This window comes from Pinus tabuliformis, chromosome 3_1 (assembly GCF_031772625.1).
Source record: "Pinus tabuliformis cultivar Carrire ecotype Pingquan chromosome 3_1, CPIR1, whole genome shotgun sequence".
NCBI classification, from domain to species: Eukaryota; Viridiplantae; Streptophyta; class Pinopsida; order Pinales; family Pinaceae; genus Pinus; species Pinus tabuliformis.
The window spans coordinates 477,289,005-477,361,093 of NC_142301.1; the positions used below are offsets into that span (position 1 = coordinate 477,289,005).

General features: G+C 36.9%; 1 protein-coding gene across 1 annotated transcript; it reads left to right on the top strand.

The window, feature by feature from the left end:
• Positions 1-32,496: 32,496 nt before the first annotated feature.
• Positions 32,497-33,357, top strand: LOC149187857 (uncharacterized). The gene has a single exon (XM_089409797.1). It carries the CDS (start codon positions 32,497-32,499, stop codon positions 33,355-33,357), a length of 861 nt encoding a protein of 286 aa, XP_089265923.1.
• Positions 33,358-72,089: the final 38,732 nt, after the last annotated feature.

The window sequence follows — 72,089 nt, forward strand, 5'->3', positions numbered from 1 at the left end:
TGAACATATTTGTGTCTTGGGTTTAATGAAATCAGATGTGCAAACGTTATATCATTCGCACATAAGAGATGTTGGGAGGAAAACTAAAGAGATTAAGTATTGTGACCATTTTGATTTTAATTTGGGTTGGTGTTGTTTTTGTCACCGTAGAGGGTGTGTTTTGGAAGAGGCTTGCATGAAATAGTTAGTGTTTTGGAAGAGGCTTGCATGAAATAGTTATGTTTGTGAATTTCCAAACATTCACAGATGTGAAATAAATCTCTCTATATACAGTTTTTAATAAAATGTGATTTTTATTTTTATTTTTCGAGTTCAAATGTGAGGATATTTGATTCCTTTGTGATTTTCATTGCCATATGTTATATTTTTTATCAATTTTATTTCGTTCTCGATTTTGATTTATAGGATAATAAACCCAACTTTTCCCATTGTGAAAATTATTGTTTCTTTCGAAAACTTATTATTATTAATATTATTTGTTTGTTTGTTTCTTTTCAAATATTATTAATGGTGGTTCATTGTTGCTTTATGTCGACTATTTTGTGAGGAGAAAAATAAAGCATGGAAAACAGTTGTCTAATTGTATTGTGGCAAATATTGTAGAAAAGTTGCTCAACCATACCCGAGATTTGCATTGTGAAACCTATTCTTTAGTGCGAAATGTTTCATTGTCGACTGTTGTCGAAGATGTTTATTTAGTGGTTTAAATATTTATGTCTTCACTTAATGATATTTGGAAACATTCCTAATGCTATTCCCTTCGGTTTATAATCCCTTCAGTTTTCAACTTTCATCACATGGTTTCATTCATGTAATGGTCCATATTCCTAGGGTTTATTAATATTGATAGAGGTTTTAATACTTTTCATTCATTTTAATATAAATCTCTTTGGTCTCAATCATGGTCAACCATCATCAACAATGGTCTAATGTTGCAATCATTGTCAACATGGTCAATGAGTGTCAATGTTGCATTATGACAAAGATTGTCTTTCGATTATCTGCATGTGGAAATCAACCAAGCACTACCATGGCCAACAATGTACATTTAAGGGTTTAAAATATTTATCTTAGGCTTTGTATGCCTTAGGTTTAAAATTTTTGTTGGTTGGGTTAATTGTTCCCTTTGGTTCCAATATTGCATTGTGATAAGGATTGTCTTAATATGGAAATCAACCATGTTCAAGCATGTTTATAATATTTATCTTTGGGTTTATAATATCTTTCCCTTGGTTCATAATCCCTTGGGGTTTTGTATTTATCCCTTGGGTTTATTATTCCATGGCATTTATAATATCAATCCCTTTCATCAATCATGGTCAATCACACCCAATCATGGTCAACCATGGTTGAATATTGCATTATGACAAAAATTGTCTTCTTATGAAAATTATGAACAGTCATGGTTAACCATGGTTGCTCATGGTCAATCATGCTTTATAGAATGAAACATGGTCGACCATGGTCAATCTTGGTCAACCATGATCCAATGTCCCATTGTGACAAAGAATGTCTCAATTTGAAAATCAATCATGGTCAACCATGGTGAACCATGGTCCAATGTCACATTTTTACAAAGATTGTCTTGATATGTAAATCAACCATGGCATTTAATGTCATATTGTGACAAAATTTGTCTCGATATGGAAACCAACCATTATCAACTACGGTCTTACGTCGCATTGTGACAAAGATTCTCTCATTGTGTAAATTTACCATGGTCAATGATGGTAAACTATGGTCTAAAGTCGCATTGTGAAAAACATTTCTTCAATATGTAAATCAACCATGGTAAAACATGATTTGACGTCACATTGTGACAAATATTGCCTCGATATGAAAAACAACCATGGTCTAATGTCGCATTGTGACAAGTATTATCTCGATATGTAAATCAACCATGGTTAACCATGGTCTAAGGTCACATTGTGATTAGAATTGTCTCAATATGAAAATAAACCATCGTCAGCCATGTGTTTATAATAATTATCATAGGCTTTATATGCCCTTCATATTTCCACCTTGTGTTTAATATTATTCCCTTTAGTTCATAATCCCTTTGAGTTTTAGTATTAATCCCTTGCTTTTATAATTCCCTTGAGTTTTTAATATTGACCTCTTCTGTTTATTATTTCCTTGGGTTTATAAATTGGTTTTATAATATCAGTCATGGTCAATCACAGCCAACCATGGACAAATGTCACATTGTGGCAAAAATTATCTCCATATGGAAATCATGGACAATCACAGTCAACCATGGTAGTACATCGCATTGTAACAAAGAGTGTCTCAATATGAAAATCAATCATGGTCAAATATTGTCTCCATATATAAATCAATCATGGTCAACGATGGTGCAACATCGGATTTTGATAAGCATTGTCCTACCTTGGAAATCAAGCATGTTCAAGCATGCTTATTTTAGTGTTTATAATATTTATCTTAGGGTTTATATACCTTGAATTTATAATATTTTTCCCTTGGGTTTAATATTTTTCCCTTGGGTTCATAATACCTTGGGGTTTTAGTATTAATCCCTTGGGTTTATAATATGAATCCCTTCGGTTTATTATTCCCTTTGGTTTATAATATTATTCATGGTAAACCATGGTCAACCATATCCAACCATGATCAAGCATGATCGAATGTCACATTGTGACAAAGATTGTCTCAATATGAAAACCAACCATGGTCAACCATAGTTGAAGGTCATGTTCTGACAAAGATTGTCTCGATATGAAAATAAACCATGGTCCAACATCACGTTGTCAATCATGGTGAATCATGTTCAAGGATTGTCGCAATATGGAAATTAACCATGCTCAACCACACTCGAACATGTTTATTTTAGTCTTTATAATATCTATGTTAGGGTTTATATATCTTGGGTTTATAATATTAGTCCACTAGATTTATTGATCTAAGGGTTCATATTCCTAGGGTTTATTTTTATTCCGTTAGGTTTATAGTCCTTTGGACTTTTAGTATTGATCCATAGGGTTTATGATTCCCTTCAATTTATCAACCATGGTCAACTATGGAAAACAATTCTCTATCATGTTTTAATATTAATCCCTAGGTTTTATTAATCTAAGGGTTAATATTGCTAACATTTAATTTTATTCCCTTAGGTGTATAGTCCTTTGGGTTTTAAGTATTGATCCCTATGGTTTATTATTCCCTTTTGTTTATAATATCAACCATGATCAACTATGGCCAACTATTGTCTACCATGTTTCAATAGTAATTCCATTGTCTCAAAATTGAAAATCAACCATTGTCAACCATGGTCAACCATGTTTATTGTTGACACCTAATCCTCATGATTGGGTGAATTTATGTAAATAGTTAAATTAGGAATGTGAACAGTCATCAGGAGATGAACTGAGCAGTCACACCCTTTTGTATATAACAATAGCATACCTAATGCAATGAATTGAATCAGTTTTACTGCCTATTGGAGTTACTACCTGGCCTGACATGGTATCAGAGCCAAGTTCTAAAAATAGTTGTAACTCCCTTCATTTTTGCTACCGTGGGCTATACGTTGGTCTGTCATATGCATTCCTATTCCTAAACACTGTCTTGACACAGTCTGAACAATGTCCTATTCCTAAATGTTCACCTGAGCACTGCCCTGTCTGAGCACTGTCATAAAACATTCACTTGAATCCTGTCCTGACTTGAGCGCTGTCTTGACTTGAGAATTTTCCTGTCTGACTATTAGGTTCACTGACTATTCAATGTTTCAAAAAAAAAAGTGCATTATTGCACCTATGCCTCCATTGCATGAATTGCATTCACCTCATTATTCTATCATGTGTGTGCAGATCCCCTGCATCTCTCGCTCGTTGTAGGTTCTATCGAACAGAACCAGGGACTCCCACCTCACTGCATCCTGTAAAGTCTGCATTTTTAACGCTGGTGGATTTGTTTGTCTCAAATTCATTGCATGTCCTGGGCGACTAAAAGCTGTCATGCAATCTGAGGGATTCGATCACTTGAACGAAAGTTGCTCTTCTGTTCTATCTGAGCTTTTGGAAAGCGTTGCGAGAGTCGAGAAAAATTTTGACATGGTATAGTAACGCTGCTGAAGAACGCGTTAAACGGTGTATTTGTGTTGCGTTTGATTCGCTGGATTCAAAGTCCAGTGTGCGTAGTGGAATGGTGTGTGTGCCCAGGTCTCAGCGGAATGGTTATGAACGTTCCTACTCTAGTTATAAATGCTGGTTATGGACGTTGCTTACGCTAAGTCTTGAGCTAGTGCAGTGAGTGTGGACACTTCTCTGGTGAACCGAGACCTCGTTCTATTCCAAAGATCTTGTGAGGTTCTGCACACATTTCGAATTTATTCTTTTCCTTTTGCCGTTGCTCGAGGTTTGAATAATAGAGTAATATTAAAAATTGTTTTAATGGTATGCGTTACTCCACGATTAAATTGAAGTTCGTGGTTGTGTGTTGAACGTTTTGCAGGATTGATCGTTGTTAAACACTGCATGTTGATGTGAACTGTGGGTCTTGGCTCATTTTGAGACACGGTGAATGCTACCTGAAGCGGAATTCTATTCACATTATATGAATAACATTTGGATGGTCTTAATGCCCTTTGTATATAATGTTTGGTGAAGATCTTTAGCACAGCGAAATTCTGCTCATGCCTTCCAATGATCAATAGTATATGAATAGCATTTGGATAGTTTTAATACACTTTGTATATAGTGTTTGTTGTGGTTGTTGGGATATATATACATACCACGTTGTTGGGCTACCATAGTGTTGTTTTTTTTATAAAACTGCTTTCAAAGTGACTAACATAGTTAACACTCTTGTGTTTGACTGTGTTTAATATATTATTTGAGGCCATAATACATTTTGATATCAGAATCAATTTTCTTTTAGCAGCAGAAGTATTTTTTACAGCTCTTGGATTTTACAATGTGTTCAATCATATCTATGGTGGGAATAGTTCTCAATGGCAAGGAGAACTATCCTGAATGGTCCCAGATGATAAAAAACACCCTCATTTTCAATCAGTTGTGGAAAGGAGTGTGTGTTGGAGAAGGAGACAATGACCCAGTACATCCTACCTTAGACAAAGAGTTCGTTATTTGGGAAAACAAGAACAACAAGGCTTATGCATTAACCGTAGCATCTATAAATCAAGAGGTGAGTCGCCATATTTCGTCATATTCAACTGCCTTTGAAGCTTTACAAAAGTTGAAAAAACTCTATGACTCACATTCTTCACTTGAAGTCGTTCAACTCATGATTAAACTCTTCACTCTTGAACTGAAAAATAATGATTGTCTTGCTCTTGCATCTGAAGTAAAGTCTATAATGCATGATATCAAATCTACTAAGGTTGAATTGGATATTCCTCTTATTGATTTTCTCAAGGAACTTTATCCTACTTACTCCAATTATCTTGAGTCATTGCAAGCAAATGGAAATCTCAAAGATATAACCTTTGATTCTCTTGTGAAAAAGTTTGTTGAAAGAGAGAAAGCTTTTGGAAAGAAGACAGCCCCTGAATCTTCTGAAGAGATTGTGTGCCTTGCTCATAAATAAAAGCATCCTGCTCAAGATTCTACAAGAGGAAGAGGTGGACGAAGAGGAACAGGAAGATATTTCAGAGGCAGGGGGGGCAGACATTCTCAAGGAGAAAAGGCAGATCTACATTGCATTCACTGCAAAAGAAATGGATCACATGATGCCTCTACATGCAAGCTACCATGGGACAAAATTGGGCAGAAAAGAAACCAATAGAAAGGTAAAACTGATGATACAGACAAAGGTAAAGCACCTGAATCTGCTCACTATATTGAGGCACATTGTAACATTGGAGTAAATGAAGATTTCTTTAATGCTTCACTTACTTCCTAGAAAAATGATTGGTTGCTTGATTCAGGAGAACTTGTCACATGACTGATAGAAAAGATTTTTTTGAAGATATCACTGACAATGTTGATGGAGCAGTATACTTTGCAGATCAATCAAAAATCAAGCCATCAGGGCTTGGCACAATCAGGCTTAAACTGCCTGGTCTTCCATACTTTCATCTGGATCATGTTTTATCTCTCCCACACCTAAAGAGAAACTTGTTGTCCTTGGTCCACATCCACCAGCAAGGTCACTCCATTCATATGTTTGATGGCAAGCTTGAGGTAAGAAAAGCATCTGACCACTCACTTGTCATGAGGGGAATAGAAGAAGAAAGGCTTCTTAAGCTGGAAGGAACATCTACTCATGCACAACATTTCTCATACAATTCTCATCATGAAGAAGGTACACTTCCATCAAGTTTATTATGGCATGCTAGATTTGGGCATTTAAACTATGACAGTCTCCGCTTATTGAAGAAAAATGGTGTTGCTGGTTTGCTTACAATTCCTAGGAAACTTAAGCAGTGTGATGCTTGCATTCTAGGAAAGCATATAAAATAGTCTTTTCATGATTCACATTCAAAAGCACATAGGAAGCTTGAACTCATTCATTCAGATTTATGTGGTCCAATGCATGTTCCTTATGCAAACGGAAATAAATATATCATGACACTTATTGATGACTACACCAGAATGTGTTGGGTTTATTTATTGAAGAACAAATCTGATGCTTCTCAAACATTCAAGAATTTTCATAAATGGATTGAAAATGATGCACAATCTCATATTGGGTCTATTCGCACTGATAATGGAAAAGAATACACATCAAATGAATTTGAAAGCTATCTTCTCCAACATGGGATCAAACATCAAACAATTGTGCCTTATAATCCCCAACAGAATGGTGTAGCTGAAAGAATGAATAGAACAATGTTGAATATGATATGATCCATGCTTTCCTTCAAGAATGTAAAGATAATGTTTTGGGCTGATGTTGTTCTATGCAATGCATATATAAAGAATAGATGTCCATCTAATGCTATAAGAAACAAGAATCCTTATGAAATGTGGTACGAACATGTTCCTTCGGTAAAACATCTCAAGGTCTTTGGTTCCACCTGTTATGCTTTGATACCAAAGGTACATAGAAACAAACTTGGTGCTAGAAGTCGTAAGTGTATTTTCCTGGGGTATTCAAACACCTCCAAAGCATACCACCTCTATGATGAAGTAAATAAAAAGTTTGTTGTATCTAGAGATGTATTTTTTCTTGAATCATCCAAATATGACAATGTTGTTGAGTGGCAACTTGATTGCTTGGATAGATTCGTAGAAACAAAATCATTTCAAGAATATTATAATCAGATTCCACATCTTGAAGGGGGGATTCCTATTCTAGATCAACATGTCGAATCTTCTTCTGAAGAACACTCTCCCCCAAATGAAACTCCAACAACGGATGATGCTTTAAGTGAGGTAATTGATAGAATTGGGAGACTCAATCTTGATTCAGTCCCAAGTCAAACAACAAAGCAGCCTGGACCATCTCAGAAAGGTCCCCCAAAGTGGCTCACGAAGACACTTGTAAGTGTCCATCCTGATGAAATTGGAAAAACAGGAACCAGAAATTCAAACCGAAAAAATGGAAGTGATGTAGATGACTCTAATTCACCTGTTCATATGGATCTTTCTTATGATTGTGAATTGAACTTGTCTACAGATTTTGAACCAACTTCCTTCAAAGAAGCCACTTCTCATGATGAATGGAAAGAAGCGATGAAAAAGGAGTATGATGCCCTCATAAAGAACGACACTTGGAAGCTGGTTGACCTTGCATTTGGAACCAAACCAATTGGCTGCAAGTGGGTCTACAAGAACAAGTACAAAGTTGATGGCTCACTTGACAAGCACAAAGCTAGGCTTGTGGCAAAAGGTTTTGCACAGAAATAATGGGTCGATTATGAGGAAACTTTTTCCCCCACAATAAAATGGGCCACCATCTGGACACTCTTTGCACTAGCAGCTCAAAACGGTTGGAAAGTCTATCAAATGGATGTAAAAACTGCCTTCTTGAATGGAGATCTAAAAGAGAATCTTTTTATGTACCAGCCTGAAGGATCTGCTGTGAAAGGACATGAACATAAAGTATGAAAACTTGTGAAGTCCTTGTATGGCCTCAAACGAGCACTGCGAGCCTGGTATGAAAAACTAAGCATCTTCTAAAACTCAACTTCAATCATTTTGATCTTGATGATGCAACTTTATTTGTCAAGAAAGTTGGCAAAACAATTCTATATCTTGTGGTATATGTAGATGATCTTTTAATGACAGGGAACAACAAAAGCTACATTGCATCCATAAAGAAGGAATTGGGGAAAACTTTTGAAATGACTGATTTGGGCTATGTTCATTACTATCTTGGCATTGAAGTAACCCAACATCCAAAGTCCATATTTCTTTCTCAAAAGAAATACATTAGAGATTTGTTAAACAGATTTGGCATGATAAAGTGCAATCTTCTTACTACTCCAATGGAACAAAACTTAAAGCTCACATCTATTGAAGGAAAGGAATTTGAGGATGCAACAAAGTATAGACAGCTTGTACGATGTCTCAACTACCTTACTACTACTAGACTAGACATTTCATTTGTTGTTGGAATCCTCTCCAGGTTTATGCAAAAGCCTTGTGAGGGACATTTGTCTGCTGTAAAAAGAGTTCTAAGGTACTTGAAGGGAACTCAAGACTTTGGAATCAAGTACACATAGGTGGATGACTTCAGTTTGATCGGATACTCTGATTTAGACTTCGATGGAGACAAAGAAACTGGGGTACCTACTTCAGGATATGCTATGAGTCTTGGATCAGTAGCTGTCTCCTAGAGATCACACAAACAATCAGTTGCAACAGATTCCACAACAGAAGCAGAATACGTGGCAGCAGCTGAAGCAACAAAAGAAATTGTGTGGCTCAGCAAAATTCTTGAAGATTTGCAGGTAAAACAAGTACAATCAACTCCACTCATGGTTGACAACACCTCTGGAATAAATTTGACCAAGAACCCAAAGTTCCATGATCGAACAAAGCACATCAATACTAAATATCATCTGATCCGACATCATGTTGAGGCCAAAACAATCCATCTCCGTCATTGTTCCACAAATCAGCAAATTGCAGACATCTTCACCAAAGCGATTGGAAGAGAAAAGCTTGAAAGATTCATAATGATGCTTGGACCCACCAACATCCCTTCAGATTAAGGGGGGGAATGTTGACACCTAATCCTCACGATTGGATGAATTTATGTAAATAGTTGAATTAGGAATGTGAACAGTCATCAGGAGATGAACTGAGCAGTCACACCCTTTTGTATATAACAATAGCATACCTAATGAAATGAATTGAATCAATTTTACTGCTTATTGGAGTTACTGCCTGGACTGACATTTATTTTAGGGTTTATAATATTTTTCTTAGGGCTTATATACCTTGTGTTTATAACATTAATCCTTAGGGTTTAATATTATTCCCTTTGGTTGTTACTATTAATACCTTGGGTTTATTATCCTTTAGGTTAATATTGTTCCCTTTTGGTTCATAATCCTCGGGGTTTTAGTATTAAACCCTAGGAATATGAGCCCTTACATTAGTAATCTGAAGGGGTTGATATTATAAATCCAAGAGAATACAAAAACCCAATGGGTAATACTAAAACCCCAAGGTATTATAAACCCAATGGACTAATATTATTAAACCTCGGGACAAATTTTATAAATACAAAGTATATAAATGCTTGGTTGACCATGATTTATATTGAAGCTAAGGGATTAATATTATAAATCTATGAATAATATTATACCCTAGGAATATCAATAGTTACATTAATATATCCAAGAGATTGATATTATAAACCCAACGGATGAACACTATAAACCCAAATGAAAATAAACCCTAGAGTTTCTTAGTAATAATTCCTTGGGTTTAATATCCCTTGGTTAATATTATTCCCTTGGGTTTATAATTACTTGGGGTTTTAGTATTAAACCTTGGGGTTTATTATTCTCTTGGGTTTATAATATCAATACGATGTTTATAGTTATTGCATCAAGAGGCGCTTTACAACCCAGTATATGAGGGAGATGTTGTTAAGTTATGTAACATTACACTAAAAAATATTAAAAAATATGAGGGAGATGTTGTCACTAGCGTAACGTTACATTACAAAAAAAATATTGAAAAAATATGAGGGAGATGTTGTCACATAACGTAACCTTACATTACAAAAAAATTATTAAAAAAAATATGATGGAGATGTTGTCACCTAACGTTACATTAAAAAAAAACATATGAGGGAAATGTTGTCATGTAAGGTAACGTTACATTAAAAAAACTATATTTGTCAGCTAATATATATTATATATGCGGAAAATATGTGTAACTTTACTATATATATGTCGGCTAATATATATTATATATGATGAAAATATGTGTAACTTTACTTTAAAGTAAAAAATTTAATTAAAATAAAATTAATATCCTGTAATAATAACGAAGTAAATTTAGTGAAGTTGTGATTAATACTAATCATGTAATTTTATTTATGTTTAATTTTATTTTTTTACTATGTGAGTTATGAAATTATAATACAATGTTAATTAACCATATCCATTTATGAGAGACTACATCAAAAAGCTTCAGAAAAGGCCTTTTTTCTTTCTTCTAAGATAATCATGCACGCATGTATATCTACGGTGTCCAGGAATAATAACCAGGTCAATTTCGTTTATGTTTTTCATTGTGTGATTTATGTAATAATAATAATCGAGTATATTTATATTTCGTGGCGTTGACTTATGTAATATTGTAATAATAAATATTAAGTAAAAGTTAATAATATTACATTTTAATTAGTATTTCTCTACACTGGTGGCCACTAGTTATTAGGTGGCGGTGGTTATAAATATTGAGTAACATATAATATTGTAATATTATATTTTATGTAATCAATATATTTCTAACAATTAATGTAGATGTGTTCCATCTATAAATTTAATTAATAAGAGGATAAAAACTTAATATTTACAATATGACAAGATTTTTAATCATGAATATTTACCATGGATATTATTAACTTCTAAGTAGACTTTTTTACAATACCATGGGCCAATACCCACAAGACAAAGATAAAGAGGGAGAGGAGGGAAGAAAATTATAATACCATGGGCTACTACCATGGTTTATCAATACCATGGGCCATCTAGAATTTTGATTACTATGTTATGGATATAGGCTTTTAATTGTTACAATACTATGTGTCAATACAATGACTTATCAATACCACATGCCCAAAAACAATAACTTATTTAAAAATAAAAATATTTTACAAATATTTTATTTTAATTTAATTTTATAACATTTTTTAATTAAATCTAAGAGAAAAAATGTTATAATTACTTTTGAGGTATATCTAAACCCTCCATCCTCATGACTACTAACAATATTTCCATAGAGATTAAATGGAGTTTTTAATAAATTAAAAAATGAGAATACTTTTATATATACATATGTGAAATTTATATAATATAAATAATATTATAATGAATTAGGATAGATGCATATTAACCAAGGATCCAAGCGAACTAAGAAAGCAAAGTGATTCTTTTAATTTTTTTATTATTGTATTTTCTTTAACATGATTGATCTGAAATATAGGTTCAATATTTTATAACCAATTATGCTTTTTATTAATTTAGATACTTTATTAAATACAATAAAATGGGATCATATTTAAGAAAGAGAGTGAGATGGAAGGGGAATAGAGTGTGGGAGAGAGTCATAGAAGTGACAGACACAATGAGGGAGAGAAAGGAAGAGAGAGAGGAGGGGGACAGAGGGAGGGGGGGAGAGATGGATTTGGAGGGGGAAAGAGAGGGAGTGACAAGGGAGAGATGAAGATGGAATGAGGGAGAGAAGAGATGAGGAAAGAGAGAGAAAAGGAGAGGATAAAGATAGGGATAGAAGGGGAAGAGAGAGATGGGGAGACATTGATATGGAGGGGAGAGAGGGGGAGAGAGAGAGGGAGAGAGGGATGGAAATTGTGAGGTAGTTAGAGGGTGGAGATAGAGTGTGTGTATGATGGAGGAGAGAAGGAGGGAGGTGTGAGATAAGGGGAGAGAGAGGAAGGAAAAAGAGAGAGGCCTTCAGAGAGAGGAGAGAAAGAGGGGGAGAAAGAGATGGAGCTGGAAGGGGAAGAAAGACATAGAGGGAGAATGTTGGAGTGGGCAAGGGGGGCGGAGAGAGAGAGAGAGAGAGAGAGGGAGAGAGAGAATATGTTTTGGCGGTGAGAAGGAGAGACAATGGGAGATAGAGATATAGATGGGGCGGGAGAGCGTGTAGAATAGTGTAAGCACATCTCTACCTCCTCCATCTATATCTCTATCTCCCATTGTCTCTCCTTCTCTATCTCTCCCTCTCAACCCCTAAAAATATAGACTATATCTCTATGTCTATTTATCTCTCTCTCCCTCCCTTCCTTTCCCCTCCCTCTCGCTCTCTTCCCCTTCTCTCTCTAAAATTTCCCTCTCCATATATATATCTCTTCCTCCCTCCCCATCTTTTCGTCTCTCTTCTTCCCTTTCCCCCCATCTAGCTCACACTCTCTCTCAATGTAAGCACATAAAAATTATTCAACCATAAATACAATACTTGAATTTTTATCCTAAATAAGATATTTCCTTACCTCAAATGTTTTCCTATTCAAACTATAAACTATTTATAGTTGAGTACATTCTTATTATTCCCATTTTCCATCATCCAACATTGTTAATTACTTTGCATTCAAATGCGGTAATAGAAAATAACTACCACTGAAAATTATTTGTGGTTTGACACTACATAAGTCACAATTATTGACTTTGGAGAAGAGACAAGGTATGTTGTTTACTACAGTAGCTCGAGTTAAATATTTGATATGTAGCTCGAGCTAAATATTTGAATGGTCTATGATTCCAACTACTCTTTTCATATGATCGATATGAGAAAATGGAAAATCTAATGGTTGTGACAATAGGAACAATAAAAGAAATAGTTTTACATTGATCGCAATGAAGATTGTGTGTAATTGACTATATTATTATTATTGACATTTTCTATCAATCAAAATTGTTACATTTACACTTTGCACTCAAAATTTTTATTTCATCATTTTTTAAATTGACCAAATTAATCTTAGACATATTTAGCATATTTAAAATGATCAAAATAATTACATGTTAAACAAATTTTGTATGACCGCGCAAATTAGCTTAGATCCATCTTAACACTGGATCTATCAAGGGTGGAGAGGGATCAAATCTCTCCACGTGCAAACCTTTTCTCAAGTTTTGCACTCAAAAAATAAATTTGCACCTCGAGAGATTTGATCCCATTGATAGATCCAGTGTTAAGATGGATCTAGGTTGGTAATATTATAATATTAATATTTGTAAATTTTTATTTTATAATATTAATTTTTTATATAATAATTTTTTAATGTTATTATGATTATTGTTATATATTTTTAATATGAATTTTAATAATAATATTAATATAGATATATACTAATATTAATTACTAATGTGATTATCAACCACATTTATTAATATAATTATGTTAATACATATCTTTTTTTCCCCTGAAAAAATCGTAATCTTTCATTAACTTTGAAAAATTACATATTGTAGATGCATTGTGCATATGCTGTAAGTTCTTCTGCCACATGTGGGCACAATTATATATCTATTATGTCTGTTCAAAAGCAAAAATCATCACGCAGGATGTTCCTTGTTGTTCTGTTATATATACATATTTTTCGCGCAGGGCTTCTAGTATGTAATACTATCATCTATGTACAAAATGTTCAAAAATTATCATTTTTCAGATCTGTATCTCATGGGCTGGTTGCCCTGTGATAGTGTGTATCTATGTACGGATGATGGTAGGAGTGGTATGTATTTGTTCCTCGCTGCTCCTGAATCATCCACTCTCCTCTGGGAAGTGTCGTGGCCTCCTTGGATAGTTGGTCGGCATTGCTGTTGTGTTCCCTGTAGATATGATTACAAGTGATGTCAATAAATTGTGCCTTCAGTCTATTAATATCATCCAAGATGTTGTTGAGAGTGTGTGCGTGGCAAACAGTAATATTGTTGAACCAATCAATGACAATCTTTGAATCTCCATATATATGAATATGCATGTAGTTGTGCCCCAATGCAAAATGCAAAAGATGACGGAGGGTGATAATCTCAGTGAAATTATTTGTGCCAGTTCCCAGCCCCAGTTTTACTTTGAAGAAGTGATGTTCGTTAATGAACAATAGAAAACCTCCCCCACAACCCTGTTGTTGGGCAGTGCCATCGAAGAATGCCCATGGAGTGTTATTTTCTATATGCGAAGGGTCACGCGGTCTTCTAGTTCTAGGCTGCGGCGGCTCAGGCAGCTCATTATAGGCTGATATGATGAGGGCAGATAGATGCGGCCAGTTCACAGGTTTATCTTCGAAGATCGCCCGATTTCGAGCCAGCCAGAGGTACCAGCAAATAATGATAGGCAGGCTTTGTAGCTTGGAGTTTTTGTGATTATAAAACCAACCTTCCCAGGTTCGAATTATATCATCTCCCTCCCATTTGCCTGTGTGTAGAATAGAGGATGATACAGATTGCCATAAGGATGTTAATGAAGAGCAGTTTATAAACAAATGAATGCTCGATTCAGAGGTACGTTTGCACAGGGTGCACCAGGTTGGTCCATAGACTGCACAATGCATGAGATATTCCCTTGTGGGTACTACTCGTTTTAGGATACACCAGAAGAATAGTTTTTTCCTGGGGGGAGCAGTGAGCTTCCATAGTGATTTCCGCCAAAAAGAAATTGTGTCTGGAACCTTGTGCGATATCAGAGTGAGATAGCCTGTATTAGGTGTGTAAACTCCATTCTCAGAGTGATACTAGATGAGATCGTCTGGTCCTTGTTTGATCCTGGTATGCAATTCTGATAATGCATTGATATATGCAGACCATTCTTAGTGCCAGAGAGGTGGGATATTCATCTGCAATGTGGACTTCCAATGCTGATCTAATATGGAAGATTTTTGTGGATCAGCAATGTCTGCCAGAACTTTAATCTCTTGTGAGTGAAGATGCCGGATGAGAGCTTCAGGTAGAATATGCCTACCGCCACTTCCATTCCATGGGTCCAGACCAATATGAGCCAATGTTCCGTCATTGATTTTCCATACCAGATTATCCCTGATAAGGGGCATAGAGTTTAGAAGTGCTTTCCATACATGTGATATACTAGTTTTAGGCCAGGTAGGTAGACGGATCCATTCCAAGATGTGGAGAGGCCAGATATATTTGTGATATGTTATGCTGGTCCAAAGATTGTTGCCAATGAGTGAGGTCCACCCCATTTTTGCCGCAAGGGCTTGAGCGAATGTAGGAAGTTCTTTTAGTCCCCATCCTACCCATTTTTTTGGAGTTGCGATCTTCTTCCATCCAACCCAAGCATATATGTGCGTATCTTGATTCCCATTCCATAGGTACCTATTGCAAGTTTGTTGTAGTCAGGCCAGGATGCTCCGCGGAATCCAGGCTAGCACCATCCAAAAGACCGGGGTAGCTTCCAAGACAGCTTTTACCAGTACGAGTCTACCTGCTCTAGAGAGATATCGATGGCTCCAAATATTGAGGCGATTCTCCAATTTTGCGACTAGCCAGACCCAGTCAGTGATCTTTGAGCTGATAGGCTTGATCTAGAAACCCAAATATTTGAGGCCATGGTCTAAGGGATGGACGCTATAAGGAAACAGATGGCGGGCCAGATGGGACTCTTGGATAGAGGTTCTGGAAAGAATAATGGAGGATTTAGTACGGTTGGCAAGAATCCCTATAGTAGAAGAGAAAAGATTGATAATGTTTGAGAAAGAGTGGGAACCTCTGATGCTGCCATCAAGGAAGATCATGACGTTGTCCACAAAAATAAGGTGGGTGAGAAAGAAATCATCGGATATCTTGAGGCCACTAAAATCCCCATTTCTCTTAGCAGAATCGATAAGTCCGCTCAGGCCATCCATGACAATCAGGAAAGAAGGGGAGATAGAGGGCAACCCTGTCTAAGACCACGTTCAGAGTGAAAAAACTGGGATGCTGACCCATTTATCAGTACACTGAAAGTGGGAGTGGTGATACAAGCCATAATCCAAGTGATGAATTTATTAGGGAAACCCAGATGGATGAGAAGCGTCTTGAGGTAGAGCCAACTGACTCGGTCAAAAGCCTTGGCTAAATCAATCTTTAAGATAATGGCTTTGTGGTGCTTGGTCCAGATAGTGTGAAGGGCTTCTTGAGCCTCTCCAATGGCTTCATGAATCTGACGGTGTTCTAGGAATGCAAATTGATGTGGAGCAATATGACGAGACAGTATAGGACGGATGCGATTTGCTATGATTTTGGAGATGATCTTGTAGAGCACATTGCAAAGGGTTATGGGGCGATAATTGTCAAAGGAGGAAGGGGTATCGGATTTGGGGATGAGAGCTATGAAGGTTGTGGTGATGGCATTGTACAGTGACCGATATACCCTGCATTCCTTCACTACCCTCAGTAAATCATTGCTGATCAGCTCATAGAAGGTGATGTAAAACTCAATGGTCCACCCGTCCGGTCCCAGGCTTCGATCCTTCTTGAACCACTTTATGGTGTTTTCAAGTTCCTCAGGTGTCACTAGATCAAAAATATTCTCCGCTTCATCCTCATTTACAATCCTGGGGAAGTGACCAGCGATGTTGATGATATCTACAATAGTTGAACCCGGGGGTTGCTTGTAGAGATTCCTGAAGTGGGTTGATCCCATATGAGAGAGCTTAGAGAAGGTATATGCTACACCACCGTCTGGAAGAGGGAGGCTCCAAATAGTATTTTTTACCTTCCTTCCTTTTGCATAATTGTGAAAGAAGCGAGTATTGTCATCTCCAACTTTTAGCTATGTGGATATACTGCGGAGCTGAATGGATTCTTCTCGCTCCCTTAAGATTTTTTGCTTCTGATTTTCAAGTTCCACCAGATGGGCTTTGTCTTCAGCTGTAATATACCCTAGGCCTCTTTCATTTGAAAGTGAGGATAGTTTAGATTCTATGTGCAATAGTGCTGTGTTTTCCTTCTGGTATTTTTCTCTGGCCCATTCGATAGTAAGATGTTTGAGCTATGATAGGTTCATGCGGAAACCTTTTGCCAGAGAATCTGATCTATCAATCGGGTTGTGGATCCAAAACTCCTTAACCAACTTGATGTATGAGGGATCCTGTAACCAGCCATGGTTGAACTTGAAGGGGGCTTTTGGTTTTTTGTTTGGCCTCGATATCTCCAGGTAGATAGGATAGTGATCAGATATTCCTCCTGTACCGACCCATTGTTTATAATGATGGAGCTGTTGAATCAGAGTACCTTTCATTATGAATCTATCTAATCTGAATGCCAGAGTAGCTTCTCCAATTCTTCTGTTCCTCCAGGTGGGGATTGGTTTATGCATGGGAACATCGATCAGGTTATGACACTCTAGGAGGTCGGTCATAAATCCGGTGATCGAGTCAATCTGTGCCATAGATCCCCAAGATTTTCTATATCCCAGAGAAAAATTTAGGTCGCCCCCAAGGATGGTATTCTCAGTTGAGAGGATAGATAAACTTAGTAAGTGATTCCAGAATGATTCTCTTTGTTGATAGGGTCCATATATGTTGATTACCCTGAGATTGATACCCAGGTCAGCCGAGAAGAGGTCTAATCCCAAGAATCCAGGTCCCCCCCATGTACCATGAGCCCTGATAGATGCTGCGTTAAAACCAATCGCAAGGCCCCCCTATCTACCCGTCGTTTCCATCGCCATGAATTGCCATCCTGGGGTGATGGAGGATAAAGAGGCAGATATGGAGTTAGTCGGGCCTAGGGTTTCCTGGAGGAGGATAATGTCAACTGGAGTTGATTCAATCAGCCTGTGGAGGGCTAGTTTCTTGGAAGCACTAGCCAAGCCTCGACAATTGAAGGAAGGGCACTTCATGGGGGAGGATTGCCAGGGGTGTCCACTGCTCTAAGAACCCCAACGATGGTGGATTGTCGCCCAGTGGCAACCTCAGCATCCGCCCTCCTGATAGCTTTTGATATATGAGATTTTCTCCCTCGGGTAGACAAATGGGTCAACCCAGATGATGCAATACCCAATCCGGCGATTTTTAGACGAGGACCAAGGGAGTGGGTACCAGGACGCAGGTTGTAGTTGTGTTTAGACACCCGGGATGATGAGGGTGAGGAAGATGGCGAGGGGAGCTTATGTAATGAGGGTGCGGAAGGAGAAAAAACCGGGGAGGAGGGCAAAGTGCAGAATGTAGCAGACATAGTGGGAGAATGTAAAGAGGAAACATGAGAGTAAATAGAGAAAGGAGGGAAGAGTGATGTACCCGGATTGAAGACAGATGCTGTGGCCGCCCGAGATCTGGTAACCGGCGGTGATATAGTGCTGTGAGCTGCTCCAGGTGCCTGATGAGGAATGTTGATGGGGGTGCCCGATGCCGGAGAACGCTGAACGACCGAAGATATAGTCCTTGAGGGTATGATTGATGGCACAGGGGATTCTTCTTGTTTCTTGTTGAGAGGGAAATCCTTGAAAATATGCCCCACCCTATGACAGCGACGACATCTGAATGGCACCCCTTCGTAGTCCAGAACCTGAACCCTCGAGTATCTGCCCCAGTGAAGTGTAATTTTTTCCTCGAAGCCTTCGCGTGTGTCCAGATGTACTAGGATGCGAGCAAGCGTTCTGTTCCTAGATTCCACGAAGGTGCGATCATGGTTGAGATATGAACCCAGGGCGTTCCCGATGCAAATGAAGAATTCTTCACTCCAGTACTGGAGGGGCAGCCCAGGTAGGCGAACCCATAGTGGCCTAGACCCTATCTGTTCTCGCTCTCTATCGAAGAGGGGGCTCCATCTTTTTAGCAGCACTGGCGCCATCTCAATGTGCCAGTACCTAGCTAATACCATGTCCATATAATTCTCCTTAGCGAAGTGAAGGGTGAACCAACCTCGAGGGAGGACTTGCACCTCAGGAAGCTCTTTAAGGACCCCTCACCAAATTTCCTTCACCCAAAGGGTGAGCCGGGTCACTGAATATGCACGCCCTCGAACATGCCCTACGAAAATGGTGTTCGCCATTCTGGCTGCCTCCCCAATAGTCGATGTATCTCTGAACCGAATAGATATGTCCCTAGAGGTTGCTTTGACGCACTTGGTTCTTTTCTTTCCCAAACGCAGTGCTGAAGGGTGATCCACTAATGGATCCGGGGAGCATTATAGGGGAGTCGCTTTTGATGAGCTGACCCTGACTGCAGGGGTCTCAAAACAACCCGAGGGCGAGAGGAGGGAAGCAGGTGGCTCAACCGCTGACGAAGAGGGGAGTCCAGAAGATGATGCAGCCAGGAACAAAGTGGACAAAGGGTGCGGGTCAAAATATGGCGACGGGGGGATGACAGTAGACAGGAAACAGAGAGTCCCCGATGATAGAGGAGGGAGATCCAAGCTAGGGGCTCGTGAGGGGAGGATCCGCCAGGCTGTCGCAAGGGGTGGGGATCCGGGAGAGTAACCACTGGAGAGGGATGTGGTGATGGAAGCGGTGAATGGCTAGGGCCAGCCTTAGACGAAAAGAAATTAGGGCGACCAAAAATTACCTGTGAAAGAAGAAGGTCATCAAAATAGTCTACCTCCTCCTCCGTTTCCATAACATCACCGACAGTATCCGAGGTCATCTTGAAAACGATAGTTGGGCCTGAATAACCGAGCTAGGTAACAGGCAGATAAGGTGCGCGGTTATGATTATGTTAATACATATCAATATTGGAAAAAAAAAAAAAAAATATTAATATTAATGGTAAAGGTTGTGAAATAATTTTACTTTCACTTGATTCTTTCTGTTAGTGGGAGGGAACTCTACACCCTATACTCGGGAAAGATTTAAAGATTTCTTAGGTTGGTCTTATTGGTCGTAAGTCGTGTTAAACGGTCAAAGTGCGTGGCCTTAAGAGCCTTACTAGCTACTGGAAGGTTCGCTTATTAGTCCCTGCCTGGGACTAATAACAATCGATAGAGCATTGATGGCGTATTAATCTTTTGTTTGACCAAAAATATTTATGTTCATCACAACTTTAACCAAAGTTTAAATATTAGAAAATAATATAAAATATATTATGTAATTTCTGATTGTACAACAAAGTTGAGGGTCTTATTGCGGCCTTCGTAGCTTTCAGGACATTCATGTTCGGGTAAAAGTAAGATATCTAAAGTTTTCAGATATGGAAAGTTTTTGTTATCCAAAGTTTGGTCATATTGCCAACCTGAACATTTTATCGAGTTTTTAGATATGGAAAGTTTTTTTATCCAAAGTTTGGTCATATTGCTGACCTGAACATTTTATCGAAAGGTTTATGCAAATTTTTGGTCTACTTTTTATCCAAAGTATTTTAGTTGACAGCACATCGCTTCGTGGTGGCAAGCTAATAGCCCATCGCTTCGTGGCAAGATGCATGCATCTGCATTCGCTGAGCCCGTGCCTCGTTTAAAATACAGATCCTCCTCCTTGTCTCCATTACCTTCGGGAAAAGCTCTCCTAATTTTTTGCTGGAGTCCAGAAGCTAGCAGTAGTGTTTTCAATACCTCTAGCCACATGCTTAAATTGGATTAGAAATACTTCCCTGACATTAGCCATGTCTTCCGGTGCCAGATCTGTGTATTAATGGTCATATCCTTCATGGCACCTTTGATCATCCTACAGGGTGGTTCATTCTGTGCCACCAACAGTTGATCATCCTATAGGGTGGTTCATTCTGTGCCACCAACAGTCCAACATTTGATTCTTTCAACCTTTCATTCTTCCCCCCTATGAATGATCCAGGATGCCTACACTGTGGTGGAAACAAAGCATAGAATGGTTTTAAATTGGTCTTCAAGGCCCACTCAAATACTCAATGTATGAAACTCACCTTTTCCTATGGTAACAGTTAGCTTGTTTTTAAGTAGAACGCTTTAAATTCAGGGGTGTTTAAAGGAATTACGAGAGAGGCGAGGATGTTGAAGAGAAGGAGGCATTGCAGAAGGACTATTCGATGGAATTCAGGGTCGAAGACTCTAAGTATGTTTTCTGTTTGAAGCATAATTTTATTTGATAAGTCCAATCAAATTGCACCTGCCTTCATATTATACTCATGTGCTCGAAAGTCTACAAGGAATTATTGTAACTGTTTGAAGCATGATTTTATTTGATAAGTATTGAAATTTGATCTGTCTTTTGCTGACTAGAGATTTATTTATGTTCCTTACCTCTTTCATATTCATGGACCCATTCATTCCACACCTGGCCTACAGATTCGGTTTTCTCTATAGATTCTTTACAAGAGTCTTAACTACTTATGATATTCAGTTGAGGTTCACACCTATTGTCAGTACCTAAATAGGTGAACGATGAAATAGTTTTGATCAGGTCAATCTCTCTTGGCTCATCAAAGGGCTAACATAGCCGCCATGTTCCAATGCACAAGCCTCTCACAGAATCCATTTACAGAGCATGCACATATCCCCCTTCGTTTCATTCACTACATGAAGCCGCCATTCACAAATGAATAGATCATGGCTTACCACTGATGAAAGGTTACAAACCTATCATTATATTACTTATACATAGACTCTCCATATACAAAACAATGATAGATTTATACAATAAAATATATGCAAATACTATTTCTCATATATAATACCCAACAGAGACAAAATGAGAGTAACAAAGTGTGTGCTTTGTGATAGATTACAATTAAATTTCCATCTCTATGTTCTGAATGCTCTCTTTCCATCTTTTGCAAGTCTATCACTTCGATATATCAGCGTATTTGTTTCTTGGAGTTTACTCCTCAGCTCCACTTTTCTTTCTTTTTTTATGCATGTACCAACGTTACAATCTCTCAGTTTTGCACCTCCACCTATAATGTTCATACTTCCCACCTCACCGCCAATAATTCTCTACAGGTGCAAGGCTTCAAGTTCTTCATGCGCTCTTTGTTTCGTTGATACCGAAGTTGCATGCATAAATATCAAAAGTCAGTATAATACATATCGCACGTCATCATTCCAGCGCAACTCGTGGCAAACTGCATGTCATCACCTCCATGGTGTTGGACACAATATTGCCTTTGAAGCCCGAGTTCTGAGTCACTGTCTGAGGGATTATGGATTAATAACCATTCCGAAAGCTACTTGTACATAGAGCTAATTTTAATAATCATTTGAGGCGAGCAATAGAACTCCCATTGAAGATTGATGTGGCCATATGAGGGAAACAAAGATCCTCAGATCCATAGCCACAAGCCTGAAGGTTAATGCGGTTGTTTGAAGGTTAATTTGGTTGTTTGAGGGAAACAAAAATCCATAGCCAGAAGGTCGTCTGAGGGAAACAAAAATCCATAGCCAGAATCCTGAGGAAGGTCAGTGAGCCTCTGGAAGACGGAATCAAAGATCCATATCCACAAGGCTGAGGAAGTTCACCGAGCCTCTCGTAGGGTTTGAGGTTATGCGAAATAAATGCGTATGAAGCCATGGATGAAGCAAAGAGAACCTCTGTTTTCTCATTGGATTTAAAGGACCTTAAAGGAAAACTGCGCAACACCCATGTGAGAGCAGAGAAAAGCTCTGTTTTCTCTCTGGATTTAAAGGACCTTAAAGGTGTACTGGGGGTATTTGTTCTAACTGCACTTTGGTACTCTTGGATTGCTTTTCCTTTCTCCAAACCTACATTTTCTGCATATTTTTATCATAAACTAGATCTGGTATCTGTGGACAGCAGCAAGGTTGTCCTTATTTCAACATATTCTTAAATGGTAACTCAAGAATATTTCTTACTCTTGGTTTAAACAATCAATTATCAAATGTCAATCCTGTGCGTCAAAAGGTAAGTCGCTTTTTCATCAATTGGGTGATATCTAAGTGTTTCTTGGCATATCCTGATGTAAATTAACTTTATTTATGCCCCGGTTTCTTGTCAAATGCTCTTAAGGCATCTTATCACTTACTAGGCATTGGTCTATCTAAACATATATTGAACTCTGCATTTGTTGAAGTGGATCATACTTTGCATTATAACAAACACATAATGGTTCAACGAGTAAGTGTTTAGGTGAAAGGCCTTCATAAAATCAACACAGAAGCAATATAGCTTCAAGTGATTCTGTCTAGCCTCCTAAATGCTAGCTCAAACAGTGAATATGTGATGCATTGTCTGGTAGTCCCGCTTGAGCCCAGCTTGGTCTCTAGCTATCTAACGGTTCCTCTCAAGCCAATCAGACTCATAAAGATTGATTGTTGTAGGATATAATTTAGTGAAAAGTATGGCCAATCATGGCAGTCCTGTAATTCTTAGTATCCATTTGCGAATAGGGTCAATGATATGGTGGAAACATTTGGAACAAACAACCTCATCAAAAAGGATAGCAAGTGGATATAATGCTCTCTCTACTGGTCGTGCCAATTGAAGGACCTGTCTGGGAAGATGGCAATGGCTTGCCAATATCATCAGGGCTTTTCGTTTCAGTTGTGCATCAATGCATGGTACAACAATTCAAAAACCAGAAATTCAATTATAATTACAATCTTAGGATCAAAGCCCTTGTGGGTTTCCTCTTTTTGACCGAGATCAATGCCACCTCTAGTAATTCAGCCAATGCTCAAGTCTTCCTCTTGTTCTGGTTACTTTATCGCTTATGTACTAGCCCAAGCCAGTGGTTTGGTCTCTTACAGTTAATCATAATCAAATGCATCTCTTTTGAGAAACATGACAAGGGATTTTCAAGCCCTAATCTGAATTTTTGTAACAGATTACACATTGAATTTGGCATGTTGCAGAGAGCGTTTGTATTGTTTTTGTGGCAGACCCCTGCAGGGACTACCGCCACGGCAGTGGCTATCTTGTTTTCTTAAACCATCGATAACTCATATAACAATCATTTATTGTCGTTATATTCCAAACCGATTTGCGTTGCTCCCTAAATTGTTTTTGAACTTTTCTTCTTTATCTTTGTCTTATGCATGTTTCACAAGTCAACATACGAGACAGAGACAGGGAAGGGCAAGAGATAAGTCTGATATCCTATCCATGTGGCTAATGGTGAACCAACCAGAAATAACCAAGATGAGATGAAAAAAGAGGATAAAGCAGCGGTGGCGATTCTAGAAGAAAAAGCTCTCGTGCCGATTCGACCAGCGACTTCTACGCTAGGTATACCTTCTTCATCACATGATCTTCAAAACCTTGTCAACATATTCTCTGATTCAAATTTGGAGTCTATTAATAGCATTCACAATAGAGCTCTTGAGAAATTGTCTAGAATGGCCACTGGAGAATAGTTCTTGTTTCACAAACCCATCCTCTTGTTATTGGGAGGGAACCCTAAATACTACAGTCGGATAACATTAAAGATTGCTTAGGTTGGTCTTCTTGGTCATAAGTCATGTTAGCTACCAGCTACTGGGTCATTCATTTATGGTCTAAAACCATTTATTGGTGTTGTCATCCAAACCAATGTTCTCTGCTGCTTAAATTGTTTTGAACTTTTCATCTTTATCTTATGTGCGTTTCGCAATTCGACAGAGGAGACAGGTACAAGGAAAACCAAGAGTAATTCTACTATCCTATCGGCCTGGCTAATGCAGAACCATTCAAAAATAATCAAAGATGAGATGGAAAAAAATGATAAAGCAACAGCGGCGATTCCAGAACAAAAAGTTCTCGTCCCGACTCTCGCAGCAACTTCTACGCGAGGTATACCATGTACATCACATGACCTTCGGAGCCTTGTGGAAATTTTTGGCCTTGGTCCACTCTCTGATTTTAATTTAGAGTCTATTAGCAGCATTCACAATAGAGCTCTTGAGAAATTGTCTACAATGGCCATTGGAGAATATCTCTCCATATCTGACAGATCATATGCATTCAATGGGGTTTGAACCTAGTATAAGGATTTAGGACGTTGGTATGATCTCGTTGTGGTTAGCCTCAGCGAGTTGCTCATTGGGGAGAGGATTGAGTTTATAGTTATTTGTGGGGAGTTCTGCGTTGATCCCTTTAGGTTCGATAGAATTTATACGGTGATAAAAGAGAAAAATACCGAGGCTGAGATTGCTTTGTCAATCGTTGGTTCAGATTTCCTGTCCTCCAATCAATCTTATGCAAAAAGGGCTTATCCAAAGGGCACAAAAATTGCTCTAAAGTAGCCTCCCTTGGTGAAATCTACTAATGGGTTTCAGTGGCTTGATGTCGACAATCCGAGGTCAATGGTGAGAGTACAGAAGTTTTCGGAAAACAACCCAAAGAAATTGAATGATTCGTTTGAAAGGGGAGGACATGTGTTTGATACCGAAGACTGGGACGCATGTGTTCCCAATTACACTAAATGCGAACTATACATTTTCGAAATGGAAACTGAAGAAATGCTTAAGAAGCTGATGCCATGTCATTTCCATCTATACGCCAAGAGATCGAGGGTGTACATTGAACTTGGCCGCTACTAAGACGCGCTAGATGATGCCGAGACCTGCTGCACCATCACTGGTGGTTTAGATGATTCTCAAGAGACGATAATTCGAGGAACAGAGGTATAAATTGAATCACATATATCACTGGGGAGATATAAAGTTGGCTACTGGTGCCTGGTTGACATTATATCGAGCCTCAGTGGCACATCAACAAAATCTCTTCTCGATTTCTATGGGAAAAAGTGTATCGAATATTACCGTCTTGGTGAAGCCATTGCGGGGATTGCAAAAGAACCAAACAATTGAAAAACAGATGCTCATTACATTGGGCCTGTGGAGATCAAAAACTCAGTAATTGGAAACGGCAAAGGACTGTACACTACTAAGTTTGTGAAAGTCGGAACGGTGTTGCTTATTTCCAGGGTCTTGGCTAGGTGCGACACTTACAGTTGTCAACTGAATGACGCTCTGACGGCTCACGATCTTGTTTGGCATGTAGAAAAGGCTATCACTCGCTTAAGAGATGAGGTGCTCAAGTTATTTCTTTCCTTCGACCCTTTGATCTCTTGGGAATTTTCTGATAAATTCCAAAACAAATAAACTGAACATAGAGTAATGCTTTGTTTTATGTACAGGATCTTTAACACAGGGAAGCAAAAAAAAAATCTCCAGAGAACAAAGTTTCTGCAACACACATAAAACTTTCTATTCATTAATAAATTGCCTGTTACATATTTCTTCCTCTTTCTCAGAGGGATTCACCAAGAACATAAAAAAAAATTACTCTGTCTCCTTTTGAAAAGATTTACACTGTTGTGTGTAAATTTTTCATTTACGTTTACTGCTGTAAAATAAAAAAAAATTCTTACATATGCTGCTGCAGTTTTACATTCATATTCAATAAAAAAAAATATTACATTCAGGTTCTGCTGAGCATTCCCTTTCTCCCTACTCACGCGCTGCTACGTGCTTACAATGCTTTCTTCTCAATAATATTTTCACGCTGCTCTGTTCTTGTTTTTGTTTCGCACTGTTGTGTGTTTCTTCCCTTGCATTACAATAGTCAACTCAAAAAAAAAAACATATTACATTACATATGTTTTTAAAAACAACAAGAAAAACATGACCATACTCCCGTACAAAATAACATAAATATTTTACCTACATTTACGATCCTATAATAAATTTCATTAAATATTTTACTCATAAAATCTGCGGTCAAAATGAAACTTCATGCAATCTCCATTTGCTGCAGGCATGTACATTAACTTTGGTTTAATCAACATTCATCATCCATCCTTGCAATCGGATGAATATCACTTGCCCAAGAAAAACGAATGTTACGTTCCGATAAAAAGTTGTTTTGCAAAATGTACTGGGGACACGCGTCAAATGGTGTACAGTAGCGGAGCCCCTCAGAGGAAAACCATTGCCTCAGCAAAAGCGGTTCGATGGGAGACTGGTGGTTTTGTTGAATTAAATACGCGCAGCAGTTTGAAATTAATATTTCAACACTCCCCTTTAATTTCAACTGCTGGGCATTCAGTCATACCCAAACATTTCCTCAAAAATTCAAAGCTTTTTTGGTCCAATGGCTTTGTCAGAATGTCTGCAACATGTTCCTGAGTCCTGCAATGTTTTAAAACAATTTCTCCATTGCTTACGTTTCCCTGATGTAATGAAACCTTGTGTCAATGTGTTTCATTTTCTTATGAAACACCGAATTCTTGGATAATGCAATAGCTGAGCTATTGTCACAAAAATTCAACGTTCCTTTTGCTTGCTCTTGGCCTAAGCTCCTTAACTTTCTTCTCATGCAAACTGCTTGACATGCTGCTGTTGTAGCTGCCACATATTCTGTCTCTGCTATAGACAACCCTACAATAGGCTGTTTTTTAGAAGCCCATGAAATGGCTCCTGAACCCATCTGAAAAACATAACCGGATGTGCTTTTTCGATCATCTACATTATCAGGCCAATCACTATCAGTGTATCCAACTAAATCTAAACATTCTGAGACAGTATATAAAATGCCAAACCTTTTAGTACCTTTAACATACCTTAGAATTCTTTTTGCTACCTGCCAATGTGCTTCTTTTGGCCTCTCCACGAATCTGGAAATTAAACTAATAGCATACATTATGTCCGGCCTAGTTGCAATCAAACACATGAGGCTGCCAACTATGCTCTTGTACAAACTAGGATCAAAATCCTTGTTGTTGTCCTCTTTGTTGAGTTTTAATCCCATTAGTGTGGGAGTGATTGCTACCTTGTTGTCCTGCATATTGAATCTTTTCAAAGCTTCATTAACATATTTTGCTTGTGAAATAAAAATTCCATTTTCATTGTGATCTACTTCTATTCCTAAGAAGTATCTCAGCAAAACCATGTCAGTAATTTCAAATTCTTCTTTCATGACTGTTTTGAAACTTGCAATGAGATGATCATCGTTACCTGTGAAAATAACATCATCAACATATAACACAACAATTAGCATTTTACCATCCTTTTCTTTGATGTAGAGGGTGGGTTCTCCCTCAAACTTCTCAAATCCTTTTTCCAGTAGATAGGAATCTATCCAACTGTACCACACTCTTGGTGCTTGCTTTAGCCCATAAAGAGCTTTCTTCAATCTGCATTCTTTGTGCTCTTGGCCTTTCTTTTCATAGCCTGGAGATTGTTCAAGGTAAACCTCTTCCATTAACACTCCAATTAAGAATGCTGACTTCATGTCCATTTGGTAAAATTTCCACTTGTTTTGTGCTGCTATGGACAACACTGCTCTCACTGTTTCCATTCTTACAACTGGGACGAAAGTCTCCTTATAATCTCTCTCATACTGCTGTTTATATCCTTTGAATACAAGTCTTGCCTTGTGTCTTTCTATTTTGCCTTCAACATTACTCTTGGTCTTATAAACCCATTTAACTCCAATGACTTATTTTCCTTTTGGTAGTTCAACCAAATCCCATGTCTTGTTTCTTTCTATGGTATTAATCTCCTCATCCATAGCTTCTATGCATTTCCTATCCTTAATTGCATCTTCGAAATGAATAGGGTCATCAACATGACAATATAAAGCAAATAAAGAGTTCATACCTTCATCGTAAATGTCACTTAAATTTCTGAACTTCTTACCTCTTTCATTTGGTGTGCAAGTGCTTGAAGGAGCACTTGAATTTCCTCCTTATGGTGTGCTTGGAGAAGCACTTTCATTTCTCTTCAAGGGTGTCACTTGTTGCCTTTGTGTTGGCGCTGCTGTTTGGGGATGTATTTCAGCCATCTCCTCATCATCTTCATCATGAGACGAACATTTTTTAGCATTCACTGTTTTTTCTATGCTTCCATCCCAAGCTTCCTCCTCAATGAATTGAACATCTATGCTCACAAAAAACTTCTTGGTAGATGGGATATACAACCTGTAAGCTTTGGATTCCTCATTTTATCCAATGAAAATAAATTTCTCCCCTTTGGTGTCCAACTTTCTCCTTAGTTGATCTGGAATGTGTGCATAAGCCACACGTGTGCATAAGCCACACGTGTGCATAAGCCACACAACCAAAAACTTTCATGTGGGTGACTCCTTGCTTTCTCCCACTCCATGCTTCTTCCGGCACTTTGTTCATCACTACTTTTGTAGGACACCTATTCAAAATATATACTTCACAGTATACAGCTTCAGCCAAATAATCATTTGGTAAATGCTTTTCCTTCAACATGCTCCTCGCCATATCCATGATTGTCCTATTCTTCCTTTTAGCTACTCCATTTTGCTGCGGAGTGTACCTTGTGGTTAATTGCTTGTGTATTCCATTTTCTCTACAAAATCGTAGGAATTCCTTGAAGATATACTCACCTCTTCTGTCAGTTCTTAGAACTTTGATATGCAACCCACTTTGATTTTCTACAAGTGCTTTTAACTTTCGAATTTTTTCAAACACTTCACTTTTGTTCTTTAGGAAATAAACCCAAGTTTTTCTAGTAAAATCATCAATGAATGTTATAAAATATTAGCTGCCTACTAGTGATGGATTTTGCATCGGTCCACATAACTCTGAGTGGACAATCTCTAACGGTGTCTTTGCCCTTATGCTTTTCCCTGATGGAAAACCTTCTCTGTGTTGTTTCCGCAAGATACAACCTTCACAAACGCTGTTTGGTTTCTCTCTCAATGGTAATCCTCTTACCATACCTTTTCTACTCAACAAGTTAAGACCTGCAATGTTAAGATGTCCAAATCTCAAGTTCCACAACCAATTTTCATTCTTTGTTACGCTTTGGAAAGACTCTTGTGTCACTGCTGCTATTACTTCTTTATTTTTCAAATATGCCTTTATTCTGAGAGGGAACATCCTATTCCTTGTCATCTTCACTTCAACAATGCATCGTTTGTTGGGTGCTCTATCCATGATGGTGCATACATCATTTTCAAAGAAAACATTGTAACTCTTTTGAACAAGTTGTCTAATACTTAAGAGGTTACACTTCATTCCAGGAATATAATAGACATCTGGTATGGTTTTCTTCTCACCTTTCTTTGTAAATATTTTTACTTATTCTTTTCCCATAACAGAAATTTTACTATCAATCCCAAGTGTGACTTGTCACTTTACACTCTGATCTAAAGCAGAAAACAGGGCTATGTTTCCTGTCATATGGTTACTACAAACGGAATCTAGAAACCATATATCTTCACTGTTTGTTTCAGCCATATTACAAGCTAAAAGCACATTATCTTGGCTGATATTTTCTCTAGTAATATTTGCACTAGATCTATTATTTATATCATGCTGCTTCTTCCTACATTCATTGGTATAATGCCCATATTTTTTACAATAATAACATTGGACATTGGATTTTTCATACCTTTGTCCTTGAGCATGATGTTGTCCACATTGTTGACTACTGCCTTGGCCTTGGTTCTGATTTGGATTGCTGCCTCTTCCTTGAGCATTTGTTGGACTATTCTTTCCACCTCTGTTTTGGCTTCTGCCTCTTCCTCTCTTGTTTTCTCTGCTTTGACCTCTTCCTCTTCCAAAGGACATCTGGGTCTTGAAGGCTTGCTCCAGAGATGAGTTTTCATTTCTATTCAACCTCTGCTCATGTGTTATCAGTGATGCATGTAGGTCATCAACTGAAAAGTTTGTGAGATCCTTTGTCTCTTCTATGGTGGTGACAGTGACATCGAACTTTAAGGGTAGGACCCTCAATAGTTTCTCCACTATCCTCCTTTCTTCAAGAGTTTCTCCATAAGACCTTATCTGTGTGACCAGACCAATCACATGTATGAAGAATGAGACAATATTATCTGACTCCTTCATGCACAGGTTCTCAAAATCTCTCCTCCGCAACTGTAGTTTTGTTGTCTTCACTTTCTCCATGCCTTGATAGGTTGTCTTGAAAGTTTTCCATGCTTCTTTGGATGTCTTGGCTACTGCTATCTTTAGAAATACACTTTCATGCACTGCTTGATACAAAAATACGAGGGCTTTTGAATCCTTCTTCTTATTGCTCTTCAACAGATCTTTCTCTATCCGAGTTAATCTATTAAACTCATCTTCATCTCCTAGTTCTTCAAACCCATATTCAACAAGTTCCCATAAATCTTGTGAGGCAAACATGGCTCTCATTGTTACTGCCCAATATTCATAGTTTTTCCCATTAAACTGTGGGAGCTGAGTATTAAAATACTCATGCTAGTGCTGGTGCTGGAGCCAGCCATTCCTTGCACTCTTAGTTATGCTTCAAATATTTGACTGTGTATTTATAAAAACACTGACTCTCTTCAACACCTACACAAAACTTTGAGAAATACCTCGATCCTTTCTTGACTAAGTCTTCACTCTGCTGGAGAAGTTGCTTTAGTAAAAGAACCTTCCTTGAGTTTCTTTGACACCTTCAAAGAGCATGGAGAAGCTCCGATACCACTATTGGGAATTTTCTCATAAATTCCAAAACAAATAAATTGAACACATAGCAATGCTCTGTTTTCTGTACAGGATCTTTAACACAGGGAAGCAAAAACAATTTCTCCAGAGAACAAAGTTTCAACAACACTCATAAAACTTTCTATTCATTAATAAACTGTCTCTTACATATTTCTTCTTCTCTCTCAGAGGAATTTACGAAGAACTTCAAAAAAAATTACTCTGTCTCATTTTGAAAAGATTTACATTACTGTGTGTAAATTTTTCATTTACATTTAATGCTGTAAAATAAAAAAATTCTTACATATGATGCTGCAGTTTTACATTCATATTCAATAAAAAAACATTACATTCAAGCTCTCTGGAGCATTCCCTTTCTCCCTACTCACGCGCTGCTACATGGTTACAATGCTTCCTTCTCAATAGTATTTTCACGCTGCTCTCTTTTAATTTTTGTTTCGCACTGCTATGCGTTTCTTTCCTTACATTACAATAGTCAACTCACAAAAAAAACATATTACATTACATATGTTTTTAACAACAAAAAAAACATGACCATACTAGAGTACAAAATAACATAAATATTTTACCTACATTTACGATCCTGTAATAAATTTTATTAAATATTTTAATCATAAAATCGGCGGTCAAAATAAAACTTCACGCAATCTCCATTTGGTGCATGCATGTACATTAAATTTGGTTTAATCAACGGTCATGATCCATCTTTGCAATCCGACAAATATTGCTTGCCCAAACAAAACTAATGTTATATCCGGTTGGTGCAAGCATGTACATTAAATTTGGTTTAATCAACGGTCATGATCCATCTTTGCAATCGGACAAATATTGCTTGCCCAAACAAAACGAATGTTATATCCGGATAAAAAATTGTTTTGCAAAACGTACTGGGGACACGGGTCAAATGGTATACAGTAGCGGAGCCCCCTCGAGGAAAACCACTACGTCAGCAAAAGCGGTCCGATGGGAGACTCGTGGTTTTGTTGAATTAAATACTCGCGGCAGTCCCTGAATTTCCGGAATTCGAATTAAACTTTACGGTCCAATTCGCCTTCTACTTCGGCGTCGAATATGAGAATCCGTCCACAATATGACAATCTCGGCCCCGAAGGTATTCTGCGTATCCTAAGGACGATCGCGTTCAATGATATGTGTCGAAAAAACATGAATAACTGGACGAATCCTGCTGAAAATAGGAGTTACTACGGTATTTGGCTGATTCCGTCTCTCATCAACCATTCCCGCCTTCCCAACGCCTCCAGAATCAACGTCGGCGATGTTATGAGCATTCATGCGACCAAGGACGTCAAGGAAGGCGAGGAAATCACCATCCCCTACTTCAACGTTCTTTTTCCATACCGTGTTCGCCAAGCTGCTTGCAGGACGTGGGGTTTCTCCTGTACCTGTGAACGATGCCGGTTGGAAGGAATTGTAGAAGCTGTCGATGGTAAGAAAGGAAAGTATGAAAATTTTGTTTCGGCCTATTTGGCTTCCGGTCTGCCTAAGAGCGACGCAAAGCTGTCTGAAGAACTAGATGACTGGTTGGAATGTCCTGGAGGGATATTGCGAGAACGGGGTAGAATGATGATTCGGTCTTCGTTTATTCTCTTCTATCTTGCCCGGCTTTGCCTAAATTCGGAGGAATGTGATCATGGTAAATATGAGGAAGAGTCTTACAGAAAATATCTGTATAATCTAAAAATTGCCAAAGAAACACTGGTTGCAACTTGCCCTGGTCACATTGGACGTCTGCTTTTAGATTGCAGAAACATGGCCACCTACAGACAGATTGCGCCCGTCCATCGTGAGTATGAAGGCTTTCATCAACGCATCTTCCAACTCAAGGAATCTTGTGATTCTGTATACGGGTGCCAGAAGCAAAAGATAGTGAAGGCTATTCTTCGTAAACTTTCGAATAGTTCTCTCTTGTGAGACTGATTGTGATTTCACTTGTGGCTTCTTTATTTTTACTTTATCAATCTGCCTAATAGCTGAACAGCAAATAGCAACCCATTGATTTACTCTCTGCCATGTATTGCCATAGTTTATTGTTATTTTGTACAAAGAATACCGTTCCCAATTTACCAGGAATTAAAAATAATTCATTAATCTTCTGTGTGAGTGACTGGTGTAAAATAGTATTTCCCTTAAACATTCAAGGCGAGTTGGTATGTCTGGTTAATTGTCGATGTTTATTCCAGGGTCGTTGTTTATTTTTGGTTTTTTAGTTTTTCAATCTAAATTCTGTATTAGATTAAACTTCTCGTTTAAATGAAAATATCTTGAATAATATCGAACATCTACCTTGAATCATGTTAAACATCTCATTTTATATGGAGCTCGTGATTTTGATTACTTCTTGCAAAGAGCCACGGGGACGTTGGCTTGCATACTCAAATCGATAGGAATTAAGATTTTGGTCCATGTCGTTGAGTTTTATAGTTAATCTATGTTCTTCGTCTAAATAAATTTCAATCTTATTTTTTCTTTAAACGGTATAGTCTTTTACATGTTTGTTTGAAAATAATATAATCACAGACACTTACGCGCGTCAATTATATTATTTTTTATACATATATTTAAGATGAAAAGTACACAAAAGATATATATATATGAGATAATTAACACCATAACCCATTTTTTCCTAAAATAAGAAGATTAAAAAAAGAAGAGGATTTTGTTGACAATAGACTAAAACATGTTTGACCTTCATAGACAAATACTTGACGTTACTTTATGTACACTTGTCTACACACTTCGACATTACTTTGTCCATTCAATCCTATTGAAACTCAAAGGTCTTTATATAATTCCATGCAGTAATGCAAAAATCTCAAATAGATAAAATTCGTTAAGAAAAAGATAGTTCAAGAGAGGTATATGGTATCGAAAATTTTAACATACAAATATAAAATCCGGAATAATATAATTTTTGTTAATATTATTATATAAATAAATATAAATATTTTTAAATGTTAAATCTATGAAGTGCATATATATGAAAATAGAAAAAAACTAATGAATAAAAAATAAGTCCAATTATAAGCCCAATTCTCATTTGAATCTCATATATTCATGGGAGCAATGAATACATTATTATATAGCCAATATATTTCTAATTGGATTATCAATTATTTGACTAATCTTTGATTCTAATCTACTGCTACTAATAATTTGGTGAATAATAACTTTCAATATTGACTACATCTATTAATTTGTTGTCCTAATTATGATAATTGACTAACACAAAATTTGCTCACTAATTTGTCAACAATTACATAACATAACATCATTAAGCATTATCCTCAACACTCTTGCTTAATGCTTAATGAGGTGATTCCAAACATGTTTCTTATGTGTTGGGACTTCCCTTTTGGTATTTCTTTGGCAAATATATCCGAAAGTTGATTGTTGTACAAAACTTTATTTCGATTTCTCCTTTTACCACATAGTCTTTTATGAAATGATATTTGGTATTACTATGTTTGGTGCGACTATGAAACACAAGATTTTTAGGTATGGCAATGGTAAATAGGTTATCACAATAAATAGTTGTGGTATGCTTTTGTTCTTTTTTTATATCTAATAATGTTAGACCACAACATACATAACACACAACGGATTTATACTCAGAGACTTAGACGGCAATAGTAGAGAATAATTCATAGAGACAAACAAATGGAGAAACAACAAGATTACTCAGTCAGAAACAATGAAATAGATAAAACAATCACTGGAGAACAGAAATCACTTAGCATTACATAACAGGCTTGAGCTTTGGCTTGCATTCCCTAGCCAGAGAAATTACAAATCTATGGAGGTAGAAGAAGGATCTAGGATCTTGTATGTGATGCAAATGGAGATCTGGAATGATCTAGAAACTAACGACAGTGTAGAAAGATCTAGAATCCTGGAGATCTAGAAATGTATGATCTAGAAGGATCTATAATCCTGCATCAATTTGGCTTCACACTTAACATTCTCCCACTTGAAGCCAAATAAAAGTCATCAAGTCACACCGAGTCCTACCATGCCTCTACATAACTCATGTTTATTTCATGGTAGAATCATAGTGAGCATATTAGTAGGGTTCCTATCTGTATGGATCTTTTCCAAGGATAATTTCTCTTCCTCCAACACATGCCGGATCTAATGGTACCTTAAGTCAATGTGCTTGGTTTTTGAATGAAATGTTGGGGTTTTCACCAAGTTAATGTCACTTTGACTATCACAATATAACACATACTTGTCCTGCTTTATTCCTATCTCTCCTAGAAATCGTTGCATCCACAACATCTCTTTACAAGCTTCTGTTGCAGCTATGTACTCTATTTCTGTTGTAGAGAGGGCTACTATTCTTTGTAGCCTTGACAACCAAGATACTGCTACATCTGGAAATGTATACAAATAACCCGTAATGGACTTTATGGTATCCATATCTCCAACCATATCTACATCTGTAAATCCTTCAAGCATAGTCTCATCATGACGAAAACATAAACAATAATGACGAGTACCCTTGAGATACCTCAAAATCCATTTTACTACTTGCCAATTTTGTTTGCCTGGATTAACAAGGAACCTACTCACTACTCCCACTGAATATGCAATGTCTGGTTATGTGCATACCATGGCATACATCAAACTACCAGCTGCTAAAGCATAAGGAATCTTGCTCATCGCTTCTTTCTCCTTGTCATCACTAGGACATAATTCAATACTCAGCTTGAAGTGGGCTACAAGGGGTGTACCAACTTACTTGGCATCCTTCATATTAAACCTGCCAAGCACCTTCGTGATATATTTTTCTTGTGACAACCACAACCTTTTGTTTTTCCTGTCATGCATAATCCACATGCCCAATATCTGTTGTGCTGGTCCCAAATCCTTCATTGCAAATTTGCTACCCAAATATTTCTTCAACCTATTGATATTATTCTTGTCATGCCCAAAAATCAACATGTTATCCACATATAACAATAATATGATAAAATTTCCTTGATCATACCTCTTGATATAGACACAATGGTCAGCTTCCAACCTCTGAAAACCATATTCCAACATGAATGAATCAAACTTCTTGTACCATTGTCGAGGTGCCAGTTTCAAGCCATAGAGACTCTTCTTCAACCTACAAACAAGGCCTTCTTTGCCTTTTTCTATGAATCCTTCTCGCTGCTCCATATAAATTTCTTCCTCCAATTCACCATGAAAGAATGCAGTTTTTACATCTATCTGTTCGCATTCTAGGTCTAAAGCAACAACTAGACGAAGAATGACTCTAATAGATGACATTTTAACAATAGGTGAGAAAAATTCGGTGAAGTCAATACCTTCTTTTTGGGCAAAACCTTTCACCACCAGCCTTGCTTTATACCTCTCCTCCTTTTCATCACCTTCATGCTTAATCCTGTACACCCATTTGTTTTGTAGAGCCTTTCTACCTTTTGGGAGGTTTACCAACTCTCAAGTTTTATTTTCCTGCAAAGAGTTCATTTCTTCTTTCATTGCTTTCTTCCATTCTTTATTGTGCTCAACTTTACAAGATTCTCTAAAACAATTAGGTTCACCTTCATCAGTTTACAAAATATAGTTTGAAGGAGGATACCTTTGTGAAGGCTTATGAGGCCTAGAAGATCTGCGAACCAACTGTGGTGGTGCATTATCAGGTTGAATCTCCTGTAAAGGTTCCTGCAAGATTCCTTCTTCTTGTTGTTCATCAGTTCCCGCTTGTTGTTCTTCATGCTCCTGAATTTGTTGTTCATTTTCTTGTATTGGTATTATGTTTTCCTGCTGCTCTTCAAACTTTTCAATAACCTTGTTGACCTCCAACTCACCTACAATCCTTTTGAACATTCTGACTCATTAAATATAACATCCTGCTTCTAATAATTTTATGTTTGACTAGATCCTATAGACGATAACCAAAATCTTCATCTGCATATCCCAAAAAAATGCATTTTATGGATTTATCATCTAGCTTAGTTCTATTCTCTTTGGGAATATGTACAAATGCTTCACATCCAAATATTTTCAATTGAGAATAGTTCAACTTCTTACTAGTCCAAACTTCTTCAGGGATACTGCCATCCAAGGCTGTAGTTGGAGATCTATTTATGAGGTAGCAAGTGGTCCTGACTGCTTCAGCCCAAAAATTCTTCTCCAAAACGAAATTGGAAAACATAATTTGCACCTTTTCCATAATGGTGTGATTCATCCTTTCTGTGACACCATTCTATTGAGGATTACCAGGCACAATCTTCTCATGCTTTATCCCAAACCTGTTACAATATTCCTTAAATGCATTTGAGCAATATTCTCCACCATTATCTATTCTTAAACACTTCAACAATTTGTTAGTCTCTATTTCAACAACAATGTGGAATTTTTGAAATATTCCAAACACTTTACTTTTATTTTTCATAGGATATGCCCAGAACTTCCTAGATGCATCATCTATAAATGTTACAAAATATGATGCTCCTCTTAATGATTTGATGTTAACAGGCCCAAATACATCTGAGTGTACCAATTCTAACACATTTTTCTTTCTGTCATGGCCACCTGTAAAGAATGAAACCCTTCTTTGTCTACCATATATACAATGCTCACAAAGATCAAGATTGTAGGATTTCAAACCTGGCAATAAATTTTTACCAACAAGGATTTTTAAGCTCTTCTCACTCACGTGACCCAAACGCTTATGCCACAAATCTGCTAAATTTCCTTCTTTTGTGATAACAGTCAAATCTGATTTTTCTATCAATGTCTTTAATATGTATAATGTTCCTGTCTTGGGTCTTTTGGCCACGACCAATGCACCTTTGTTAATTTTCCAGCCTCCTTTTCCAAAGCTTGTCGAGTAGCCTTCATCATCTAGTCGTCCCATAGAGATTAAACTCATGCACATTTTTGGTACATTCCTGACCTGTTCAACAATATATCTTCTTCATATTTCATCTTGATCTGGACATCTCTCACTCCAACAATACTGCAGAAATGATTATTCCCCAAATGCACTCTACCATAATAACCAGGATTATATGAAACAAAACTATCTTTGCATGGCGTTACATGGTGAGATGCCCCAAAGTCAAGGATCCAATCAAAGCTACAGCTAGATGTATATACACATGCATCCTCTACTGAAACAGTAAACAACACATCACCATCTATGGCTACACTAGTAGTCTCACCTTCATTTGTGATTGATGACTTGTGATTTGTATTGGTGTTGGCCAGATAAATCGATCTTGCAGACAAGACCGATCTCCCTAGTATCAGAAGATAGTCTAGGAACAAATGGACAAACAAATCTATCTTTCTCTAGACATGTGTGATTTATAAACAAATACTATAGAGGTGTTAAGACCCTACCTTAGATCGAATACTTGTTTGTAGTAGCCATCCTTCAATCCTTTGAGAAAGCTACCTTTGAGAACCTGCAATCACAAACAAGCAAACATTAAATAGCACCTGCATAGCAAATATCATAAATCATGTCTATTATGGTGATCATGGAATCCATAAAATAAACCATACATCAACAACTTATTGAGAAAAACAAACTTATTTGTATTAACTTTTAAGTAGAAGAACCTTACAACCTTTTCAGCCTTGATGTTGAACAAGCTCTTCTTGGGGTCCGAAACCGGAATTTCCTTTACTTTGACAAGCCTTGCACTCTTCCAAATGAGATCTTAGAGGTATGTAATCTCTCCTCATATAAACTCAACTAAAGAAGACTAAGTTCCAACAACATTTGACCTCAAAAATATTCAGCTTTCAACCTCCCAAGTAACCAGCCCAATGGTTCATTTTATAGTGCAGAGGAGGAGGTTACATGTCCACATATGAAGGGGTAGAGTCATCCTTCAAAGGGATAAGCTCCTCACATTAAGGGGTTAGCTCCTTAACGTAAGGGATGCATGAACCTTAAGAGAGCGAACTTGCGACCTCAACATTCCTTCCAGAAGCTTCTATAAATGACTAAATGTGAGTTTTTTAGAATATACTCGTGCCTTTTTAACTTTTATAGTGTTCCGCACCCATGACACAGAGACAGAGTGGTCAGGTGTGTAGGAGCCATGGCCATTAGGTGGGGGACCGCAGGTAATGCAAAGAGAAAGTGTGGAACCAGAGTTTTAGAGACTTTTGAGTGCTTTCTCTTATTTTCAAGGCTTGATATGAGGAGCTGAGGCTTAAGACTTGCAAAGGAGGAAAGTATGAGTGGTGATGGACTCACACAGATTGAAGAATGTCAAGGTGACAATTTTTAGTGCAAAAATTAGACGATCTCTGATCCTTTTGTCCTTTCTTCTAGAATCGACATTCTTTCTTCATGTGCTTGGGTTTGCCACAATGAAAGCAAATGATTTTGCCTCTCCTTGACTTTTATCGGCCTCTTGATCTTGATCACCCATTCCGGCCTGGATCCATTCTTCTACCACGATCAGCTAGAGTTAGATCTTTTCCTCCCTGGTTTTTGATGGTGAGGGTGCAGGCTTTAGAGACAATTTCTCTATTCTACCAGCAAGATCTTCTATGACTTCATCAATTTCCCTTTCTTCTGGATTGAGCGCATCAGTCATTAAACTGATATTTCATTTCTTAAAAAATCCCAATATCATGTTTTATTAACAAACCGTGGCTTTTCGGTGAATTCTTAACAGCGATATCCAATTGGCGGACTTATGCAATATAATGTATATATATATATGCCACGTTTGTTCTCCCTTAGCTCTTTGGCCTGATGCTAGATCGCATCGGCGGTAGTTATAGGTGGGGCCTTACCATGGACCAAGGCTCGTTTATAATGAACTGACGGTATATATATATATATCCCTGCTCTCGGCTATATATCCCTGCCTTCTACGTTGGGTTCGGTCAATGTGCATACAAGTCGGCAATCGCTCAACAATAATCCTCGGTCCTCCACATCAACGGACCCAATGTACTTATACGCAGCCTTTAATAAATCGGTGGTTCTGCTTTTCGGCAGTCGACTCAATTAACAACCTTTCCACCTCCGAAATGACGGACTCAGTGATAAGTATATACTGTAATTTATATCAATTCGGCTCCAAATTCGGAACTCGACCTGTAGAGCTATACTCCCTTTGCACCGAAAGGCTTTGTAAATCAATCATACGACTAACAGTTCCATAGGACCGCTTGGTGCCGATATGGTCTTGAACCAATTTGGTGAGGACTTACAGTTATAAAGTTCAATTCCATTACAACAACTTAATGGGAATTTGCAAAAGTTCTTAGGACATATGCGCAATTATAAAATCAAGCCTGTATAACATAAAACGAAAGGAAAATAATTTCAATGATTAATACACATCATTTGCAGCGTGTGGAAATAAGAACCATTCATAACCGTCGGCACTATCTATGCATGCATATTACTGAGTCGTTTAATAAGAGACACTGAGAGAAAATTTCTTTTCCAAAATAATAATATGGCACTCGCCCCTCTCCTCCGTCTCTGGAGAGCTTTGCTGCCTCTTTATGTATAACTAAGGATGGCCCTCTCGGTCCTTATCCGATACAAAGAAAAGCACGCTTTACAGGATGATTTAAAGCTTGAAAAGCTCTGTTACAAATAGCATGATTTATTGCTAGAATTTATTCTATTTTTAACTAAGAAAGCATAGAAATTGCAGGCTAAAGGACCCCACTCCATTTCCTATAGATTTTTTTTGGATTTTTGGAATAATTTGGAAGATTTCTCCCCCCTGAGTCACATGCTCCCGCATCAGACTCCTGAGGACAAAATTCTTCATGGGCTCTTGTCCATGAGCTCATCTACAGATTTGCCCAATTTCTGTAGAATGTCTTCTGTAAACCAAGTAGCTTCAGTGATCAGATGTCCCTTCCATTTCACCAGATATTGGAAATATTCTCCTCCCCTTGTCTTTTTATACACTTTCTTATCTAGAATTCTTTCTGGCTGTAAATCCTTAGCTGTGGGTAACTGTTTTACCCAGTCAACCTCTGGAGTCTCTTGATCCTGTGTTGTATCATCTGCAGCTTCATTCTCATACTTGTACAAGTCTGCAACATTAAAAATTGGTGATATTCCCACACCAGGTGGTAATTCAATCTCATAAGCATTTGCAGAGAATTTCCTTAGCACCCTGCATGGTCCAATTTTCTTGGATTTTAACTTATTATACTTTCCCTTTGGAAATCTCTCTTTTCTGAGGTGCGCTAAAACCAAGTCTCCAACTTCAAAGTTCATTTCTCTTCTCCTCATGTCTGCTCTGGTTTTATATTGAATGTTGCTGTCTTGTGGCTGTTGTTTCACCTATTCATGTATCACCTGCATTCTTGAAGCAAAGTCTTCACCTTTTGCACTTCTCACTTCTTCTTTTCCCAAATTCCTTAATTCAGATATTCCCCTAGGGTGCATTCCATAAAAAATATGGAATGGGCTCTGTCCTAAGCTCCTGTTTGGTGAGTCCTTATATGCATATTCAACTTGTGGTAACACTTGATCCCATTGCTTTGGATGTTCTGCAGTAAAGCTCCTCAAAAGATTGCCTAAACTTTTATTCACAACTTCAGTCTGTCCATCAGTTTGTGGACGATAGGCAGAACTGAAACTTAATTTATTTCCCAGCTTCTTCCATAGTGTTCTCCGGAAATGTCCAACGAACTTTGTATCCCTATCTGAAACAATGCTTTTGGGCAATCCATGTAATCTTACAATTTCTTTTAAAAACAAGTTGGCAATATGAGAAGCATCACTAGTTTTATAACATGGAATAAAGTGTGCCATTTTTGAAAATCTGTCCACTACAACAAAATTTGAATCATAGCCTCTTTGATTCTTTGGCAATCCTAGCACAAAATCCATACTTACCATATCCCAAGGCCTGTCTGGAATTGGCAATGGAATATACAACCCTGTGTTCTGGCTCCTTCCTTTTGCATACTGGCAAACTTTACAATTTCTTACATACTTCTCTACTTCAGATTTCATTTTTGGTCAGAAAGTAAAATCTGTTGAGCTGTTCAAAGGTCTTCTCTCTACCAAAATGTCTTACAAGTCCTCCACTATGCTTCTCTTTGATTAAATTTTCTCTCATTGAACAGTTTGGTATGCACAGCTGATTTTTCTTAAATAACAGTCCATCTTGTATAAAATAATCCAGCCACTTGCTCATGTCCATCAAAATAGGATTTTTACAAGCCTCAAATGCCTCCTTAAAACCTGAATCGGTCTCATATAATTCCTTAAGAAAATCAAACCCCAACACGTGGATTTGACTTTCTTGCAGCAATACACTTCTCCTACTCAAGGCATCTGCGACTTTGTTTGACTGTCCAGTTATATGCTTTAACACAAAATGAAAGCCTTGAAGATATTCTACCCATTTAAACCCTAAACCCTAAACCCTAAACCCATTTAGAATACTTCTTTTTTGCATCATTTAGCTTTTCACTGAAGAAAGCTATTGGTCTATCTTCTTGGCTTAAAACTCCTCCAATTGGTTTTGTGTTGGCATCACACTTAACTTGAAAAGTTTTGTTAAAAAAAGGAAGAACCAAAACAGGCTTTTCAGTTATTTTCTTCTTTAACAGCTAAAAATTTCTCTTTGCTTCAACAGTCCATTTAAATGGTTGTTTATCTTTCTTTATGGTCTCAATAATAGGTGCATTAATCTTACTAAAATTCTTAATGAATTTTCTGTAAAAACTAGCAAGACCATGAAAACTCCTTACCTCAAAAATACTCTTGGGTGAAGGCCACTCCACAATTGCTTTGATCTTTTCTGGATCCATCTTCAATCCTTCCACTGAGATAACAAATCCCAAGTACACCAGCTCCTCTTTCATAAACAAACACTTCTTCAGATTCAACAATAATTTTTCTTGTTGCAGCTTCTGTAAAACATAATTTAAATGCCTCAAGTGTTCCTCCTTGGATTTGCTATAGACTAATATATCATCCAGATATACGATTACAAATTTACCAATGAATTCTTTAATAACTTCATTCATAAGCCTCATGAATGTACTTGGTGCATTGGACAACCTAAAAGGCATCACTCTCCATTCATATAGTCCTTCATTGATCTTAAAAGCGGTGAATTATATTATTTTTTATAGATATATTTAAGATGAAAAGTACACAATATATATATATATATATATATATTAGAAACACAATTAACACCATAACCCATTTTTTTCTAAAATAAGAAGATTAAAAAAAAAAGGATTTTGTTGACAATAGACTAAAACATGTTTGACCTTCATAGACAAATACTTGACGTTATTCTATCTACACTTCTCTACACACTTCGACATTACTTTGTCCATTCAATCCTATTGAAACTCAAAGGTCTTTATATAATTCCATGCATTAATGCAAAATTCGCAACTAAATGAATTTCGTTTGGAAAAAGATAAAGTAATCTACACTTGTCTACAAGATTCGACATTACTTTGTGCATTCAGTTCTATTGAGACCCGAAGGATTTTAAAGAATTCCATGCATTAATGCAAAAATCTCAAATAGATAAAATTCGTTAGGGAAAAGATAGCTCAAGAGAGGTATATAGTATCGAAAATTTTAACATACAAATATAAAATCAGAAATAATATCATTTTTGATAATATTATAATATAAATAAATATAAATATTTTTAAATGTTAAATCTATGAAGTGCATATATTTGAAAATAGGAAAAAACCAATGAATAAAAAATAAAGAAGTTTGGTTTTCATTTTATAAGCTCAATTCTCATTTGAATCTCATATATTTATGGGAGCAATGAATACATTATTATGTAGCCAACATATTTCTAATTGGATTATCAATTATTTGACTAATCTCTGATTCTAATCTATTGCTACTAATAATTTGGTGAATAATAACTTTCAATCTTGACTACACCTATTAATTTGTTGTCCTAATTATGATAACTCACTAACACAAAATTTGCTGACTAATTTGTCAACAATTACATAACATAACATCATTAAGCATTATCCTCAACACTTCCGCTTAATGCTTAATGAGGTGATTCCAAACATATTTCTCATGTATTGGGACTTCCCTTTTGGTAGTGCTTTGGCAAATATATCCGAAAATTGATTGTTGTACAAAAATTTCTTTCGATTTCTCCTTTTACCACATAGTGTTTTATGAAATGATATTTGGTATTAATGTGTTTGGTGCGATTATGAAATACAAGATTTTTAGTTATGGCAATGGTAAATAGGTTATCACAATAAATAGTTGTCATATTCTTTTGTTCTTTTTTTATATCTAATAATGTTAGACCAAAGCATATATAACACACAATGGATTTATACTCAGAGACTTAGACGACAATAATAGAGAATAATTCATAGAGACAAACAAATGGAGAAACAACAAGATTACTTAGTCAGAAACAACAAAATAGATAAAACAATCACTATACAACAGAAATGACTTAGCATTACATAACAGGCTTGGGCCTTGGCTTGCATTCCTTGGCCAGAGAAATTACAAATTTATGGAGGCAGAAGAAGGATCTAGAATCCTGTATGTGATTCAAATGGAGATCTGGAATGATCTAGAAACTAATGGCAGTGTAGAAAGATCTAGAAGCCTGGAGATCTAGAAACTAATGGCGGTGTGGAGATCTAGAAATATATGATCTAGAGGGATCTAGAATCCTGCGTGAATTTGACTTCACACTTAACATTCTCCCACTTGAAGCCAAATAAAATTCATCGAGTCACACTGAGTCCTACCATGCCTCTACATAACTCATGTTTATTTCATGGTAGAATCATAGTGAGCATATTAGAAGGGTTCCTATCTGTATGGATATTTTCCAAGGATAACTGTTCTTCCTCCAACACATGCCGGATCTAATGGTACCTTAAGTCAATGTGCTTGGTTTTTGAATGAAATGTTGGGTTTTTCGCCAAGTGAATGGCACTCTGAATATCACAATATAACACATACTTGTCCTGCTTTATTCCTATCTCTCCTAAAAATCCCTGCATCCACTACATCTCTTTACAAGCTTCTATTGCAGCTATGTACTCTTCTTATGTTGTAGAGAGGGCTACTATTCTTTGTAGCCTTGACACCCAAGATACTATTGCACCTGAAAATGTATACAAATAATCTGTAGTGGACTTTCTGCTATCCATATCTCCAGCCATATCCGCATCTGTAAATCCTTCAAGCATAGTCTCATCATGTCGAAAACATAAACAATAATGACTAGTACCCTTGAGATACCTCAAAATCCATTTTACTGCTTACCAATGTTGTTTGTCTGGATTGACAAGGAACCTACTCACTGCTCCCACTGAATATGCAATGTCTTCTTGTGTGCATACCATGGCATACATAAAGCTACCAACTGCTGAAGCATAAGGAATATTTCTCATCTCTTCTTTCTCCTTGTCATCACTAGGACATAATTCAGTACTCAGCTTGAAGTGGGCTGCAAGGGGTGTACCAACTGACTTGGCATCCTTCATATTAAACCTGCCAAGCACCTTCTTGATATACTTTTCTTGTGACATCCACAACGTTTTGTTTTTCCTGTCACGCATAATCCGCATGCACAATATCCGTTGTGTTGGTCCCAATTCCTTCATTGCAAATTTTCTACCCAAATATTTCTTCAACCTATTGATCTTATTCTTTTCATGCGAAACAATCAACATGTCATCCACATATAACAATAATATCATAAACTTTCCTTGATCATACCTCTTGATATAGACACAATTGTCAGCTTCCAACCTCTGAAAACCATGTTCCAACATGAATGAATCAAATTTCTTGTATGATTGTCGAGGTGCCTATTTCAACCCATAAAGACTCTTCTTCAACCTACAAACAAGGCCTTCTTTGCCTTTTTCTATGAATCCTTCTGGTTTCTCCATATAAATTTCTTCCTCCAATTCACCATGAAGGAATGCAGTTTTTACATCTATCTGTTCACATTCTAGTTCTAAAGCAGCAACTAGACCAAGAATGACTCTAATAGATGACATTTTAACAATAGGTGAGAAAATTTCAATGAAGTCAATACCTTATTTTTTGGAAAATCCTTTCACCACCAGCCTTGCTTTATACCTCTCCTTCTCTTCATCACCTTCATGCTTAATCCTGTACACCCATTTCTTTTGTAGAGCCTTTCTGCCTTTTGGGAGGTTTACCAACTCTCAAGTTTTGTTTCCCTGCAAAGAGCTCATTTCTTCCTCCATTGCTTTCTTCCATTCTTTGTTGTGCTCGAATTTACAAGCTTCTTTAAAACAATTAGGTTCACCTTCATCAGTTTACAAAATATAGTTTGAAGGAGGATACCTTTGTGAAGGCTTATGAGGCCTAGAAGATTTGTGAGCCAACTGTGGTGGTGTATTATCAGGTTGAATCTCCTGTAAAGGTTCCTGCAAGATTCCTTCTTCTTGTTTTTCATCATTTTCCGCTTGATGTTCTTCATGCTCCTGAATTTGTTGTTCATTTTCTTGTATTGGTGGTATGTTTTCCTACTACTCTTCAAACATGTCAATAACCTTCTTGACCTCCAACTCACCTAAAGTCCTTTTGAACATTTCTAACGCATTAAATACAACATCCCTGCTTCTAATAATTTTATGTTTGACTGGATCCCATAGACGATAACCAAAATCTTCATCTGCATATCACAAAAAAATGCATTTTATGGATTTATCATCTAGCTTAGTTCTATTTTCTTTGGGAATATGTACAAATGCTTCACATCCAAAGATTTTCAGGTGAGAATAGTTCAACTTCTTACTAGTCCAAACTTCTTCAGGGATACTGCCATCCAAGGCTGTAGTTGGAGATCTATTTATGAGGTAGCAAGTGGTCTTGACTTCTTTAGCCCAAAATTTCTTCTCCAAACTGAAATTGGACAACATACTTCACACATTTTCCACAATGGTGCGATCCATCCTTTCTGTGACACCACTTTGTTGAGGAGTACCAGGCACAATCTTCTCATGCTTTATCCTAATCTTGTTGAAATATTCCTTAAATGGATTTGAGCAATATTCTCCACCATTATTTCTTCTTAAGCACTTCAGCAATTTATTATTCTCTCTTTCAACAGCAACGTTGAATTTTGAAATATTCCAAATACTTTACTTTTATTTTTCATAGGATATGCCCAAACCTTCCTGGATGCATCATCTATAAATGTTACGAAATATGATGCTCCTCCTAATGATTTGATGTTAACAGGCTCAAATACATCTAAGTGTACCAATTCTAACACATTTATCTTTCTGTCATGGCCACCTGTAAGGAATGAAACCCTTCTTTGTCTATGATATTTACAATGCTCACAAAGGTCAGGATTGCAGGATTTCAAACCTGGCAATAAATTTTTACCAACAAGGATTTTTAAGCCCTTCTCCCTCACGTGACCCAAACTCTTATGCCACAGATCTGTTGAATTTCCTTCTTTTGTGATAGCAATCAAATCTTATTTTTCTATTAGTGTCTTCAATATGTATAATGTTCATGTCTTGGGTCCTTTGGCCATTACCAATGCACCTTTGCTAATTTTCCAGGCTCCTTTTCCAAAGCTTGTTGAATAGCCTTCATCATCTATTCGTCCCATAGAGATTAAACTCATGCACATTTTTGGTACATTTCTGACCTGTTTCAACAATATATCTTCTCCATCTTTCATCTTGATCTAGACATCTCGCACTCCAACAATACTGAAAAAATGATTATTCCCCAATTGCACTCTACCAGAATAACCAGGATTATATGAAACAAAACTATCTATGCATGGGGTTACATGGTGAGATGCCAAGAGTTAAGGATCCAATCAAAGCTACTGCTAGTTGTATATACGCATGCATCGTCTACTGAAACAGTAAACAACACATCACCATCTGTGGCTACACCAGTAATCTCACCTTCATTTGTGATCGATGACTTGTGATTTGTATTGGTGTTGGCCGGATAAATCGACCTTGCGGACAAGACTGATCTCCCTAGTATCAGAAGATAGTCTAGCAACAAACAGACAAACAAATCTATCTTTCTCTAGACATATGCAATTAATAAACAAATACTATAGAGGTGTTAAGACCCTACCTTAGATCCAACGCTTGTTTGTAGTAGCCATCCTTCAATCCTTAGAAAAAGTTACCTTTGAGAACCTTCAATCATAAACAAGCAAATATTAAATAGAACCTGCATAGTAGATATCATAAATCATGTCTATTATGGTGATCAAGGAATCCATAAAATAAACAATACATCAACAACTTATTGAGAAAAACAAACTTATTTTTATTAACTTTGAAGTAGAAGAACCTTACAACCTTTTTAGCCTTGATGTTAAACAAGCTCTTCATGGGGTCTGAAACATGAATTTCCTTTACTTTGACAAGCCTTGCACTCTTCCAAATGAGATCTTAAAGTTATGTAATATCTCCTCATAAAAACTCAACTAAAGAAGACTAAGTTCCAGCAGCATTTCACCTCAAAAATATTTAGCTTTCAACCTCCCAAGTAACCGGCCCAATGATTCATTTTGTATTGCAGAGGAAGAGGTTATAGGTCCACGTATGAAGGGATAGAGTCCTCCTTCAAAGGGATAAGCTCCTCACATCAAGGGGTTAGCTCCTTAAGGTAAGGGATGCATGAACCTTAAGAGAGTGAACTTGCCACCTCAACATTCGTTCTAGAAGCTTCTAGAAATGACTGAAAGTGAGCTTTTTAGAATATACTCACGCTTTTTTAACTTTTATAGGGATCCACACCCATAACACAGAGACAAAGTGGTCAGGTGCGCAGGAGCCATGGCTATTAGGTGCGAGACCGCAGGTAATGCAAAGAGAAAGTGTAGAACCATAGTCTTAGAGACTTTTGAGGGCTTTCTCTTATTTCAAGGCTTGATATGAGGAACTAAGGCTTAAAACTTGCAAAGAAGGAAAGTATGAGTGGAAATGGACTCACACAGATTGCAGAATGTCAAGGGGAAAATTTTTAGTGCAACAATTGGACGGTCTCTAATCCTTTTGTCCTTTCTTCCAAAATCGACATTCTTTCTTCATGTGCCCCGATTTGCCACAATGAAAGCAGATGATTCTGCCTCTCCTTGATTTTGATCGGCCTCTCAATCTTGATCACCCTTGCCAACCTTGATCCATTCTTCTACCACTATCAGCTAGAATTAGAGCTTCTCCTCCCTGGTTTTCCACAATTGACTTGTGTTGTAGCTCCTTATTCATTAAACTATTGCTGACATCATCAAACTTTAGGGTCCTTGTATTTGTTGAATTTCTCATAGCTACAATTATATTTTCCCAACTATTTGGCAGAGAACACATCAGTAATATGGCTCTAATTTCATCATCTGAAATTATTTTAACAGAGGCAAGGTGATTAGTAGTAATATTAAATGCATTCAAGTGCTCAACAACTAAAGCACCATCTTTCATCTTGGGATTATAAATATTCTTCATCAAGAACACTTTGTTTGATGTTGTGTTCTTCTCATATAGATCATGGAGATTCTTCCATAATCCTTCAGTCGCCTTTTCTCTTGACACATTGAAATAAACATTCTTTGCTAAATATTGGCAGATTGTTGCAATCGCCTTTCTATCTAGCTTATTCCACTCTTTATTTGTCATTGATGAGCGTTTATTTGTTGTGTGCTCAATCGACAAATACTGATCCTTTAAAATTAGTATATCATCCATTTGTGATTTCCATCGGGCGAAATTAGCCCCACTCAACTTCTCCATATCTATAACTGTTGTCTCCATTTTCAATCAAATTCACGCCCCAAAACACAAAAGCTCCACTTAAAAATAAAACTTTAATTATTACTCTTTAAAATTTCGTAATAACGACCTTCCTCCTTTTAAAATACCCTTTTCAAAATTCCTGCTCCTTTTTAAAATATAATTTTCAAGATTCCAACATATAATTATATATGTTTCATAATAAATATAAAAAACATATATAATGTTTTAACCTTTTCGCATTTCACACATACATATGGTTGTTTGAGAAAAAACTTGCGTATACGTGCAAGATTGATGTAAAAAAAAACTTACGAACACCACGTTTCAACTCCAAACTCCACGGATCTCTACGTTTCAAACTCCAACAACACGTTCCAACATAGATCCACGACCTTGTTTTCCTTGCAGCAACCGTCTTTTAGTTCTAGTGTTCCTCAACTATTTCCTGGACAGATCCTTCAACAGCTCCTGGGGTAACAACCAACATTTTAACAAACGATACCAGAGTAAGGCAATGGAACTAAGCCGCTTGCATAGTGGATATTCAACCCTAGATGTGATACTGGTTGTTAGACTAGAGCATATATAACCCACAACAGATTTATACTCAGAGACTTAAACGGAAATAACAGAGAATAATTCATATAGACAAACGAATGGAGAAACAACAAGATTACTCAGTCAGAAACAATGGAATAGATAAAAGAATCACTGGAGAACAAAAATCACTTAACATTACATAACAGGCTTGGGCCTTGGATTGCATTCCTTGGCTAGAGAAATTACAAATTTATGGAGGCAGAAGAAGGATCTAGAATCTTGTATGTGTTTCAGATGGAGATCTGGAATGATCTAGAAACTAATGGCAGTGTAGAAAGATCTAGAATCCTAGAGATCTAGAAACTAATGGCAGTGTGGAGATCTAGAAGGATCTAGAATCCTCAATGAATTTGGCTTCACATTTAACAAATAAGACTTTCTTCAACCAAATTACTTCACATGTTGTCATTGTTGTTGCAATATACTCTGCCTCTGTAGAAGAAAATGAAATAGTTGGTTGCTTCTTTGAACACCATAATACTACACCTGATCCAAGGTTGAAGACATAACCTGAAGTGCTTTTTCTATCATCAAGAGATCCATCCCAATCACTATTTGTATAACCAACTAACCAAAATTATTTGATGAAATGTGCCAAATTCCATAATTTTTTGTTCTATGGAGGTACCTCATAATTATTTTTGCTGCCCCAAAATGAATCTTACTTGGACTTTGCATGAATATGGAAATCAAACCTACTTCATGCATAATGAGGTCTGGTGGTAGTAAGATACAAAAGGCCTCGTTCTAGACTCCTATGGGATTCAACGTCTACCTTCTTAGCTCCATCTTCCACAAAAAAACCATTTGTATTCATGGGTGTGCTCATGGGTTTACAGTTTCCCATTTTCCATTTGTGAAGAATATTTGAAACATATTTTTCTTGTAAGATAAAAAATGCATCATTCATTTGTGTAACTTCTATGCAAGGAAAATTTTAGCGGCTAATACTCACAAGTGGGCTAAGTTTGCATGCTTTTTCAAAAAAAAACATTTGCCAATTTTCCTTTTTTTCTAAAAATGATTCGCCCAAATTTTATAGTACAAAATTATTTTGCCTAAAAAAATTCCAAAATTTTATATAGACTAATATATAATCATTATAGATATAAATATTTTTACAAAAATATTAGTAAAAATTTTATAATTTTCATATTATGGAGTAGGAATATTCACCAAGGTTTCTAAACTTTAATATAAAATTCCATCTTTAAAATTTTCCCTGCTTCTATGTAACAAAATAATGCAACAAACCCAAATCAGTAACTTCAAATTCAGTCATCATAACCTGCCTGAACTCTCCAACTAAAAAATCACTTGAAGATGTGTATATCAAGTCATCTACATATAAACAAACAATTAGTATATCATTACAATTTGACTTGATATATAATGTGTGTTCATTTTCACTTTTGTTAAACCTATTTTTCAAAAGATAAGTATCAATACTACTATACCATGCTCTTGCAGCTTGTTCAAGCCCATAAAGAGCCTTTTTTAGTTTGTAGACTTTGCGTTCATTTCTCGCTTCTTCATATCATTGAGGATGTTGAACATATACATATTCGTTCAACTCACCATTTAGAAAGGCTAATTTAACATCAAATTGATAAACTAACCATTTATATTATGTTGCCAATGCCAAAATAGTTTTGATTGTATCAAATATTGCAACATGAGCATATGATTCATTGTAGTCAATACCTGGTCTTAGAGCATATCCCTTTGCTACTAACCTTTCTTTGTTCCTTTCTATTGATCCATCAACTATATACTTGGTTTTATATGACCATTTCACACCAGAGACTTCTTTTTTAGTATGAGGATCCACATTCTCCCATGTTTCATTCTTTTTAATCAATGCCATCTCTTCATCCATTGATTTGCACCAAAGTAACTCTTTTACTGCATCTTAAAAACATCTTAGCCTTGCTTCAATCTGATACATCAAAGAAAAAATGGTATACCCATAAATTTCATTTAAATATTTTGTCTTTTTAGGAGACATGGACTTGAAACATGACTTGAAGTTGCATAAGATGATGAAGTGGATGTGGCATGTGAAGTATTTTGAACACTGAATGGATTTGCAAAAACAAAAGATTCGTACTCTTGTACAATAATACTTGGAGTTTTTTGTTGCACATCTTGGTTCCACTATCATTCTTCTTTCTCATCAAAGAACACATCACAACTAATCATTAGCTTTTCAATTTGTGGATTGTATAATCTATAACCTTTGGTTTCCTCACAATACCAAATAAAAATTCATTTCACACTTTTATCATCAAGCTTTCTTCTCTTTTCGGTAGGAACATGACCATAAGAAATTCAACCAAAGACTCTTAAATGATAAACATTGGGGTTTCTTCCACACCATGCTTGATAACGCGTAATAATTTTCACACTTCTTGTTGGGCTTCTATTAAGAAAATAAAAAGATGTAGCTACAACTTCAGCCCAAAAAGTTTTTGGAAGGGTTTTACCTTTCATCATGCTCCTAGCTATCTCAACAATTGTTCTATTATTACATTGAACAATTTCATTTTTTTGGGGAGTGTAACCAGCTGCCAATTGCCTTTGGATGCCATTCAGCTTACAATGAGAATCAAACTTATTAGAAGTGAATTCTCGTCCTGTATATGTGTATAATAAGAACCTTTATTTTCCACAACATCTTTAAATTGTTAAAATATGATAAATGCATCGGCTTTTTCCTTAATGAAATATACCAATGTTATTCTACTAAAATTATCCACAAAAATAATGAAATACTTATTTTTGTTGGGAGACAAAATTTGCATAGTACCACATATATTTTCATGCAGTAGCACCAATGGTTTACTTGCTCTCCATGATTTTCCTACTGGGAATTAATGTTTATGTGTCTTACCAAGAATAGACCCATAACAAACCTTATCAATAAAACCAATAAGGGGTAACCCTTTGACCATTTTCTTGTTATATAACAATTTCAAGCCTTTCATATTCAAGGTTACATACCTTACATTTCATAGTGAGGAACTATCATTACAAACAACATTTAATGTTGTACTTGCTTCAGAAGGGAGATTGAAAGGAGAATTTATATTTTGCAGCATATTAATCTAAGAAATAATCTTACTATGATCATCTTTATCATAGATTATACATTTATTGTTCTTAAAAACAATTAATTATTCCTTTTCAAGGAGCTTCCCTGAACTCAACAAATTATGTGCTAAACCAGGAACATATAAAACATCATTAATGTGCTTTGGTTTCCCTTGTTTTCTCTTCATAGCAATTGTTCCCTTACCTTTAGCTTCAACTAACTTTTCATCTTCCAAGAGTACACGAGATTTTGTCTATTCATCTATCTTCATAAAGCCATCTTCGATTCCTATCATGTGATTGCTGCAACCACTATCTGTAAGCCACACCTCTTTGGAAAAATTATTAGTTGAATCACAAGACAAGAATAAAATTCCAACCTCTTCTTTTTCTTCAGAAAAATTAGCTTGTTGTTTTTGTTTTTTCCAACAATTCTATTTATAATGGCCAAATATTTTACAATAAAAAGACTAAAATTAGGATTATTAAATATTTTACCTTCATCATTGTCATCTTTACATGTTCCTTTGTTTCTTGTAGGAAAAATTCTTCCTCAACCTCTACCTCCTCTGTATGTTTTTCCTCTTCCTCTTTCTCTTCCATGTGTCTTCTATATTTCCTCATGGGAGGAATTCTCATGTTCATTACTTTGGTCTTTCGAAACATTTCCTTTTGCTTAAAAAGTTTGCTTAATAGATTTTTCAGAAGATCTATTGATTCTTTGCTCATGAGATTGAAGAGATATCATTAGCTCATTCACAAATAGGTTAGATAGATCCTTAGACTCCTCAATAGGAACAATAACCCCATCAAATTTTCAAGGCAAACTTCTTAAATTTTTATTTTTTTTTAATTCTCTATAAGACCTTATTTAATTCACTATTCCTATAAATATAATGAAAAAATCTCGAATAGATTCAGAGTTTTGCATGCACAAATTTTCAAATTCTCTTTTTAAGGACTGCAACTTAACAACTGTAATCTTATCAGTTCTTGATAGGCTTGTTGTAACACATCCCATGCCTCCTTTGATTTTGTTACTCCAACTAGTCTTCGAAAAATAGAATCATGCACTGCTTGCTAGATTAGGAAGAGAGCCATTGAATATTTTTTAAGATGTTCTTTAGCCATTTCTTTGGTATTGAGTCCAACGGTAAAGTGTTTGAGCATCTGGTTTGTTATACCCATTTTCGACGAAATCCCACAATTCTTGTCAGAGAAACAATGTTTTCATCTTAATGATCCAAAAACCAAAGTTATGACCTTTAAACACTAGTATTTGTGGTTGATAAATATTCATATTTTTGCTTTTGTTGGCCATTTCTGCTAACTACTGAGCACTCCCACCAATAACTTAAATTTGCACAAGCTTCATAAAATTATGAAAACTCTTGCCAATGGCTTTCACAAACTTTTGAAACCTCCTACCAACAACACACACTTTATATATAAATAAACTCTCTTCAAATAGATCTAATATGACATGTTAAATATATCAAGAGCATACATATGAAAACCTAAGAAAACTAATCAACAAAAACTAGAGAAGTTTGGTTCTCAATCCATGAGCTCAACTCCCATTCGAATCTCATATATTCATGGGAGCAATGAATAAATTATTATATAGCCAACATATTTCTAATTGGATTATCAATTATCTGGCCTAACCTCTAATTCTAATATATTGCTGCTAATAATTTACTAAATAATAACTTTCAATACTAATAACATCTATTAATTTTCTACCCTAATTCTCATAACTCACGAAAAAAATTTGTTGGCCAATTTATTAGCAATTACATAACATAAAATAATTAAGCATTATCCTAAAAAACAACTAACCTATGTTGGAAGTAATGTTTCAAGTTCATGTGTCATGTGATTTATGGGGTGTCATTGTGATTCATGAGGTGTTAATCAAGAAGATGTTGTTTCCTATGTATGAGTTGTTGTCGTGTCATGTCCTAGTCATAACTCCACTTTTTAAGGATCTAGATTTATTGAAGTCAGTAAAATATATCCTATATATGTAATTGTTGTGATCAATAAAATAAGTGTGTGATATCTATTGTGTGTATTTTTCTCTCGTTGTCCCTATTTTTTGAATATGGTATCAGAGGCTCAATTCATTGTGCAAAGTCATTTTCCAATTGAGGTCTCATTTTTATCAGCTATTTATCACCACATGAGTCTCTTATTATTGAGTCTTGAATCTATGTCCATTAATGTATGAGGAAAGACACAAAATACCACAAATTTTCACATACAATAACACAAGATTTGACTCTTCTATTGATCACACAAACTTGATTATCACAATGAACATGGTGAGGGGTATTTAAACCTTTTATGACTAGAAACTGACCCAAATTAAAATAACATGCAACCACACGCTAAATTCAACTTTACCTAAAATAATAACTAACTCAACTTGACTAAGTTAATTGAATCTTTAGATTTAGCAAACTATTCATGTGGGAGTAATTAGTTATCTTTAACACTTCCCCTTAATTACGATTATTAAACAAAGACATGAATCATAACAACTCAAACATGCATGTTGATCTAAGTCTTAGTTAGGCTTATAACACCTAAGTTTCTTCTATGAAACTCAAATACATCTTTTACTAATGGCTTAGTGATTATATTGGCCAATTGATCACTCGATTTACAAGGTTTCATGTAGAATTCTCCATTGCTTACAAGTTCTCTAATGAAATGATATCTTGTATCAATATGATTTCCTTTTTATGACACATACTATTCTTCGATAGTGTAATGTTTGAGGTGTTGTCACAGTATATTGATGTCGCTCCTTGTTATTTCTTCTTGAGTCCATCCAAAACTTTCCTTAGCCATATTTCTCGGCATATTGTTGATGTCACTACTACATATTCTGCTTCTGCTAATGAAACTGTCGCAATAGTTTTCTTATTAGATGCCCATCAAATGACATCTGAACCAAGATGGAACACATAACTAGATGTACACTTCCTATCATCCAAACGGTCTGCAAAATCACTCTCAGTTTATCCAATCAAATCATTTTTCTTTGGGCTTGCATACATTATGCCACAATCTATAGCCCCTTCTGTGTATCTCATAATTCTTTTGCCTACTCTCCAATTTGAGTATGTTGGAGTCTCCATAAATATAGAAATAAAAATCACACTTTGCATAATATATGGTCTTGTAGCTGTGAGATACAAAAGGTTGCAAACCAATCCTTTTAATAAAGTTGGATTGACATCCAATCCTTCATCATCCTTGCTTAAATTTGTACCTGTTGCGACTGGTGTAGGGGTAGGTTTGTAATTTTCTATCCTAAATCTTTTCAGCAAATATTTGGCATATTTATTTTGACAAATAAAAATTCCCTTCTTGGATTTCTCAACTTCTATGCCAAGAAAATATTTCATAAGACCAAGATATTCCATCTCAAATTATTTCTTCATGGATGCTTTAAATTCATCTAACTCAAGGTCACCAATATACATCATGTCATCCACATATAATAAAACAATCAAAATCTATCCATACTCATTTACCTTTGTGTACAAGGTAGGAAAAATGTTGCTTTTGCAAAATCTATTCTTGATCACGTAACTGTCAATTCTGTTATACGAAGCTCTAGGCACTTGCTTGAGTCCATAGTGTATTTTATTCACCCTGTAAACTTTCTCTTCTCATCATTCAACTTCATATCGTAGAGGTTGTTTCACTTAACTCTCTTCTTATAGAATTTCATTTAAGAAGGATGATTTCATATCCATTTGATATAATTTCCACTTGTTCTAAGATGTTGTAGCTAAGACTCTTCTTACAGTATCCAATCTAGCTATTAGAGAAAATGTTTATCCAAATTCTATTCCGAGTTGTTGCGAGAACTCTTTTGCTACAAGTCTTGCTTTAAAATCTGTGAATTTCACCTTTTTCATTTAACTTTATATTGTACACCCACTTTACACCAATGAGTTTTTTTTTCTTTGCAAATCAACCAAATCCCATGTATCATTATTTTCAATAGCTTACCATTTCTTGATTCATCACCTGATTGATTTCTAGAAGAATTATGATCTGCTGATATGCTTGAAGATCCATGTTGTTAAGAAAACCTTGGAGTCCTTGTTGGCGTGACTTTGTTTGGTGTATCCTCTTGTGATCTCTGATGCTCATTTTCTTCTACATCATCTTATTCCATTAGTGGTACTCTTTCATCAATTGTTTTATCTACCATTGCATTCCATGACTGTTGTTTCCTTGAACACGACATCTTTGTTCATTAAGGTATTCTAGGTAACAGGGCCATAAAATTTGTTAGTTTTTAATTTCTCATTATAACCATAAATATGCATTTTTCACTTTTTTCATCCAATTTTCCTCTTAGCTCCTTAGGTACGTGAGCATAGGCTTCCAATCCATGTGAAAATTCCTAAACCGGAACCCCTACTATAGAAACGGATGATATTTCTCCAACTTGTTAGATTTACATGAACAATTTATTTGCAGTTTCCTACGACAAATAATAAAATACATATATTGAATCCTTCACTAAATTAATTTATATGCGGAAGCAAGAGACTGAGAAAGAAATAAAATACAAATTAATAACACCGTTATTTTTGGAAAAATGTCCCCAGAAAAACCCAATGTGGGAAAACCGGTGGAGTAGATCTGAGGGTTTTATTATTATGCAATAGTAAATATGAGTACAATTCTTGGATGCTCAACTAGCGATATGATATAGGGAGTATCTGGAAAAAATGAATGGTGAAGTGCTCTCACACTGTAATTGGGAAAATCTGAGTTTGATCACATTGAACACGAGCCTCTGCACAAAACTTTGTCACTCCCATGCAGTTCTTACATCACCCTTGTTGGGTATCACACTTCTCCTTCTCTAGATCCTCTTTTGGCTGGAAAATTTGAGTCTCTACCTCCTGGTCTCACACCCCAGCTCCTAGCCACTGAAACTTGATTTCCTCATTAGGAATGTGATCTCCCTCTAAGGCCTGCACTGCCACTGCATCAACTCTATTTGGGCCAACATCTGCCTCTCTCTAGACGTCATTCTTCCCTCTCTTTGCCTTGTACTCTTCGACCCAGGAAAACTTTCTTCTTTGAGATACTCATTACCGCTCACTGCAGAATATCACTTCGAATCTCTCTCCGGCAGCTGCTCTGCTTCAAAAATTTGATCTTTTGAACTCAATCAATGTGTTCTCCAAGTGCCCATCGAGCCTTGTCTTATACTCCTCTCGTTGATCAATCAATGGCCCAAATTAGATTCTAATCAATGGATAGGATCATATTGACTGATATCCACCTTATTATGGAATTTTCAACCATAGTTTATATTAATACCCTTTGGTTATATTAATTTCCTAAGTTTAGACTTAGGGTCCCAATAAAAATAATTAATTATTTTAATAAAATTATCTCTTGGTGGAATTTCCCAAAACTATTTTTGGGTATTGGAAAACCCATGTGTTAAGACTCTCTGTAAAACTTGAAGCTTAGAGCACATTTGATGCTACCAAAAACCAACACTCTCTCTTATTGAGGAATGTGCTCTAGTAATGCTTCCCACTAAAGCATCACCCTAACTTCCTAACATCATCCTCTGCGCTGTTGATGTCTGACATGCTGTCCACCAACTTCTGAGTTGTTGCTACAACTATATTGCAGCTAAAACTGCCACTGTTAACACTGCATTCATACTACAGATCCCTCTCAAGTGTTGCATTTGTGCTACTGCTAGCATTGTGACTCCCAACTACCACTGCACTGCAAACTATTGTTGCTACTCTAGCAGCAATGGAAAAACATCCCATATTACTAAACTAACTATGTTCAGTATGATACCACATGAATGTTGAAGCCTAACTACTACTAGTTTTTGCGCTGACCCTATGAATCTACTGCACTACTATTGACCTCTTCTGAGCTGGGCTCTCATAGCAAAGAAATGATCCTAGAGGTGGGCTCCTTAAGGAACTTTCCTATATGTATATATTTTGAGCTACAACTCCAAATCAGCCCAACTCCCTCCTGGAGGTATCTCGACTCTCATTACGAACTCCTCTTCCTCGATCTTTGAGGGCGCAAGCAACCTTGGGATCATGTTTCTCATCCCTTTCCTTCCTCCTGAGAGGACACTGTGTAGTGTAGTGACCCATCTTGCCACACCTCAAGGACTTGATCTTTGAGACGTCCTTCTTACATCTTCATTGCTCCTGTTGTCCCTTCGATGCAAGGGTTGCAATCTCCTCCTCCTTTTTAGGCTTTGACCCATTGCTGCTGCTTCTGTCAAGTTTAACTTTGACTAAGTCTCTCCTCATCTCCTCTTGTTTTACAACTGCGCACATCTCATCCTAATTCGGAAAAGTAACTCTACCCAAGATACTCTGGACAAAGACTTGCCACTCATATGAGATAGAATTGAGGGCCAGTCTAACCAACTCTAAATCTTGAGGTCTATACCCCATACTTGATAATTCATCATAGGTCTCCTGAAGCTTCGTGAAGAATGGATCCACTCTTCCCCCTTCTGCATTTGAGTAGATTTCAATTTTTGTTCAAGGTAAGTCTTTCGCTTCTCTGAAGATCCCTGATATAGTGTAGACAAGGCGTCCCACATCTCTTTAGCTCTCCCTCTACTAGAGATGTGATAGACCACATTATCCTTCACTTTGTTGAGGATAATTCTTTTAACCTTCGCCATCTAAACCTTGTATTTTTCAATAGATCTGCATCTGTAGGGATAGCCACCACGGTGTTGACGTATGTCTTGAGGGCATGCTCATCTAGAAGAAATGACATTCTTACCTTTCAGATGACGTAGTTGGATGCCACATCCAACCTATCCTGATCATTCAAGCTACCAGTTGCCATTTTCGCAACAAGAATTATTGAATGACCTCCTCTCTCCTCTGCACTGTTGTTGGGCTAGCCTACGCAATCCCTGCTAGAGCTAGTAAAATTGTTGCCCCTTTTTGTGGCTCAGCTCTAGAGAGATTGAATTTCTTGACTAGGAATTCTCTGAGGAAGAAATTCCCTCAACCATGCTTCTCCCCTCTCCTCTGATGATTTTCTACCCAACAAAATGCATATAGAAAAAAAATTCTTCCTACCAACTTCTCCTCATGCTGAGGCTTTAGCACTACTCCCTCTGCCATGGAAAGATCTCGATCTAGAATCCGTTCTCTTCGTCGACTCACTCAGAAAGAGCTTGCTTCAATATTTTAGCCCCATGGATAGAAATGCACAAACCCTCTCGGGTTTCGAACTTCCCCATCTTGCATATTTTTGATCTCCCTCTTCTGCTCAGTGTTGGGTTCCCTGGAACTACTCTTCTTGTTCCACTTGTAGTTCTAATACAATGTGAAAATTCCTAAACCAAAATTCCTATTGCAACAACTGATGATATTTCTCCTACTTGTTATATTTACATGAATAAGTTATTTACAGTTTTCTATGGAGAATATTTAAATAAATACACTACAACCTTCACTTAATTAATTTATATGTGAAAACAAGAGACTGACAAAGAAAGAAAATACAACACAATAACACTGTTATTTTTGGACAAATATCCCTGGAAAAACCTAATGTTGGAAAACTAGTGTAACAGATATGAGGGTTTTATTATTATGCAGTAGTAAATATAAGTAAAATTCTTGGATGCTCAACTAGAAATCTGATTTAGGACTCTGTGCAAGTCTAAAGAGAAGTGTTGCAAGGTTGTGATTGACGGTGGGAGCACTGACAATCTTGTTTCTACATAGATGGTGGAGAAATTGGGTTTGGTTAAGATGGTACACCCTACTCGCTACAAAGTTTCCTTGTTGCAGAAATGACATCAGCTGTTGGTGACAGAATAGTGACGCGTAGAGATATAGATTGGTACATATTAAGATGTGGTATTGTCTGATGTAATTCCAATGGATGTGTGCCATATATTGTTGGGAAGACCTTGGAAGTTTGATTAGAAAGTTGTTCATGATGTTAGGAGAAATACATATACCTTAGAGAAGGATGGGAAGAAGCATACATTGTTACCTTTGAATGATGGAGTGGACAAAGGAATGACTCGAGAAAATGTTTTGATGATTAGTGGAAAAGAATTGTTGCGAGAAGTCAAGAAGGAGAAAGAAATGCATTTTTTTGTTGTGGATAAATCCAAGGTAATTTTGACTTCTACTAATTTAGATAATTTGCCTGTGGAAATTAAAATCTGCTAAATGAGTATGTCGACGTTATTGTTGATGAATTTCCAAGTGCATTGCCACCAATTCGAAGTATCAACCATCACGTAGATTTAATACCTGGTGTGAGTGTTTAGTCAATTTAGTGTTTCTAAATTGATGTCATTAATTGTCAACCCGGGGCTCGTAAGCTGATGAAGTGAAGGTGTACTATATGTACTTAAGCAACCTCTTAGATCGTTTTGTCGTTTGGGGGTGTTGTTTGTGGTCAATTTATCTTCCTAAGATGGAATGGAGATTTTATAAACAGATGAGTGAGTGTGTGTGTAAGGTGATTTCTAACTACCTTCTAAACTTGCAAAGAAAAAGATTGAAAGAAATAAATAACTTGAAATGAACTGAAAGCAAAGAACCACTTTCTAATGGCACTAGACACTATTCATGCTGCTGCAAATAAAAAGGTAAGAAAACCACTTTAAAAACCAATGATGATGTTTATCTCTTCCTAACTCTCTGCTTCCAACATATGGTACTATGTAAAACACGATTAGGAAGTAGTTAGAGATGAGTTTAAAAAGTGATCAAAAATGAGAAAAATCTACTTTAAAGACTAGTTATAATGTTCAGCTCTTCCTAACTCTCTGCTTTCAGCATATGGAATTATGTGAAGCACGATTAGAAAGTAGTTAAAGATTAGTCTAAAAAGTACTCAAAGCCAGCTGTAATTTATTAGTATTCGGATCTCTAAAAGATGAATTATTTATGATAAAGAGACCATCAATATGTTAACATACAACTTTGAGAAACTAAACTAGAAATCAACTATGAAAATAGAGTAAAGGCAGCAACTTTGAATATGTCAACTGAAAATACCATCAGATACAAAGCAAATACACAAAGACAAAACAATCCCGGGTTAAAAACCTGCAAAAACAATACTGATCAGTTTAAAATGAATGCTGGAAATAAAATGACATGAAATCAAATGGTATACTATTATACATGATAAAAGAAATAAAGATTGCTGAAAGCATGAAAATGAAATCAAACACTATGTACACGGGCTGTCATAGATGGGGGCCCTCCATCCACGCAACCAACTTAAAAGATCAGCTACAAAGAGGTGAACAGAACAGTCTTCTTTTTATAAAACCAGCATGTCAAAATACAGTGAAAAGTGCTGTAGGAACAGCCTTCTAAAACAGAGTTTTTATAACAGAATCAGCGCAGCAATTACAATCTTCAAAAATCTAATCATAAGCGTTGGCACACGCTTTATTTATAATCACAGAGGAAACTACTCTCTGCGTGAACTAAGCAACTACAGCCTAACCTATTAACTACGCAGCAACACGCAGTCTTAGCTAATTAACTTCTGCAGCAAACACGTAGGTAACTCCGTGCACTTTTGAGGGAAACGGTCATCATGGGAGACAAATCTATGCTTGGATCCTGTCTTTAGCTGTCCTCATGGCATGGAGGAGGTGCCAGCTACAGTTCCGTGTCCCAACTGCTCACGGCTCCCGTGCCACCGTTTAGAACTTGACCGTTTGACCGAGGGAATACCTGCGTTGACCAAGGGCATACGTGACTGGTTTGGCTCAACCAATAGCATACGATCCATGTGTACATCCAACCCAACATGCCCATGTGGCTCGTTCCTTGAGAAGACACGTGGAGCATATCAAACAACAAAAAGGCTGCGGAATCTCTGAACAGCTTGCGGAATTGCTGAACAGCTGCGGAAACTCTATTTATATGTCAAAAATCTAAACCAACAGTAAAACATAAGCAAAGTTAACTAATTATGCTTAAAGACATCAAATGTAATGATCTGGGTAAGTTTATGCGGAAAATAGAGCAAAAGAGAGGGATAAGTGAGGAAAAGCTGTAGGTAATGATGGATAATCAAGTGCAAGTTAGAGGCTCTACATACCCCCACTACGAGGGTGTTGCATGTCCTCATGCAACAAAAACATTGTTTAATCCACCTGCTGAGATGCCTCTGCTAAGACATCTAGTCTTCTCCTCTTCCTCTGTGTGGCCACATTGACTCTTGGTCTTTTCATCAAACATCTGAATTTTAAATTGATCAAATCTCTGCTTAACTTCCTGCATTTCTTCTTGAGCTTTTTGTTTTCCTTTTGCCAAAGGCCCATATGAAGCATGGTATTATCTTGGATCATCTTGTCCACATTGCTCTGTTCCTTCAGTTTTTCATTTTCTTGTTTGATGCGGCGATTTAGTACCTCTAGCTCAAATACTTCTTGCTTCAGTGATTGAACTTGTTGTTCAAGAGGTAGAACAGTGCTTGGGCCAGCAACAGCTTGTTCTAATGTTTCCAAGTAGTTATATACTCTCTACTGGTCTGGGTCAATCTCTGGTGACCTCCTTGGACTAGGTTCACGCTCAAATTCAAATTCATGTTCAAATTCAGGCTCATGCTCAAAAGGACTTTCCTCACGTGGAGGGCTAGTCTCAACCTGCTCAACATGTGGAGAGCTTTTCTCAAAGTCAAGTCTTGTAGCAACCTTTTTAGGTGTGCTCAAGTCAATAAAGAATGACTCTTTGTTCTCTGTGGCCCCCATTTTTCTTTGTAACCTGTTGCTCCTTCTCACGGTGGTGATGCTCTGTTTTTCTTTTTGTTGCTTCTGTTTTTGTTTTTGCATCTTCTTGGAAAGGGAAGCCTCATGAAGTTGGGCCAACCTATGTGCCAATGGCTGAGTGTCCTCTTCACTGGAATTCTCAGGAGTAAGGTAGGTTTCTTGGGCTATGGCTTTTCCTTTATCTTTCTTTTGTTTCTTCTTACTCTCCTTTTTCTTTTGAGCAGCTTCTTGTACAATTTCTTGTAGGGTTTCTGTAATGATTCCTTGGGCTGTTTGATCAATGTCTACAGCAGGTTCAGGGTCAATTTCATGTTCAGAATGATGGGCAACATTTTCTTCTTCAACAAGGTCTTGGACAGTTTCTTCTTGGACAACAGTTTCAAGGGTAACCTCTTCTCTTTTTCTTCTACTCTTTCTAGGCACTGAGGCTTCTCCTGCCTCTTCGAAGTGGTTTCTCACAAGGAATCTTTCCCAGGTATCCCTTTTGGCTTTTAATTGTTCTTCAACTAGTATTTTGACAAGCCCATGATGGTATAAATGTGGCTCAATGTTTCTTGGATTTCTTTGGACTATTGAGCACATTTTTCTAATGCTTGAGAGTAAAAAGTATCGAAGGTTAATGTCATGCTCTCCTAAGAAATGCATCATAATTTTGGCATGATAGACATATAGAACTCCAAACCTTCCCTCACATGTAAAGAACTTTTGTACTAGTAGAAGCAGAGTTGTCCATTCTTCTTTGATAAGATTAACAGGGATTCCTTTTGTAAAGATGCTAGTGTCCATACCTGGATTCTTCAGAATTTGCTTCCATTGCTAGTCTTGTACTGATCGGTTTTTGAACCATCTCTCCCCAGTTTGTGGTAGTGAAGTGGCCTGTGCCAAACTGCTCTCGGTGACTGTGAATTTCAGATCTCCTATCTCCACTTGGTTGTCTTTCTCTTTGAAAGAACGTGCGAAAGTCTTTGTGACCTCTCTATGATAAACCTTGAATTTTTGAATGCACTGGAGCCAATTTGCCTTTTGCAGAGGGTCTTTGACTTGGGGATATCCTTCCAGAAATTTGGAGCCCTCTGGCTCTGCCCTCAGAAGTTTACCCATCGATTCTCTGGCTCTGTTTTAATACTCTTGAGGAAGGGTTATACGGTTTCAACAGTGGCTTTAACTCAACAGCTTTATAGCTTCAACAATGGTTTCCACACAGTAGACTTACGGCTTCAACACAACAGCCGTAATACATTCACAACAGTGGTCAAAGTTTAGCAGAGGAGATAAACGAAACAGAGTATGGTTACGATGACAGAGTGGTGAATAAGGCAGAGTAGTGGAAAGCAAGGAAAATGCGGAAGTGAAACAACTGCATGAATAAGATAATACATGCGTAGGAGGGTTATGAATGATGGAAAGAAACGGTTAAGTCCTTAGACTTCGGTCATGAGTGTACATTTGGCTGCGGAATCATAACGCAGAGAGCCGTAGTACAATTGTCTACGTCACTTAGGTACGAAAATTTAAATGGAAACGCAGCCGTGTGTGGGCTTTTAAATCGTGATGAATGGTGGCTGTTAAGGCTGAGAGATACGGGGATTTCGGTCGAGTAATGGAGAGGATTGGCAATCATTACATTGAATGGCAAAAAACACAACCCGTAAACTATGCAAAATGTTATAACTATAGGTTTAGAAATTAGATCATACCTTAGGTGTCCGCGTTTTGATTCCTTTTGCTTATCTGACATTACCCTTTCATTGTTTGTTGCTGCTACATGACCTTTCAATTTTTGCTGATGACCTTTGGACTGCAGATTCCTTCTTTAAACAAACTGTGTTTTTTTTATGCAGGTACAGAAAGTGTATTGGCTGCGGAATTGGGATATTGGCTGCGGAATTGCTCCTCAGCTGCAGAAACTGCAGAAATACCTTCTGACTGCACAAAACAACTTTAGCTGTGTAAAAATAAATCTGACAATGACTTTATTGGTGGAATGGAATGTAATGGATGGATGAATGGAAAGAAATGAGGTGGAGTGAGAGTGGTTGAATGAATAAGATGGTGAATGAAGTGGATGAAATGGCGAAATGAGATGGAAGGGAGAGAGATTTTTTTTGGAAAACATGAGGTGTCAGGTGACCCTGATTTTCACCTCAGATTTTCTGCATAAGACTGCCAATCAGAGATTGGTTTTCAGGCTTATACACTTTTTTTTTTTTTCTTTTTTTTTTTTTTTTTTTTTTTCAAAAACCAAAGATTAGGCTGATGGAGGAGAAGAATCCTTCTCCACCAACCTGATTGCAGAATCTTCTTTAAACAACTTGACAAATTCCTCTTTTGAGAGTGGCCTCTGGTAGACTTTCAGGCGACAGCCATTCACAGTAAGAGGAGTATGAAATTCATCAATAGTTTTCACTCGAACTGCTCCATTACTAAAGACTTCATCAACCTCATATGGCCCAAGCCAATGAGTTTGAAATTTTCCTTTGAAGTCCTTAAACTTTGAATCAAACAATAGAGCCCAATCTCCTTTCTGAAACTTTCTTTCTTTGATATGACGATCATGCCATTTAGATCTTTGGTGCTGAACTAGATCGGTCCTTAGAATTGCATCTTGTCTTATTTCATCTAGCTCATTTAGCTGGTCCATTCTGTGTTTTTGGGCTTCTGAGAGGCTCATTCCCAATTGGACTGCCATCTTGAAGGTCTTGATTTGGAACTCAATGGGAAGCAGGACTTCCTTCCCATAAACAAGTTCATAGGGAGAATGTCCTGTTGTGTTCCTCCATGTGGTTCGATAGGCCCATAAGGCTTCAGGAAGCCTTTCCGCCCAATCTCTTCTATGAAGATGAACAGTCTTGGTGATGATGCCTTCAAGAACTTTATTGGTAGATTCCACTTGGCCATTGGATTGCGGATGGTAGGGAGTAGATGTTCTGTGCTTGATCTTATATTCCTCCATTAGCTTCTCCATCAATTTAGATGTAAATTGGCTGCCCTGATCTGTTACAATTTCCCTTGGGACACCAAAACGAGTGAAAATATCTTCAAAAAGAAATTGAACAACTGAATTTTCAGTGGCAGAAGGCAATGCCTTGGCTTCTACCCACTTAGTAACATAATCAGTACAAACCAGTATATACTTCTTTTGCTTTGATGGTGGATTAATTGGACCAACGAAATCTAGAGCCCATTTCTCAAAGGGTTCGATGCATACCTGAGGCTGTAGTGGCATTTCATTTGAAGGAGTTGGTCTCCCAACTCTCTGGCAGCTGTCACACCTTCTAACATACTGCTTTGCATCTTTAAAGAGAGAAGGCCAATAATATCCTAGAGAAAGGATTTTATAGGTTGTCCTCTTGTCAGCAAAGTGTCCGCCGCAAGGTTCATCATGACATGCCTTACGGATGTCAGGCATTTCATCTTCCCGAACACATCTTCTGATTATACAATCTGGCCCTGTTTTGAACAATTCATTAGAAATCCAAGAATAATGTGAACTCTCCTGAATGATTTTCCTTTTCTCATTAGGAAATAAGTGTAGAGGTAGCTTCCCTGTAACTAGATAATTAGCCATATCTGCATACCAAGGAGTCTTGGTAGTTACTGCAAACAAGTATTCCTCTGGAAACTTATCTTCTACTGGAGAATCCTCATTAATGTTTTGGATTCTAGACAAGAAATCAGCTACTGTGTTTTGTTTTCCAGGTCTATCTAACACAGTAATGTTGAATTCTTGTAAGAGTAAAAGCCATCTTGTAACTCTACCATTAGTAACAGGTTTGTTCATTAAATATCTTATGGCAGAGTGATCAGTATGGACAAAGGTTTCATAGCCGGTTATGTAGTGTCTAAACTTATTGATCGCATGTACCATAGCTAAGAACTCTTTTTCTGTAACAGTATAATTTAACTCAGTGGGAGTAAAATTTTTACTGGTGTAATAAATGGCATAAGGGATCAAATCCTTTTGTCCCAAAACAGCTCCTAGAGCTGTATCTGAAGCATCAGTAGAAATGTGGAAAGGGAGTTTCCAATTTGGCCCCCTTAAGATGGGTGCTTCAGATATTCTAGTCTTTAAAGCTTCAAAGGCAGATTGACACTCAGGATCCCATTTGAACTCACAGTCTTTGGTAAGCAATTTGAAAAGAGGAGATGCTATCTTAGTGAAGTTTTCAATAAATCTCCTGTAATATCCAGTAAACCCAAGAAAACTTCTAACATCTTTCTGGCAATTTGGAACAGGTAACTTAGAGATGACTTCAACTTTGGATCTATCAACCTTAATCCCATCTCCTGAAATATGATGTCCTAAAACAATCCCTTCAGTAAACATCATAAAACACTTTTCATGACTTAAAGAAAAATTTGTTTCCTTACATCTTATTAGTACTTTTTCCAAATTTTCCAAAGCTTCTTCAAATGTATTACCATAAACTGTGAAATCGTCCATGTATACCTCTACACAATCATGAATCAGATATGAAAAGATTCCTAGTACAGCCCTTTGAAATGTAGCGGGTGCATTGCACAATCCAAAAGGGAGTACTCGGTAGGCAAAAGTTCCCCAAGGACAAGTAAATGTGGTTTTGTCTTGATCTTCAGGTGCTACCTAAATTTGATTATACCCACTAAAACCATCCAGGAATGAGAAATACTTTTTACCTGCTAAAGTGTCTAGTACCTGATCAATAAAAGGTAGAGGGAAATGATCCTTTAAGGTTGCCTTGTTCAATTCTCGATAATCAATGCAAACTCTCCATTTACCATTCTTTTTGGGCACTATAACCAAGGGAGAAACGCATTGGCTATCTGAAATGGGGTAAATGAAGTTTACCTTGAGCAATTTCTGGAGTTCTTTCACGATTTCCCTAAGGTTTGGATTCATCCTTCTTTGTGGTTGCCTAATAGGTCTGCTATTTTCTTCAATATAGATGTGATGAATACAAGTCTTAGGATCGATTCCTTTCATGTCAGTGTATTCCCATGCAAATGCAGTGGAATGTTTTTGCAAAAGTTTAGTTAATTCTTCTTGTTGTGGTCTTTCCAAGTTTTTGTTAATGTTCAATGTTTTTCCTGGAAGGATTTCAACTGTATAACTACCAAACTCTTCCATTGAGAAGAGAGACATCTGTCTAGAGGAGAGATATTCAATGTCTGCATCTAACTGAAACTGTGTAGAGTCATATTCTAAAGGTATTTCAAAATTTTCTAATGTACTTAGAATTTGACTATCCTCACTGATCTCAAAGATGGTTAGAACAGGTTGAATAGTATCCTCATCATCAACCCACTCATCTTCTCCTATTTCTGTTATTGCCTTTGCTGGAGGATACAAGTTGAATTTCTTGGTGGAATTACCATCTGATATATACATGTCCCCAGAACTACAACTTATGAAAGCATCAGCTGTGGCCAGCCAAGGTCTTCCTAAAATAAGAGGATGTCCTCCTAGATTGTTCTTGGGAGTTAAAATGATAAAATCAACTAGATATTCCCAAGAGTCTAGGGAGACTGGAATGTCTTCCAATACACCATCAGGTTTAATGATTGATCTATCTGCAAGTTGCAGTAAAGTAGGTGTAAAGAGAAGGTTAGGAAGCTTTAACTGATCCATGGTCTGTCTACTCATGATGTTGATAGCGGCTCCTAAATCAATCAAAGTATTTGGGATTTCAACCCCATTAATATGAGTCTTGACAATAGGGCTACCGGGGTCCACATATTTTTGCATGGTAATCTTACCCATCATAATGTCTGCAATTTTTCCAACTAGATGTATCCTTTTCGTATCTCTGGTTCTCTTTCCTGTTTTCTTCAAACTCAACTCCTTTATTGTCTTCGCTAGAATGGGAATTTCCTTAATGGCTTGTAACAAGGGGATCTTGATACAGACATTCTTCAATTCATCTAGAAAACTATAGTCAGGCACCCATATTTGCTTTTCCACTCCTTTGTCAATTTGTAATCTTTCAGGAAAAGGAGGTGTAGCTAAAGGTGTAGGTTGCTCAACTATGGGAGTTGTAGAGGTTGATTCTTTTTCTTTTTCTTTTTGGATATTTTGGTTTTGAAGTGATACTTCAGAACCTTTATTGACTTTGAGAGATTCTTCCTCAGAAATGCTTGGTTGTTGAACACTTGTAGAAGGTTGATCTAAGATTCTACCTAATCTGAGTTGTACTTCATTGAGAGGAACAACCATATAGGTAGGGAATGGTTGACCTTCCATCATGTAAGCATTTTGAGGGTTCCTATTATTTGGATTTGTTAATGGCTGAGAGGGAAGTTGATTTGATTTCTGCTGGGATTGAAGCGATAGTTGAGAATTTTGATTTTGTGGAGGAGGTTGTTGTTGTTGAGGGTATGGCAATGATAGTTGTTGACCTTGATTTGGAAGTTGTGGAGCCTGCTGATTCTGAAATGATGGAGGATATTGATAGAATTGAGCAAATCTCCCATAAGGATTTTGCATGCTTTGCATCCATGCTTGAAAAGCATTTTGAGGTTGAGGCCAAGGTTGTTGCCAAGGATTCCAATTTGGTTGGGATTGAGAATTCATAGAGTTGTTAAACCCTTGATTCTGTTGCCCTTGCCAAGGTCTCCTTGCAATAAAACAGAGAGATTCAAGTGTATTTGGATCCTCTTGAAAGACTGCTTTGAGGCCAGGTATTGAAGGACAATCCTTAGTCTCATGAGTTTCTGAGCAAATTACACATGTTTCTACAACGTGTGTGTCCAAGGGACATTCCCTTAAAGCATGTTTCTTTCTACATTTCAGGAAAAAAATGGCCAAAGCCTCAGCTTCTGCTTTTTGTTTATTGTGAATCTTAAGGGTATCTAGTTGTTCACTAAGACTCCCTAAGATATCAGTTTTGAATTCATCAAGCATATTGCCGATTTCAGCCCTACTTACTGATCCTGTTGCAGATTTATTTGCTCTAAGGAGAGAAGGATCTCTAGGCCATTTTTGAGTTTTTGATTTGCCTCTTGAGAGATGGATACAAAGTTCTGCTATATCATTGAGTGAAAGTTGAGAAATATCCCCTTTCCCCATCATGTTTAAGATATCTATCCATTCATCCCTAATGGCTTTTAATAAGAGGGATTTTAAGGTCTCTTCATCCAAGCTACTCATTTTTGCTATTTTCAAGTTATATTGAAATCTTTCAAGTAAATCTTCTAAGCTCTCATCTTCTCTTTGTATCATTTTAAAAACCTCGTCCTTGTGATTAGTAGGCATACAATAGTCCAAATACCTATACAAAAATGTCTGTTTCATTTCATCCCAAGACCTAATGGATTGAGTGAGTAACCCCATGAACCATTTCAAGGCTTGATCCTTCAGTGTTGAAGGGAACAATTTGAGTTTCTGAGAGTCATCCAGGTAGTCATA

Bases quoted from the DNA above. Each gene is read 5' to 3' on its own strand.
- LOC149187857 (XM_089409797.1), top strand. From the start codon at position 32,497: ATGAGAATCCGTCCACAATATGACAATCTCGGCCCCGAAGGTATTCTG.